The sequence below is a fragment of the Phaseolus vulgaris genome, chromosome 2 (assembly GCF_051622355.1).
Source record: "Phaseolus vulgaris cultivar YP4 chromosome 2, ASM5162235v1, whole genome shotgun sequence".
NCBI classification, from domain to species: Eukaryota; Viridiplantae; Streptophyta; class Magnoliopsida; order Fabales; family Fabaceae; genus Phaseolus; species Phaseolus vulgaris.
The window spans coordinates 41,568,571-41,640,659 of NC_143499.1; the positions used below are offsets into that span (position 1 = coordinate 41,568,571).

The 72,089-nt window shown below is 30.8% G+C and overlaps 5 protein-coding genes and 1 long non-coding RNA gene across 10 annotated transcripts in view; 4 read left to right on the forward strand and 2 right to left on the reverse strand.

Annotated features, from left to right (window-relative positions):
- Nucleotides 1-4,075: 4,075 nt before the first annotated feature.
- On the forward strand, nt 4,076-12,408 carry LOC137812143 (uncharacterized). Of its 3 annotated transcripts, XM_068614055.2 has the most exons (8): nt 4,266-4,382; nt 4,470-4,621; nt 5,851-6,243; nt 6,558-6,634; nt 6,740-6,776; nt 10,578-10,767; nt 10,857-11,265; nt 11,653-12,408. In XM_068614055.2, the coding sequence occupies exons 3-8, from the start codon at nt 5,928-5,930 to the stop codon at nt 11,794-11,796; spliced, it is 1,173 nt and encodes a 390-aa protein (XP_068470156.1). In that variant the 5' UTR covers nt 4,266-4,382; nt 4,470-4,621; nt 5,851-5,927; the 3' UTR covers nt 11,797-12,408. The 3 variants fall into 3 exon arrangements, with proteins under 3 accessions (XP_068470154.1, XP_068470155.1, XP_068470156.1); XM_068614053.2 differs by having other exon boundaries at nt 4,076-4,621; XM_068614054.2 differs by having other exon boundaries at nt 4,248-4,641.
- Nucleotides 12,409-22,402: 9,994 nt separating this feature from the next.
- LOC137812144 (uncharacterized) lies at nt 22,403-26,513 on the reverse strand. Of its 2 annotated transcripts, XR_011081236.2 has the most exons (5): nt 26,096-26,513; nt 24,372-25,529; nt 23,073-24,029; nt 22,821-22,977; nt 22,403-22,699 (listed from the first exon to the last, which is right to left on the reverse strand). XR_011081236.2 is itself a non-coding variant. In XM_068614056.2 (4 exons), the coding sequence occupies exons 2-4, from the start codon at nt 25,395-25,397 to the stop codon at nt 22,939-22,941; spliced, it is 2,022 nt and encodes a 673-aa protein (XP_068470157.1). In that variant the 5' UTR covers nt 25,398-25,529; nt 26,096-26,446; the 3' UTR covers nt 22,715-22,938. The 2 variants fall into 2 exon arrangements, 1 of the variants encoding a protein (XP_068470157.1); XM_068614056.2 differs by lacking the exon at nt 22,403-22,699 and having other exon boundaries at nt 22,715-22,977; nt 26,096-26,446.
- A 2,728-nt stretch (nt 26,514-29,241) lies between these two features.
- On the forward strand, nt 29,242-31,160 carry LOC137812145 (P34 probable thiol protease). The gene is made up of 4 exons (XM_068614057.1): nt 29,242-29,875; nt 30,057-30,280; nt 30,416-30,550; nt 30,714-31,160. The coding sequence occupies exons 1-4, from the start codon at nt 29,395-29,397 to the stop codon at nt 30,978-30,980; spliced, it is 1,107 nt and encodes a 368-aa protein (XP_068470158.1). The 5' UTR covers nt 29,242-29,394; the 3' UTR covers nt 30,981-31,160.
- A 7,180-nt stretch (nt 31,161-38,340) lies between these two features.
- LOC137812146 (calmodulin-binding receptor kinase CaMRLK) lies at nt 38,341-41,944 on the forward strand. The gene is made up of 2 exons (XM_068614058.2): nt 38,341-40,372; nt 41,075-41,944. Exons 1-2 carry the CDS (start codon nt 38,980-38,982, stop codon nt 41,710-41,712), a joined length of 2,031 nt encoding a protein of 676 aa, XP_068470159.1. The 5' UTR covers nt 38,341-38,979; the 3' UTR covers nt 41,713-41,944.
- Nucleotides 41,945-45,696: 3,752 nt separating this feature from the next.
- On the reverse strand, nt 45,697-46,386 carry LOC137809774 (uncharacterized). The gene is made up of 4 exons (XR_011080807.2): nt 46,310-46,386; nt 46,066-46,233; nt 45,883-45,986; nt 45,697-45,808 (listed from the first exon to the last, which is right to left on the reverse strand). It is a non-coding gene; the product is annotated as an uncharacterized LOC137809774 (long non-coding RNA).
- A 24,003-nt stretch (nt 46,387-70,389) lies between these two features.
- Nucleotides 70,390-72,089, forward strand: part of LOC137812147 (nucleobase-ascorbate transporter 2) — a 3,914-nt gene continuing 2,214 nt past the window's right edge. For both annotated transcript variants that reach the window (XR_016518768.1, XM_068614059.1), the window contains exons 1-5: nt 70,390-70,781; nt 70,896-70,993; nt 71,284-71,460; nt 71,857-71,957; nt 72,078-72,089. The exon at nt 72,078-72,089 is cut by the window's right edge and continues 64 nt beyond it. Coding sequence is in view for 1 of the 2 variants with exons in the window: in XM_068614059.1 (XP_068470160.1) it covers nt 70,691-70,781; nt 70,896-70,993; nt 71,284-71,460; nt 71,857-71,957; nt 72,078-72,089 (479 nt within the window). In the remaining variant the exon portion in view is untranslated. The remainder of the gene's footprint in view (nt 70,782-70,895; nt 70,994-71,283; nt 71,461-71,856; nt 71,958-72,077) is intronic.

Here is a 72,089-nt window from a genome sequence, read left to right on the forward strand (position 1 = left end):
AACAACTCTATGGTTGAATTTATTGAAACACAATGCTTTAAGATCTTTCTTCGCCAATATAAATTAATGTAAACTAAGTATATTTTTTCTATATTTTTCTAACATGTACTCTTAACAACTCACTTAATGATTTAAAATACTTACTTAATGATTAATAAATAAAATACCTTCTTCTTTTACGTGTCTATAAATACTATTAGAAACACCAATTTAATGATTTGGCTTAGATTACACAGGATTTTCTGACAAGTTTTTTTTTTCATGCATATTGTAAAAAAAATATAAAAAATTGAAGGAGTTAATATATTTTAAAAATCTTTTTAATTAAGTATTTGTCAAATGATACTTACTAAAAAATTATGAAGAATGAGACTTTAATGTTAACAAACTCTCCATAAATTCTAAATGCATATAATATTATATTAAAAAGTTAATTTTAAATATAATTTAATTTTATAAAACTCAAGATTTGTACATATTTTTATATTAAAAAATGTTTTTATCTTTAATTCACGTGGGACTAAAAAAACTTCGAGTGAAAATACTTATTGTTATTTAATGTGTATTGTGAGTGACGTGTTTTTACCATCGCTTCCAAATTGATGATGAGTATTAGTAAAGTATAGGTGTTTGGAAATTAGCAGTAGAATAATGAAATTATTTTGACTATGCATTAATTTCCCAGTCATGGATTGTCAACTTCAATGCACAGCAGCAGCATGCAACATCCTGCATGATTCCATACCAAAGGGGGATAAAAGCTTGGCACATAATTGATATATAAAAGTGTTTTGCTGTGGCTGTTATAGGACATGATTCTCCTTTATGGGTGAATCAAGAAATGCTTAATATGATGAAGTATTTTATAGATGTAGATGGTGAGGGATGTCAGTGTATATAATAATGTAATGCTAGGTTGGACGTCTTCATCCATGAAATGGTATAAAAATTGGCCTAATTCTTTGAAAGATTCTTATGATGTTTAATATATCATCAAATGTCAACTCTCATGCAAACGTCAGGACAAAACCAACCCAATGCTTTTAAATTTCTTAAGCTTTTCCTATTTCTCTTCTTTCCACGTAATTTTGTCACTGCCAAACTCTTTACTTTAATTCTTCGAATATCTGTCATCACTGTTTCTCTCTCTCTCTCTATATATAACACTCTCACTGTGAGCACTGGGCTCAGAGATTATATATTATATATCTATGCACATGCCACGCAAAACGAGCTTTGGACGGTATCTAGCTAAACCTAATTTCCCAGCTGATTCCAACGTTGTCCCAATCTGCAGGCCCTCTTTGTCCTTTTGGGACACAAACAACCCAAAGAGGGGAAACTGATCAAAATTTGTGCCCTTATAATCAGCACATCTTATGGGAGAAACATATTTTCTTTGTTTGCTTTCTGACTTCAGACTCTGCCATTCCGCATTTTTTTCATCTACCAAACTTCAAATTTGACTCTTCTTTATCTCAACTGTTAACCCAGGATTATTGATCCTTTTTTAATGGTACAGGTTATAGAAATAATATTTTTCATTGATTAAATTACTCATCCTTATTATAATGAAATAGAAATTAATTTTTAGTAACAAAAAATAATTAGTTGTTATAGTGATTAAATTAGAAACTATTTTAGAAATTAAGAAATTTTTGGTTTCTAAATTAGTTTCTGTTATTGTTTAGTGGTTTCTAAATTGATATCTAATTAGCAACTAAAATTTTTGTTACCAAATTTAGAAACTAAATAATTAATAGTTAAAACATTGGTTGTTAATTAGATTTAAAATCATTTAATAATAATATAAACTAATTTAGAAACCAAATTTTTGTTTAGTTTCTAAAATGGTTTCTAATTTAGTTTTTATTTCATGTTTTTCTTGTAGTAGTGTTAGTTAAATTGAGTAATTCATTCTTATACATTATACGGAAGAAAATAAATAAAAGATGAAAGTAAAAAGTTGGTCTCTTAACATTACTCTTAAAATAGTTTAATTCCTTTTCATTTTCTATATATGAATATTACGGAAAATCAAATCTTTATCAATTAATTTTTTGCCAAAAAAAAACTAAAAAAACCTTTAATTCATTAATTTATGGAACGCATTTATCAATCATTTATGTTAGACTTCGTTGTCATAAAAAATATAACTAAAGTTTTTAAGTACATTTTTTATTATTGGTTAAAGTTTACAGAAAAATCTGAAATTATAGTGAATTTCACTCTAATAGATTTTATTTATGATTTTTATACTGTTTACTAAACCTAAATGAATAATATATAGTCTGTCAAACAAAAAATATTGCAATGGTATTACATAATGTATGTATAAAAATGGAGCACGTGATATGTATAATAATCACAATCAATATACAACATTGAAACAGTTACTTTGATAGCATCCAACTGACTGATTGTATTTGAACAATTTTTTTTTCAAGAATTTATTGCAGCAAAAGTAATGGGAAAGATAGAATGATTACACAAATAACGTAGTATGCAAATTTATTATTTATTTTTATCAAAAAAGAATAAATGAAATAGATTTGACTAACATAAAAAAAAAAATATAATCCTGATGTGGCCAAACGAGGCATCAATACACAGCACAAAAAGTCACTTCCCACCCACCAGTGAAAAACAAATACTTCACATCCCAGTAAAACAAAAACAGCATAGGAACATATGAAAACTGAAAGGACATATAGTATGAAAATTTATAACACTCGAGTGATATATATATTAGTAATTAGTTGTGAGAGGATAGATAAACCAGAATTGGCAATGTCACTTTTTGAGTTGTGATGTCCTGGAATTTAACAAAAACCTGGAGTAGGAAAATTGGTGTTACTAGTACTAATAATAGTAATGGTATATGGGATTGATAAAGACATCACGAAGTTAAACCACATATGGTTGCGGTATTCAACAAATTAAAAGAGTTGGGTGCATCAGAAGTCAATAAAGTTGATATAAATTTCAACTTCCCCTTCCAGCTTCTAGATTTCCTTTAGAAGAAAGCTCAATTGTCAAATATTTTGCTAACAAATCCTCTTTTTCCTACAGATTCTCTGAACAACAATAAATTACTATGTTGGTTAAAAAGTGGGATCTTAATGGTTAAATTACCTCGGCTATTGCTATGCTGAGTTGAACTGTTAGTTTATTTTGATAACAATATAATGCTTGGACTTTGGACTTTCCTTATTCAATATTGAGTAAATTGAGAAATGCCTATTGTCTTTTTCATTTCCTTTCCCGTGCATGGAAGTATTCAAAGTTGGAGTCAAGATTCCAGTCATATAGTTCATCATGCACTTAGAAAAGTAAATAACAATTGGTCAAATATTGCAATATAATGAAATGAATATTTTTCCATCAGTTACTCTTGAAAAGGCCTAAAAAATAAACTATAGTACATGTCATTGTAATATTTTCGCACACTCCCCACCAAATTTGACTGTTTATAAAACCACAAACCCATTACAACATTACTGCATTATATTAATTAAGGTTGTCCGATGTCTAATACTCTACATGATACCAAAAATTAGACGTCACATTTACACATACAAAGCAAAGAAGTCTGTGGAAACATATGTCATTTTTCAAAAAAAAAATAAGAGACATTTTAAAAATAATATATGAAGGAAGGGATTGAGAAAATGCACATTATTGAGACAGAAAAATTGTGGTATATTGAAATGGGAAAAAAGTCTTAGTTTAGGTGGGAAGAAAACGAAAGGTGGATTAAAAATGGGGTCCACAACATACATGCACCTATATTAAGAATATGGAGCTATAGCTAGCATGTTCAATTAAGCTGACAGTAATATTATTCATATATCACTCATATTTTATATTTTTGTAAGGAAGAAGGACAGAGAAAAAAAAACATATTCTTCCTTTCTATTTTCTCTGTCATGAACCTGAGGTTTAAAATAAATTTTTTTAAAAATAAAGTGTATAAAAGAACATTATTGTGTGTGTTAATTAGCATAAAAGTGAGAAGTCCCTAGCACAGGTCAAACAGTTAAGATAATCACGAGCTAGCTAGTTAGAGACAGACAGAGAGGTAGATTGATTTTTACAACTGTCAAGGGAGGGAGAGAAAAGGGTAGAGGGGAAAAAGGTAGGAATTGTCACATGATTTGCAACAGTGGAAAAGGGACCAGCAACATCTGTATCCATTATGTAGGTTTATTACAATTTAAGGAGAACAAGTAGCCTGTCCGAATATTGTTGATTCTAAATTTTCTTTTTTTCTTTCCTTTTCTTTGGTACCATAAAAGCCTATCTAATATCTTCAACTTATGACTCTAATTCTGCTGCTGAATTATATGACAACACAGCCCAAAACAAAGACCAGTTATCAAGTAATATCCTCTCTCTCCCTCTTTCCCCATCCAAACATATAGCATGATCCAATACCAAGACTAAATTCAGTTCAATCTTTCCATCAGTTGTTGGCCACACAGCTTTTCCACAGGTGGCTCAGTGAAGATATGTTTGGAATTTGGATATAAGAGCAGCTTCATATATGATCAACAGGTTTCGGAAAAGAAAGAATAGAGGGCACATCAGCATCGTGAATGGTGGTGCTTTAGGGAAAAAGGTGAAACACTCAAAATCAAAGTATTGTTTCTTTCTTTTCTTCTGTTAATTTCTTGGGCAAACCATCAAGGAATACCAGTTTATATATCCACCGTTTTCTTGGGTTTCTTTCTCCCTCTTCTTTTGTCTGGACTTAGGATCATGAATACCATTCCTTTCTCTTTGTTTCTTATGATTGTATATGAATACTATTTCTTTCTCTTTGTTTCTAGTTAATGATTATATATATAAAACCACCCCTCTAATATTACTTCCCGAAAACTATAATTTTTCATTATCTTGAAACATCTTGAAATTTATTCATACACAATCTGTTGAGGATTTCTAAATCAATCATAAGTTTTCTATTTCAAAGAAGATTTTTAAGCACACGATACTTCCTTCTGAACCGCATTTCCCTAACTAAGATGTGCTTTGTTCCTGGTGATTAGCAGTGGTTTTGAATTTATCATTCACAAGGGGCAAAACAATAACCCTTTCTCTTGATATCGTACATCTTTTCTTAATACGTCTAGAATAAGAACCTTGATTGTTATTTAAAGATACAAGTGTTGCACCTTGTCTTGTCCTAAACACCATTTTTCACATATCCTAAAACGTTTGTATAGATAAAATGTTAATTAACTCCGAATAAACAATTTCTCTCTCTGCCGCTATATCCAGGTTTTCTTTATTCACTAATATTTTTTAGTTCGTGGACATAATCATGAGTGTGTTTTCTAAATCTCCTGAACTCGTAATATATAGGAACCTTTTGAAATTTATTGTTTCAGTGATTAAATTAGAACAATATATTTCTCGGTATATTTCCTGAGTAGGAAATGACATGACCTAAAGTAAACTAAAGCGTCTGTTCATACAAATTACATATTTTTAGTAGCACTAAATTTCTTCGTCTACCCCTTCAGTTAATTCCTTTCAACTTAAATATGCAGATCTGAACTTGACACATCCTCATAAATTTTATTCACAGCTTCACGGTAGACAAGTTGGTTGCACTTTTACACTAAAATTCATGAATTTTGACCTACTACAGCTCTTTGTGCCATAACTTCTCACTGTTCACTACTTTGTGACTTTCTTTGGTACAGCTTCTTGTAATATAATAATATTATGAGTTTTAAAGCTTCGTAATTGTTGTATAGAAACTACGTACGTGTCATGTTATTGTTTATTTTGCCAACTTTGATCTGTACATTTAAATATATATTAATTTTGTGTTTATTTCAGAATGTCATTCATAATTTGTACACAATAAAGAATTGAAGTGGGAGGTGATCCTGATTCCTGAGCGACAACAAACGAATATGTCAGATGAATATGATATGAGTGATGAACAGGTTGATGACAGTTCAATGGGATCATCCCAAAAGTGCTCATCCTTTGATTTGAATGAAGAAGCTAGTAGTGAAAATAATAGCAATGCTAATGATAAGATATATGAGGAAGCTAAGGATGAAGGTACTTCAACAAATAAAAGTAGCAGCATAACAAGGGAAGGAAATAATGAACGAAGAGGTGGTGTGAGACAATATGTTAGATCAAAGATGCCTAGACTTCGTTGGACACCTGAACTTCATCTTTCTTTTGTGCATGCTGTTGAAAGGCTTGGAGGTCAAGAGAGTAAGTCATGTATATATCTATAGATATTGATAGATATATAGATATAGAGGCCAGGAAAAGCCTTATATATATATGTTATTGATAAAGATTAGATAGTTAACATGATTTAGTTAAGGTCAAGAGTGTAGTTTATATTTATTCTTCTATTTTATTCTATGTAGCTTGTCTTTGTTTACTCTTTTAATTAATGTGACATTGTTAAGATTTTTGTAAACGGGTTAGAGTAGTATTTGAATTCTTCATTAACATATTTTTACAATTAAAAAAATGATTTGACCTAAAATGTTTGGCTATCTTTGCATCAATTGGCGCAGGAGCAACACCCAAATTGGTGCTTCAGCTAATGAATGTAAGAGGACTCAGCATTGCTCATGTCAAGAGTCATTTGCAGGTAGCAACAAAATTGGGGGTTTGATAAGATTGCACTTTTTCCCTGGAAAATTATTTGATGTTTAATTGCCATAGATTATTCACAGTTATGCAATTTTCATTTTAGATGTATCGGAGCAAGAAACTAGATGAGGCCGGGCAAGGTGAGATCTATTCTAAATCTTACAAGCGTGCTAATGCAATTTAATCCTTTTTTTTTATTTATAATTTTGGGATGTGATTCATTGGCTTATACCACTTTTTTTAGTTGATATTAATATATTTATTTTTCTTATTTAAACTTTTTTACAATTTAAAGAGTGTGCGCTTTTGTATATATATCTCTCATATTTTGTTTGATACCGTATTCAAAATTCACAACTCAGACTGAAAATGCTAATCACACTTGTTCATATTAAGTTAAATAGAGGCTAGATATAGTATTTAAATTTTAAGACTAATCTTTAACTAAATAATCAATAAATATGTTGGATTAAAATATTTTTATAGTTAAATTTAAATAACTATTTTTTATCAATAAAAAAATAATATAAATAGAAAACATAAGGGAGTGCTTATAACCGTATACATAATATAACTAGTATAATTATAAAACTTAGCCTGCCTTCTTTATCTCACTCAAAATGAGGCCACCTAATTGTCTAAGGATCACAATTTTAATACAATAACAACCATTTCTCCATACAATACAGATTCTTCAAGGAATCAATAATATATCATACACTGATGTCAGAAAACACGTTGCATCCAATGTTAAGAGTTTTGTTCTTACTTCTCTTCACAACATTTTGATATTGGACTTCATAGGGACCATAAACTGCTTTTATCATTGGACTTGTTTAATGATTCATTACCCATGTCACTGCTATTCAGTAATGAGATTTCTAGAGTGATAGATTTGATGCTTCCCGTCCATATTGCATTGATGTACAACATAATTACATTGACAGGCAACACCAGGTGTAATATAGGGTGTGTGAATTCTCCTTGATATAGGAACCACCTAATTTGTATGTGAAATCATTAGATCCTCCTCGTTTATAGTAAGCTTGTGCACAATAGTTCCTCATTCAGGTATCATCAATTTACTTCCATGTCTGCACTGGAGAAAGATATGACCCATTCTAGACTATAAACCTTAAACTGATAAGCTGAAAAACGTCACTGGATTTTAGTATTGCCCTTGATACATTTTTGCTGCACACATGAATCTTCTTTCATAGACCCTCTGATCTAAATCCTATTTATAATGTTCCTTAACAATGACATCTCGGCTCATGTTGCAACCGGCTATTTAGACCACATCCATTAAGTTACTACTCGCTTTCCCCCTATCCCCCCTAATTTCTAGCTTAAGCAACCTATTTTACTGACCTGAAAGATTGAAGAGGGCAATTATACCGATCCAAGTAAGTGAAGTTCATGCAAGAATTTTGTGTTTCATCTGTATCCACGCTTGTAATTGTGTCTAAGTAAAGATTTTCTTTGAAAATTTTATACCCTACTTATTCTATTTCTGTGGCACCATATATTCTAAACAACAGAGATCCATACACTTCTCTAAAGCTAATTGCATTTTTTATTAAATTCAGGACCTGTAAAATTTTGGAGAAGAATTATAGGCTGGTTATGGTGTACATAGCTTAGACCTTTGTCACACAAATACCATTGCACATTATCTTAAAAGTAAAAAAAAAATGAGAGACATTTTCCTCCTTCAAACTACATAGAACACATAGGTCAATTGGACTAAGCTAGGATCTGATCGACACAGGTCAATTGGACTAAGCTAGCATTGGAGACTTTGCTAGGGCCTAAGAGAGGACTAGGCAGATACATGTGGAAGAAGCCCGGGCTTGGCCCTTGCTACTTAAGTTATGTAGTGCCACTGCATCCCTTTTCTGCATGTCATTTCTTTTCACTTTATCATTTGTGTTTGAAATCCGAAATCTCTAACTCTTATTTTCACTTTACCATTTTCACTTAAACCTGTTTTTTTTTTTAAATAATTAATTAAATTAAAAATAAAACGGATACTTCACTTCCAACCCTTATATAACCTATACATAAATTATTGATGACTCAATAGAGATTACATTAAAAAAAATTTGCTTCCCTTTTCATGAATGTTGAGCCACCTCGCAAGGCTAACAACAAAACTGCAGAATTTGTTGCATCATACCCAGCAAACATCTCATGGTCCCTCAGCTTAAATCTACTTCACCGGGGTCACAGATTGGACTTGTAGCCTCATCATTCTCTTCATATACATTTTGTATTTCCCTTCCACCACTTCCATAAGATATGTTGTTATAAATGGGTACCATGTTTGTCCGCTTGTGGCTCCATTCGTGGTTCAAAGGTTGCCTCCATTGATCTTGGTGTGTGTATTTGTTGTAGTTTTCATTGGTTCCTATTGCATTTGGTGGTTTCCATTTCTTGCTTCTCACTATGGTCATTTTCGCTTCCCCTCTCGTTTTGCTCTCCCTCTCCTTTCGCTTGGTTCTTGGCTCATGGTTCATGGCTATTTCTCGGCTCAAATGTTGCCTCTATTGTTCTTGGTGGCTGGATTTGTTGTTGGTTGATTCGTTCTCATTTTTTTTATTAGTAAGAAAAATAAATAAATAAATAAATATGAATCATTTTAGGGGTATTCAAACTCTTTTACATTTTGGAGAGAAACTCACATCAATCCAAAACTTAACAACTGTCCAGACACAAAACTACAAAAGGAAAACCAACCCAACCAACTATTAATCCCTTATTTGGTTCTCGTGGTGTTGGTTCTTGTAGTGGTTGAGGTGCGTTAGTTCATTTTGATTCATTTTGTGTTGTTTTTTTTTGTTTCGGGTTTAAGTTGGTTATTAACTTCATGGAGCGAAAAATTTTGTGCCAACCATTAAGTTAGGGCTTAACCCTCCCTATTTACTTCTCCAACCATTAAGCTAAAGCTTTCCCTTCATTATTTGCTTCTTTGTTTAGGTTAAAAAGGGCTTGAACTTCTCTAAGTTTGACTCAGCTAGTTTCCATTTCACTTAATAGCTTCCACATCTCAGTTAACTAGCTAGGGCTTAGTCATAGAGTTTGATATATAGTAGTTTGAAAGATTTTGTGATATCTGATAATTATAATTTCTTTGTATAAGGGTTTGACCACCTTAGCCTACAACAATAATTCTAAGCTTATGCAAAAAAAAAAAAAAAATTCAGCTTTCCAATGTTCATTTTCATGAGATGCTATGTTCACCTTATTTTTCACTTAGCGTCCTTGAGGTTTTTACATATGTGTTTAACCCATACTATTTTTTACTTTTTCTTAATAGTGTGTATATCTCAATATTTCCTATTCAAACAAAATTATATTAATTTAACTCAGCATAATGTTTATATTAAGAATTCAATATTTGTTTGAAAAATATTATACTTAGAAAGACAAGTAAATATCTTAGTGAACTTAAGAAAAGTTCGTCCGATTTATTTTGGGTCTCTCTTTTCTCTCAAAAGGAGAAGTTGAATCAAACAAAGTTTTAAGGTAAATATCTTAAATAACTATTTTTAACGAAAAAATTATAATTTTATAAAAGTCAATTTTAAAATTTAATAAAAAATTATTAAATTACAATTAATTTTAGAGATAATAAATAATTAATTATTATATTATTTAAATTTAATATTATTTTATAAATAAAAAATTATTAATATTTAAAATAGTTTTTATCATTATAAAAATTAATTTAAAATCTAAAATATTCGGTAACCTGGTAGTTAATATTATATACCAATTTAAAAAATAATTTATAATTTTTTATTAATAATAAAAATTATTTTAAATATTAATTTTATTGGCCGTGTTTTTTCTCAAGCATGTTCGAGATTGTACTGTTAGTGACATTGTATTGTTATTTTAACTTTTTTACTATATATTCATCCGCATTCACTTTTCAGTATTAAGCGAAACATACAAATCAACCCATGAACTTGGTCGTATTTCTCATATGACCCATCCTCGTCAACATTTTAAGATGGGAAATGGTGGAATTATTCTAGCAAGTGATTACAGCGAGCACAGTTATTTCCATGGTCTCTTGCATCCTTCGACCCTATCACATCCACATTCAAAAGCCATCGACTCAAGGTAATTAACCATGCAAACATTTTAAGTCATTTTATTCCAGATTTTTTCCATGCTTCTGCAATTTAATCCAATCTGCAATCTTACACCAGGCACCAAAAATGGTACTTCAATAATCATCAACCTTTTAGAAAACCAAGTTACTCTAGCAACGAAGTTGCCTCAGCAGCCTTACAACCGCAAGCAAGATCAATGTCTTCAAACCAAATGGATGCTACCAGCATTGTACCCATGAGACCAAGCCAGTTTCTTGAAGGGAAAAGATGGCCTCCATTAGAAATTATGAACAATCACCCCTGGAAGAAAAGGTTACCTTCTAATACTGAGTCACAATCTGTGTTACTTCATCAATTTGGCACCACTACTCCAGCATCTCTTAGACCAAGTGACTTGAACTTCGCAAACAAAACAAGAATCAGGGAACATATATCTAACTCTGATGAGCATCGCAGCTATTCGAACAGTTCCAAGCTAGAATTTGAACCTCCATTTCGGATTAAGGTAAGGCTTAAGAAAATAAGATTGTTGTTATTTTCTTGGATTAGATATATTTTATTCCTTGAAAAAAAATTATTTAAATTTTTAATCTTTATATTTAATACTATTAGTGATTTTTTAATTTTTTCAAGGATAAAAACTTGTTTTTATCATTTTTTTAAAATTTATGAACTAAAAATAGTAAGATAAAATTTAACTATAAAATTTAAAAAAATCTGTCACTAAAATTTAGTAAAAGGATATTTTTCGTTACTAAATTTGTTTTCTAATTCATTAAATTTTTAGTAATTAGATATAAGAAAAAAAATTGCGTACTTTCATGAACTATATACAAAACTATTATTTTTACCTTTTTCCACCTTTGATAGAACTTGTTTACATCAAATGCAGTCGAATCAAGAAAAAATGCAGAAAGAGAAGCAGTGGATGCCTGATTTGCGACTGAGTTTAAGTCAGAGAGATGGCAACAATGATGAGAAGACGGATCATTGCAGAGAAACCCAAGAAATCAACACGAAACTTTCACTTTCCTAGAATCTATAGCCATGTCAATGTATAATGCAAATACCACAGCCTAGCCATTCATATATATAGTCTGAGTGAAGATATATATATCGATACTAAAACAAAATTACACAATTATATATCGCTACAACACTAAATTGTGGGCTGGCCAGTACATAGGGTTTCTCCTCACACCCAAAAAAAACAATAAAAAATGGGATTTGAGTGTAAAATGAATATGGTGGTCGTGATTATGAGTGAGTTTGCAAGAGAGAATTTTCTTGTGCAAGAGTGAAGAAAATAACAAATATTGCAACATGTTCTTGCTTAACCTTTAGTGAGTACATGCATTGGATAAGTTTAGTTCAACAAGAATATGGCGATCAGGTGTTATGGCAAGAGCTAGCTACACCTACAGAGAAGAAGATTTAAGTAGGAAAATGCATGGATTTAAGTTTTGAAATTGAGTTTCACACAGGCTGAGTTTTATGATGAGAGTGGAATTTTTTTCTTGTGCATTTGTGTTTTTGGTTTGTTGAACACTGTGTAGTATTCTTTTGAGGGTGAATATTACTGTGCAGTTGAAATTAAGTTTTAAGAAGATTTTTGTATTTTCAATAGTCAACCACACTCATATATTCATTTTCCACGAGCATACTCAAACCTACGGTCAAGTAATGCAATTCAGTGCAACGAAACATGTCTAAAGAGTACATTTATATTTACATTTAAAGTGATTAATCTTGACTTTGTTACACCACTATAATTTAGAATAAATTTACTCTTTTGAATGAGATTTATCCAATTAGAATTAATTGAATATTAATTGAGATTGTTGGCTAAAGTTACATTTTAAACATATTTTTTCATTTTTTTTTCTAATTATCTAGAGAGATATGACCTTTCAATTAAAGTATTTTGAAGTTTAGAAATTTATGCTCAAAGGATAGCCACTTTCGCTAGACAAAACGATGTTGAGACCTTGAACGATCTAGATAGTTTGCTAAGTTCCTAAACATATTTTTGACCAACTAGACGGTCTGGTAAGCATTTATGCATTTTTCTTTTGTTTTTAACCTCCTTACAAGTCTTCAAAAGATAAAAATCATTATTGTATTTACCTTAGAGGATAAAGGAGCTTTGGAATCCTTTTAGGAATAGATTCTTGAACAAGTGTGAGCAAACAAATCTTTACTGAAAAAGAAAATAAAGACGGAAAAGTATGCCAAAGAAAAGAATGAAAAAAATGAAAGAAAAACACATATAAGAATGCTTTTTATGACTAAGATGTTATGAGTTTTTTCTCACACAAAAATAATTAATGTAAATTGTAACATGTTAACCTCTATTTCCTTACTCTCCACCTTCACTCGTCAAATAGTTTTCTTTTGATTGTCTATCTCATTTTTTTATTAGCAACTAATTAATGAATTAAAAAGGGGACACTTTAAGAGTATCTTAACTCTTATACAAGAATTAAGATAACCTCTGCATCTCGCCTCCTAACTTACAATTTCTATGAAATCATTACAACATCAATATGATTAGCAGGAGGCAAACAAAACTAGAAGTAAAGAAGATCTCTTTTAAGTACTATCATTTAATGGTTATTCTAGATAAAAGTCTCTAGAAAAACACATATAAGAATGCTTTTTATGACTAAGATGTTATGAGTTTTTTCTCACACAAAAATAATTAATGTAATTGTAACATGTTAACCTCTATTTCCTTACTCTCCACCTTCACTCATCAAATAGTTTTCTTTTGATTGTCTATCTCATTTTTTTATTAGCAACTAATTAATGAATTAAAAGGGACACTTTAAGAGTATCTTAATTCTTATACAAGAATATAAGAATTAAGATAACCTCTGCATCTCGCCTCCTAACTTACAATTTCTATGAAATCATTACAACATCAATATGATTAGGAGAGGCAAACAAAACTAGAAGTAAAGAAGATTTCTTTTAAGTACTATCATTTAATGGTTATTCTAGATAAAAATCAATAAAGGCGCTTTAGATTATTCCAAAACGCCTGCCAAAACCTTTACTTACTTTTGCTCCCAAAGAATTCATTTGGCTCCCACCTTCTTCTACCACTACTAATCCTTCTATCATAATAAGAAACAAGAATGGAGTTACGAATCTCCTTATCTTAAACATTTTTATGTTGGAATTCCTGTATTAAACTCTCATTTATTTAGACCGTGAGATTGTAGATGATTCTAGATACCTTTTAATCTCATTCATTACAAAAAAAAACCTAGTTTTTATATAATGGAATATAAAAAAAACCCTTTCCTTATTTATCGTTTCCCTTGTATATTTTCTCTTCTCAGATCGTCCTAGACCATCTAACGTTTATACAAAGTATTATCATTGTTGACCCTCTTTTCTCCCTTTCTATTGCCTCTTTTTTGTTGCACAAACCCTTTCTTTCAAATTTTCTATAATCTTAATTATCTTCCCCGCATTCCTATATACATAATGCCTATGGCTCTTGCTAGGTTCCAAATTCTAAGGCTTCATCATACTCATTTCTTAGCCAAAACAGTTTATTACAAAAAAAATTATAGTTGAATCAGTTATATAGGGAATGCAATTTTTTACCTTGGCTTTCTCCTTTCCAACGTGTTTGTCGTTAAGACCGTGTTAAGGCTTTTCGGATGATTACATGATTCCCCTCCCCTGCTACTGCTTTGTTGTGTTCCCATTTCCATAACCTTCATGTTCTTCCCATCTACTTGTTGGGAATCTTCTTTGTGATTTCCATTATGTCGTCGTTTCATTGTTTGCCCTAGGTTTTCCGGTCTCTAACTTACGATTGGAATAATGCTCCCCGAGGCCACTACACTCACTGGAGTAATCTAGAAGGGCTCCCATCATCATTCGAAATTGAGCTTGAATAAAGATTTGTACATTGACCTAATCCCTTCACCCTTGTAATTCACTTGAATCTTTTGCAACTGAACCTTGTCCTTGACCCATTCTGTGATACCAATACAATTTTGAAAAGTCTGAGCAACCTCAGATAGAGAAACTACCGTTTGGGTTTTCTTCTGTATCTCTCCCATACAATCTTATTCGTCGGTGTTGATGTTTGCGACCATGGAATTATGGATTCGAAAATGCTTAAAACCAGCCTCATTGTCTCCATTTAAGAGAACTTCTTATCCCCTATATACCTTATCCTAATGAAACTAAGCCCGCCTAATATAAAATGCTCCTTTATCATGTCCAAATTGTTAGCATTGTGCAATTTTCCCACCATACTTTCCTTCTTCCATTTCTTGATCTCTTCCTCCACCTTAAACTCCAAATCATTCCATCTAAGCTCAGTTGAGTCATGGCAGTGCATTTCATTGTGACTTCTGCAATGTTGCTCCCGTCTCACCCACTTCATAGTTTTCTTTTAGCTCTGTTACTATCTTCCATCTTTTTGGTATACTCCTTTTGAACTTCGTTCCTATTGCATCTTCCTATTCTCAATCCTTACATAGTTTAAACCTTTTTTTTCTAAAGTAATCTAATTTTCAACCTCCGTGACAAAACCAAGTCGTTGACCCCTGCCATTGAGTTTCATAACCATGAAAATGTCCACTACTTTTTCTCACTTATGAAAAATCCTCCCTAGATCTAGTCCGCCAAAATTCACAGGAAAATGAGTGTAGAAAAATGGCGTTTCCTGGTATCGGTTAGCTCCCTAACTCCATTCCCTACCATATTCCCAGCGATTCCAAAATCGTTTCCTTGAAAACATTCCATTAGTTCACCGATGAACCTAATGTGCTCTTTATGAAACTATAGTGCCCGGTCATTGATTAAACATTTTCAAGTCATTAGATTATAAATAAAATTATTTTCTCACATCTTATCACTACAAGAAAAACAACATTTAGCTGCAAAGAAAAGTGACGGCCCACTTGTGGACACTAAATAGTGTCCGCTTAACCTTCACAATTAAAGAAAAAAATAATAATAATAAAATTGAAGGTTTGGCTGACGCTATGCCTACTTAAATTTGAAGGCTTAACCCACACTATCTCTACACTATCTTATTTTAAATTTTTGAAGGTTTAGCCCCCGCTATAATTTTAAATTTAAATTTAAATTGAAAGTCAAAATACCCAACCATGGTTTCATTTTTGGGGGCTTAAACTCATTCAAAAGCTTAAGCATTTGAGCAACTTAGTAGTGGAGCATTTGAGCATTTGGAACGTGATTGAGCAGTGGAGCATTTGAGCATTTGGTACGTGATTGAACGTGACCGTGAACGTGATTGAGCAGTGGATCGTGAGCATTTGAGCGAGTGCGATTGAGCGATGGAGTGAGAACGACGGAGCGAGAGCGATGTGTTGAAGATGGTTGCTGCCCCTTCAAGATTGTGTTTGATGAAGACCTATATGTAGTGTTTGATGAAGTCTTATATGTACTTTTCATGTAATTTTGCTTTGCTTTAAGTATGTCTTAGTTAGTGCTTAGAGGTAGTCTAAGAGTGGCTTTTTGCTGAGTAACTCACCTCATAACCACTGGCCATGTGATAAGAACAAGCATAAGTTTTCTTAAACGGTTTTTCACATGTTTTACACAAAAACACGTTTACTGCATAAAAATAAATCTGTTCTTTTCTAAATAAACAGATTCATTTTTTCACTGATGCCTTGGCTAAAGTCTTGTAAAAATTAGATTTTGTGCATCAGGTATTTTGACTAAGTCTTCTTCTTTTCAAAACGACTGAGTTTCAAATAGTTAAACTTTCTCTGTTTTCGTTTTGAAAAATAAATCTGTTCATCTGTAAATGAATAGATTCTTTTTGCCTCTGGTGCCATATCAAGCTTAAACGTTTTTCAGTTTTATCTCAGCACCAGAATGGTTGACTAAGTCTCCTCACTTAACAAATTCTCTAACTGCTTTTGAAAATAAATCAGTTCATTTTATTTTCAATCTGTTCATTTTATAACAACTTTAACTGTTTTTCAAAATTCTGTTATAAGCTGGCTTTCTATAAAATGCAAACTTGTTTTCTGAGTTTAACAACGATTAAAACAGTTCATACATTTGCAAAAAACAAGTTTTGACAGCAGAGAGTTAAGTGTTTTCAAGGATTAGCATTTGTTCTTCAAAGATTTCAAAAATCACAAAGTGCTTGTTCTTGGTTTGGTTCCAAAAGCTTGGTGTGAGGTGCAGCTACTGTTCTAGCAATCTTGCCTACTGGTTTAAGGCAAATCTGTGTATCCTCAATCAGGTGTAGTCGTTTCACATCTCTTTCTTGTAATAGTTTGGTTGAACACTCTTCTTGATAGGTGTTCTTGAAGAGTGGGTGTGTGTATGCTGAAATAGGTTTTTTCAGCAAGAGTACCTAAGTTCTTGTAGGTTTCAAGAACAGTGGGAATTGTACTTGGTTGTACTGTGTGTTAGTGATTTCCACCTGTTGTTGGTGAAGACTGGATGTAGCTCAGGTTGAGTGAACCAGTATAATTGCTTGTGTTCATTCTCTCTCTCTCTCTCTGCAATTTCGTTTCTGCACAATTGATAAAACAGCAAAGAAATAAATTTGTTCAATTGAAAATAAATCTGTTCTTTCTGGGCACTGAGCAAACTGTTCTTGATTTCTGAAAAAGGTGTTTGAATCTGATAAGAACATATATAATCTGCTAAAAACCATTGGAACAGATTGACTGTGATAAGTTGTTCAAGAAACTGTCAAAGCTATTAATTGAACCTTAAACAATTGCTCAAAGTTGAAGCTTGCTGTTCTGTGATTCATTGTTCTTAATTTCTGGAAATTGCTTGACATCAAGAAGAACACTCATAGTCTGTTAAAAGCAACTGGAACAGCTTGTTTGCAAAGGTCACTCAATTAATTAGCTTGCTATCAATTGAACCTTAATCACGTGCTTGAAATTGAAGCTTGCTGTTTTGTGTTTCACTGTTTTTCAAATCTGATATCTGTGTGTGTGCTGCTGGAAATTCTCACTGCATAACCTTGTGATTAACCTTGCTGAATTAAAAGCGTTTCAAACAAAAACAGTGCTGAAATAAATCTGTTCATTTTCACATAAATCGATTTATTTTCTGTAAAACTGTGTTAAACACTGTTTCTGCGAGAAAGTTTTAAAAGGTCAATTCACCCCCCCTCTTGAACTTTGGCACTATTAAACCCAACACGATGGAGCGAGAGCAATGGAGCGAGAGTGATTGAGCGAGCGAGAGCGATTGAGCGATTGTACTCACAGTGAGTTTCCCTTCTCCTTTCTTAATCTTTCGCAGTAACCCTAACTTCTCGATTTCAGATTGTGTTTGCTGATAATATCCGATGATTGTTGCTAGAAGTCTCGGGGCAACGCTTGTGATACCTGACATCAGAGGAAACCAACCTGGTGATAGAATTTTATTTTGTGTTTGATGTTGCATCCTGTGTTTGATGTTGCATCCTGTGTTTGAAGTTGAATAAGATTAGGCTAGGTTTCACAAATGTCCATAGCTTCCAACCCATATCCACTAGGATACTAAGGAGCCACTTGCTTCTCATTCTCATAACCCTGCTCTCCACTGTATCCTTCACCAAACCCACTTCCAACACCAAACTCAACATAGAAATCATCTTCATGGTCACTTTCCTCGGTCACTTCCAAAAAATAAAAGAACCTTGGCTTCTCCAAAAGCGCATTCTTCATGATGGAAAATAAAATAGAAGAAAGAGTAGAAAAAAAAAGGAACAGAAAGTACAACTGCATTGTTCTGTAGTTTTCATTTTGTGAGCCTTTTATCTGCTCTTTAGTGCTCAAGAACCTAAGGTATTTTGTAATAGTGACAACACTAGAGTTTTCTTTTTCAAATTTCTAATAGCATCTAACTTGTTGTTTTGGGTATTTTTTACCATTAATTTCAAAGTTATTGTTATTAATATTGTTATTAATTTCAAAGTTATTGTTATTAACTTGTTGATTACAATACAAACATCAATGGTTTACTAACTAAGCTATAGTGCAGAAGCAGTGTTAGCAAAAAAACCAGTATGTCCACTTCAATAATGGTTATCCTTGATGAATTGGGAAAGTTGTTTGAACTTTGAAACAAATATTGTGTATATACCTACTAATATGCCTTCTGAAGTTCTATTATGCACCCTAAGACAGGTATTAGGAGATTTGTTATGTCTAATAGCTGCTTAGTTTTTCATTTCCATGCTGTTTTTTCAAGGTGACAAAACCTGTTGGAGTCGTGGAAGCTGATTTAAAATCAAAGACCGAGCAAAGGATAAAGAATGTCAACAAGTCAGAAATAGAATTATGCAAGGATAAAAACAAAATTGAGGTAAGCCAATCTATTTCTTTTGACAACGAATAGTATATATATTTGTTTTTTCTTTTAAATTTTCTATAGGAAGAGTACTAGATAAGACATGACAGTTATGTTGGGACAAGTCTGGTTATATTGCTGATCTGTGATTAGTATTTAACTGCTTGGAAGAAGTTTTTCTTTGATAATTTATATTTGTTTATGCAGTGAACTATATTTACAGGACATCCGAGGAAATGATGTGAGTCTGAATGATTTCACTGGGAAGGTTATACTGATTGTGAATGTTGTCTCACAATGGTAACCTACTGTGTGTGTTCAGAAAGCTTAGGACTTGTGATGTTACCTCCATTGCATATATGCCACATCTTTAGGACTTCCAACATAAACTTTTTGCTTAATCATCATTCAAATTAACAAAGTGAAGTGAATTTTCCAACAACTCCCAGTCTTTGCTCACTTTCCTTTCGATAAGAAAAGTTTGGTGTGCAGAAAGCTTCTTTGTCAAAGTTAAGTTTATTTAAATAAAATAGTTCATTCATATCTTCCAACTTCTTCTATTTAAGTATGTGATCACAGACTCAATCTTTAGTTCTTGACTTGAAGTCAAGAATATCAGAATCCACACAAAAAGAAAGTTCAAAAACAAAAAGCACTTTATTTTATTTATTCTTATTCTAAAAACTGACAAACGTATTAAGAAATGTCTAGAAAAATACTAGTTACAGAATATTTAATATATTTTCTCATGATCATAAGCGCATTCAATATTTTTTAATAAATTTTAGTTATTTGAAGGTTATTTGTTAATGAATATTTTAAACACATTACTAAATAAGAAATATTTAATATATTAAATACTTTTAATTGTTTTAATAATTTGTGTTAAACGTTATTTCATGCAGAGATATCTACAAGAGGACAAGTAGTGTTGCTGGGAATGATCCTTCACTTGCGGAGTCTCCAAATGAGGACAAGTAGTGTTTTGATGGTATATAAACTAACCAATGGCTAATTCTTTCACTTTTTATTTATGCAAAACCATGAGTATATATAGTGGGTTTTATTTTTGCGTTGATAAATACACATTATATACTTTGGGATACACATTGCTGGAAAGGTCATGTTTGAGATACAAATTGTTATTGTGTTACTCTAACCCAAAAGTATTTCAATTTCCTATGGATACGTGCATTCTACCAAATATAACAAATCAAAAGGTGCTCTTTGTTTCCACGATTAAGCCACTCAACATTTTTCTTTTTTTTTGGATTTTCTCAATACTATGCATGTAATTCAAATTATACCTTCACTAATGTTTGAGGGAAAATCATATTTTAACCAGGATATGTTTCTAGGATGTCAACTCATTTTTAGTTTTTTTCTACTTGAATAGTTCGTTTCACTTTATTGATAGTTTTTGAAATGTTAACTTCTAATTTTTAAAATGGTTTAATAAAAAATAAATAAAAGGAATTACTGATAATTTTTTATAAAGAAAATAGTAAGCAACTAGTTTTACATTAAAAAAAATATAATAACACTTATATGTTATTTAAACAATAATTAATTTTTCCTAAGAGAAAATATTATTTTTTATAAAAAACAAAATAAAAGTTAGTGTGATTAAAGTTGTCAGATGAAAAAGAATTTTATATTTTAAAATATTACTCTAAAGTCCAAAAACCTGTGTAGGCTAAGTTGTTTCAAAATTGTGTGGTTGCTACGTATACTTCAAAATTGTGTGGGTTAAGTGTAGGCTAAGCCCCCGCTTTTATAATTTTTGTGTGACCATGCGAAGGCTTGTGTGTAGGCTAAACCCCGCTTTTATAATTTTTGTGTAACCAATGTGAAGGTTTGTGTGTAGGCTAAGCCCCGCTTAGACTATAAATATATTTTTTACGTGACCAATGCTAAGGCTAAGCTCACGGTTGGATAAAAATTGTGTGGCCCATGAGTAAGCTTAGCCCACGCTTTTTTTAATAAATAATATAAAATGTGGGCAAAATGTAGGTTAGGCCTATGCAAAAATGTGTCCAACCCAACCCCCACTATTTTACGTCGAACATATTAACTGCCACATTTAAGTTGATGTTAAGCCTACGCTAATTACACTTTTCGTCCGTTTACTGCACCTATTGTCCGTTTTTTGCCCATGCTAAAAAGGATATTTCTTGTAGTGTATTATGTACCAAATATAAAGAAAAAACATGTGTTTGTGTATTAAATATTAAATACTTATAAAGGATTTATATATAAATAGTTGAACTTTTTAAATAACCATTTACATAAACATTTTTATTAGGAATTATCAACGGACACTTTTTTTAATCATTTTTATTAGGTATTTAATCATTTCTTTAAAAATAAAACATACACATACATACTTTTTTACAACCTTCTACTTTCATATTTTTTTAAATGTAAAAAGATTTCGGAAAACAAACACCCATTTAAAAAGAGTCTCTAAAAACTCCAAAACGAAAATTTATACCTCGCATGACCTCGCAACACCTATGAGTATGTTTTATACTGGCATGGCCTCTCTTGACTTCAAAATTTATGTATACTGACGACATTCCAACATACATATGTGTGCTTTTATGTGATGTTTTTATGCTGACCATTCATGTTAATTGGGGAAGTTGCTTAGACAAAAAAGTCAACAAAGTTTAATGTTTTTCTAGAAATATTATTATGAAAGTCAAAGAAATGACTTCCTGTTTTCAAAAGCTAAATAATGTGTCTTATCTCAATGACCAATGAAACATTTTGATTTATATGTTTATTGTAGCATTATACCGTTCAAATTTCGTCCACCACTATAAGTTTATGTAATAATCAGTAAATTATCTGTCTTGCATCTAATGGTGTCTATCATCATAAACATTAACCATCATTAAAAAATATGTTAGAAATGATCTGTAATTGACTAGTTGAGTGCCATTTCTTTTCTGTATAAAAATATCCTTGTAGTAATCTTTTCAATGAATGAATTAGTTTTGCCTTTTAACAATTTAATAGAACTTGAATTGCGTCCTTCAATTTACGTAACATTGAAGTAATCCAGGGCCAATATATTAGATAATAAATGAAGACAGCGATTATAAAGAGATGTGATTTGCCTTGTTGAAGTGATAGGCTACTATAGCAGCATCATGAAGAGCCTATTATGAAGCTTTATATTTTGACCCTAGAAAAGTTGCTTGTGACATTTGTATAAACCCACCCTAAATCAGAATTACTTTGATTTTCATACTTGGACATAAGTTTATGAAATTGAAAGAAAAGACAGATTAAATGTTAGAAAATTTTGCATGAAATATTGTATGTAAAGAAGAAACAATATAATATGAATAACAGCAATTACTAATATAGTTTATATATATACATTCCCATATATAAAGTACCGATACTTTAAGATTAGCTGCAGATAAAAAAAGCAAAGGTTCGTTGGTCTGAGCAAGCTGTCGGGAAGTACCACAAGGAAGACACTATATAGCTGTGAGACTGCACCTCTGGAGGTAGTTTATCAAATTTTGGATCCACCTAAAGTACCACTAGTCCAAAGAAGCTTTGTTTGCTTTTATTGATCACCAAAAATTATATTCATTTCTCTATGTAAAATACTGATATCAAGAAAATGGAAAAGGTGTGAGGAATCAAGTTTAAGAAGTCAACAAATATAAACAAAATTCAATAGAAAATGAAAAGTAAGATATGAAAGTTTACAAGAGGCCAAAATCTAACCTATGCTGTCATGACAACAAGGAATAGGAGGAGGAGAACTATATCCCACGAGGCTGAAAAAATAAAGATCATAAAAAGCTTTGGATCATAACATGGTATAAACGCTAGCGTTCCATGTCTAAGATTTCGAATGCCGAGACCTATACACGACTAGTTCCTGTATAGAAAAGTTAAATGTGAGTTTTCATCCTTTGTGTAACTTAACCATCGATTAATGCCAAAGAACAAGGCTATAGGGATTAATGAGGTTACCTTAGAACAGCTTACTTGATCATGATTCACGTTCGAAGATTTCACTATTGTTTCCCACTTAGTATAGCTTGATGCTCTACTAAAACCCTGTCTTTTAGCCTTGGATAGTGTACCTTGATTCGAATGTGGGAATGAATTCTTAGAAGGAACTAGAGGCAGGGCACGACAAAGCCAGGACTCAGAAGGTGACTTTGGCAATGGTGGGGCAAGAGGAAGCAGAACATATTCCGTGCCAACTTTTCCTTGATCATCAACTACGACAATCTTCTGGTTGTTGATCTCTGCATCTTTGTCAAATGAACTTGGCACAATTTGCAAAGACGCGGATTCTTGATTAATTTCTTGATCAGTTGTCATTTTTTCAGCTTTATCTTCTTTGGACATGAGATATAGCATGCCAGGTAAAGTTGAAGAATCGGCATCCGAAGAATTCAACTTTTGAGAACCCAAATTCTCGTCCAAAGCTTGTAGGTGTTTCATATCCCGAAAAGAATCTAGTAAGGAATTTCTTTCTTTTCCTACCACTGTTCCGCTTCCTAATGAACGTGAACTAGAGCATGATGATTTTACAGTACTCGCAGTGTCTATGTACAGTGTCTTTTCAACAGTAAGGCTCCCAGAACTTGAGCTTCTTTTGGCTCCTTGTGATAGCATCTCTTGAATACGTGCAGATCCTCTGCTAGGGAATTTCAATTTGCCAGAAAGATTATTGTCAGCTTGTTTGGAATCCCCAAGCGACTTTGCTCCAGGAAAGAGAGGTTGAGGTTTACTTGGAAAAGGAGATATGCCAGCAGCAGCAGCTCTTGAACGACGAAAGGGAGAGAGCCTACCCAGCTGCTTCATTTCACCAGAGTAAGTATATCTGCTTGATTCACTAGTCCATTTTTTCCTTAGATCCTTCTTGTCTGGTGATGCAGCTCTAGAGCTTGATTTCCTCATATTAATAGCATCCCAAGCCTGTTGAAAAAGTTAATGATTCATAAATGACTTGAAGTCATGATTGGTGTAATTGTGTTGAAGTCATCGTTGACAAAACCCGATTTACAGAAGGAGGGTAAAGGGGGGGAATGGATCTTCTAATATTGAATTTTCATGAACCTGTCTTGTGACGTAGTGTCAATCTCTCTTCATAGGAATTAAACAGATGGAATCTTATCGATATTTGTGAATATTTATGGGGAGAAATAGACACAGATTTCACATGGTTTCGTCATGATAGAATTCATTCCTGGGTACAATGGACTACAGAAGGGTGCAATGCAATGCATGAATAGAATATAAGTGTTATATAGTTCATACCTTCTTTATAACTGGAGCTGGTCCGTGAGAGCGAATATGAGAACTTTTATCAGGTTTTCCAACCTCATAGGCAGAATACAATGACAACTGATTCCCTATTTTTGTTTCAGTCACTGGATTTAGTATGCACAATGAATTTCTAACACATAAGCGAGGAAGCAATCCGCAACCTTTAGCTGAAATATTTGCATAATCATTAGTTTCATCTCCACTTTCCTCTTCTTCATCTTCTTGACATTGACCATTATATGGTACAATGTCAGTGATATGTCTATTAACAAATGATTTCTTTTGCTCAGGAACCAATTTGATGAATTCCCTAGGTTGTTCTGCAAGAACAGATTGTTTTCTAGAAGAAATATATTGAGGAGGCTGGATAGTCATAGCCTTTGCTGCATGTAAAAACCGGCTCATCATGAAATCTTGAGCTTGTTTATCAGTAGAAGAGGCTCCACACATATTTGCATCCGAATTATTTAAGCCGCTAACACCACTTACACTACAATTCATGGACAATGGTTCTGTAGGTGACAGTGTTTCAAGGGCATCAGAAAAAACATCACCATCATAATCATACTCGTCGTTCTCTTCCACCTTTTCTATTTTCTCATCTTTGTGTTCTCCGTCATAGTCTATTTTCTCACTAAAAGAATTTGATGTGGTTGGGGATCTAAAGCTACTTGCAACATTAGCGTCCTTTTCCAGTAGCTGTTTGGCATGATTTGTGGACTTTCCAGGGGGAAGAGTTGGGGTTGGGGTAACTGAAGCCTGTACACGAGGTTGAGGTTCAGATCCATCATAATCCTTCGGCCTTCCAGGGATATGCTCCCAATTGAAAGGCACTGCAACAGGGTCTGTTACCTGATCCAAAGTGGTGTCTGAATTACAGTGTGGAAGTGTTTGTGGCTTCTCTAGTATCCTTCTTGTTTCAGTTAAGGATGGAGGTGGACCAAAAGAGCGTCTCACCGACATAAGAGGAGCATCAATGTTCAACTTCCTTTCATCCATCATGTTCCACACCAACATCAACTGAATGAACTCTTTCTTTTATGCAGTCACTCTCATTAGTAAGTTCAAGAATCAAGGGAATATCAAATGCTACTAATTTCAGCATAAAAAGGATAGGATATCAAAATCCTTCTATTCAATCAAGAAACTCTGAAAAATAGAAGATGGAAGAACCAGATCATTACATTTTAAATTACAATTTAAACAGTAAATTCTCTGCTTCAAATTCCAATTCAACAGGAGTTAAATCGAGACCAGAGGAGCACAGTGATGCAACCAGTAAGAAAAATTTAAACCAAAATGAACTCACGACAACAGCTACAGATAACTCAAATAACTTTCCATCTTCTCAGCCTTTAACCATAGAGAAAAATTATTGAGCGAGTGAGACGGGAAAAGCAAACATTCGGCTGATTCTAGTTATATAAGTTTTTATATTTGTTGCTTAGGAAACCAAAGACTCAAGCATACGACAGTAAAATTCCTATAAAAGCCAGACTTTCCTCTTCTCAATAAGCCAAATATACAAATATTTAACAATTGCAAGTCTTCAAAAACAACAGAGGCAACTAAATATGGTAAATAAGCTAAAAAGACAAAGCAAGAGAAGCTTCATGGATCATCATATCATAACAAGCTTAGCTTAAGGTCCCACTAGAGTAATAATTGAAGTGCAATAGAAAAGAAGAGAAAAAGCAATGAAGAAAAGATGATACCTATTTAATAACAGCATGAAACATGGGATATGGTCATCCCTGGAATTTGCAGTGGAAGCCAAATTGAAGAAAGTGTCTGTAGTGTGTGTTTTTTGTCATGGTCATGTGGCATTATGCATCTGAATTGGCCATATAAAACTCAAGAAATGGATAGCAGGGAATCGTCAAATAAGTAGTGAGTGAACATCACTTGGTGAGAGAGTTCAGTCCCAGGAAAGATGAAATGAGTGAGTGAGTGAGAAAGTGGGGGGAATGAGTAAGCACAAAGGAAAGCAGAGATAAAGACAGAAAGATTGGGTATTTGTTGTTCTTTTGCTTTCTGCGTAATTTCGGATTTTACAATGTGTCTGCAAGATAACGTTACAGAATGGACTAAATATTCCACTTCAATGCTATTACACTTTTTTTTCACTGTGATGGACTGCTGCTCAAACCACGCGCTTCCTTTTTCTACTACATTCTTTCTGTTTCCTCATTTGCAATTTCATTTTTATTTTCTGTAAACAAGTTTTTCCATATCGCTTTCATGCAACACACTACTCATGGCTTCAACGTTAAGCTGAAGAATCCCCTAAAGTATATTTATTTTAGAAATCAATGATTAGGCATTGTATAATTTCAAATATATCATAATTTTATTAGAAAAAATATATATTTCCCTTTTATCCTACCACTTTAAGTATTCCATCATACTTGCTATCTATATTTGGCAATTTGAATCATAGAAATTTGGTAAAGACGGTAAGGATAAATCACACCTTAATTGTAAAAATAATAAATTTTCATCATGTAATTGTGCTTATTCTCTTTTCTGCTAATTTAAGTAACTAATTAGCGGTTTTTTTAATATTATGTTCGTTTATTAATAATTTTGAAGTGGTCTGCTTCTTACTACTAATTAATATGTACTTGGTGAATATTGTCAAAACTAATTAATTATTGAATAAAGATCTTATCAATTATATTCCTTCCATTTAAAAATAAGCTATATATTTAAATGCACAAAATAAAATATTATATTTTTTGTGAAGTAAGGAGGGTTTGGTTTAATGGATGACACTAATTCCTATATGTAACGTATAAATTAAGAAGCAGAACTATTAATTTATTAATGTATAAGTTACTTGTCCTTAATAACTCTCCCGGCCTTTGTTTAGATGATAGAGAAAAGAGGAGAAAAGAATAGAAGAGAAAGAGAGAGAAAGACACTCAAGAGTGAGATTATTTGAATTAAGAAGAAGAAAATAAAAAGTAAAAAAAGAAATTAATGAAAAATTATTGTTGTTTTGATTGATATAATAGAAAAAAATTGCATATATATAAAAATTATTTTTTGAAATAATTTGATAAGAAAATAATTTTAAAAATATAAATCTAAATTAAAATAAAAGACTACTCTAAAATTTTACTAAATAACAAATTATATTTCAAAAATATTAAAATAAATTAATTTATAAAATATCAACATTTAAATTAATAAATTTATTTTAACATTTTATTTATTTATTTATTTTATTATAATAATATTCTAAATATAATTATCTTAAAAAATAATATATTGTATTAAAATATAATCGAAAAATTTAACTTATATACACACACTTTCTCTTCGGAATGAAACAACAATTTAAATAAATATATTACAGTTAAGTCTTTTTTTAGAAATCTACTTAGAGAAGTCAAAATCCAATGAGCAAAAAATTATTAATTTCTTTTTGTTGAGCGAAATTTGGCAAAAATAATTCTATCAACTCTGTTTCTATTCCATTGGCCACCTTTAAATAAGCTAAGTAGTTTATGAAGAAAAAAAAGTTGCTTTCCAAACTCAACATTTTCAGCTGCTACTTCCTGCACCCCCATGTGTTCTTCAGCTACCCCCATAATAAATTTAAAAATACTGTTTTGTCCTTCAGTAAAAAATTTAAAATAAAAAACTCTAAACACTTTTTACCTTTCTCTCTCTGACTCTCTTCTCTCACCCGCGGCACTCTTGCAACCTGGCGCACCACTAACCGAGAGCCCATTTGTGATGGTTCTTGTTAGATTTTCAAAGGTTTTGGTCTTATATCATAAACATACTCTGCATCTTTCATCCATTCAAGACCTTCTATTCCATACTTGTTTTTCATGGACCCAAAATGTATTTAATAACATAAAAAATCTTTTGAATTGGATAATCAGAAACTACTACTTGTCAAATAAATATTTTGGATTATATAATTTAAAAGTAATTAATCAATATTTTTGTTTTATTTTAAGTCTAATATTTTATAAGATTAAAAAGTTTATAATTTTGTATGGTTCCTTAATTAAGTAAATGGGGAGGCTTGCTCTCCATGCTAAAAGACATCTAGCACGTTTGTCTGATTTCAAGAAAATGAATAGATACTAGAAGCTAACTTTTCAATCATCACATGCAATTAGTTGCACTCTTCTAAAATTCTCTAGACTATTTATTAATTGTGTTATATTTCTCTCTATTTACTATAATAATATAATGAATAGGTGCTAAAAATATCAGAACTAACCTTAGAACTAAAAGAATACTTATATATACTCACAACACATCATCAACATAGTTTAAAATCACATTCTTGAGACAATAACTTGATAGTTACCAGTTGAAAGCTTTCATTGGTATTTATTTGATGCTGAGAATATCTAGTCTGACTTCTCATTCACGGGTTTGGCAGTAGTAATGTACTCTAGCAGAGAAACGTCACCCACTCTACCTTTCTCTTCTTTCTCTTTCTCTGCAGCAAAATTATCCTTTAAAAACCAAGTTTTCATATCTCACCATATGAAAAATTTACTTCAATAATGATATATTATTCTTCTTACAGAATATATGAAATAATTAACTTCATCTCCATTTAAATAAATTATATCATGACTGTATGAAACAGGTTGATTGTGGAAATATCATGTCTTTTTCTCTACAATTATTTGCAAAAGCACATATGATCCGCATAACTTTTTTTATTTATTATCTTCAACGTTTTTTATCACCGTAATATCATTTGGAACCTCGCTAGAATGAAAAGATAAGATGACATGAGATTTGTGGGAATAAAACTACATATATGACAATTTTGGAGGTATATGGAAAGAATGATTAATATGCGTACGTCTCCATTCACACAATTGGATTGGAGCCCCTAAAAAACAAACGAATTAAACGTGGGTATCAATAATTCACCTAGGTGGCACATGAAGCAACTTCATCACGGACACAATATATGTTACTCAGATACATAAGAACTGTATAACTCAACACTGGTTACTGATTTCTGCAGGTGATGAGTTCGAAGATGACCAAGTTGTTTCTTCTTTTCCTCGTCCTTGTTTCCTTCATATGTCTCTCCTTTGCTTTTCCGAGTGCCTACACCATTCATGGCCGTGACAAGTTGGACAAGTTTTCCTCGGAGGAAGAAGTGTTGCAACTGTTCCAAGTGTGGCAGAAGGAGCACGGGCGTGAATACGGCAACCCAGAGGAGAAGGCAAAGAGGTTCCACATTTTCCAAAGGAATTTGAGGTATATCAATGAGATGAATGCAAAGAGAAAGTCAGGGACGCAGCACCGTTTGGGTCTGAACAAGTTTGCTGATACGAGTCCCGAGGAGTTTGCGGAAACCTACTTGAAAGAAATAGATATGCCCTCCAACTTGGGGAGTAGGAAGATGCAGAAGGATGATGATGATGACTGTGAAAACCTTCCTGATTCTGTAGATTGGAGGGAGAAGGGTGCTGTGACCGAAGTTAGAGATCAAGGAGAATGCCGTAAGACTTCACTTATATTAATAAACTAATCCAAACACAAAATATTTTGCAAAAAAGAAATAAGCATATAGAACTATTGTACTTCCATAGACTTCTATCTCTTCTTCAATATTTTCATTTTGCAACATTAGCAACATGCATGATTTTGTACTGATTTAACATGTTATACTTGTTTTATTAGAGAGCCATTGGGCTTTCAGTGTGACAGGGGCCATTGAAGGAATAAACAAAATAGTTAGTGGGGATCTTGTTACCCTCTCTGCTCAAGAACTCGTGGACTGTGACCCTTCTAGCCATGGTTGTGCTGGAGGATTTTACTTCAATGCATTTGGTTACGTTATCAACAATGGTGGCATTGACACAGAAGCAAATTACCCTTACACAGCCAAAAACGGTTCTTGCAAGGTCTGGTTTACAGTTTATTTCTCCTAGCATCCATAGCCTACATTTTCAAAAAGAAAAAGAAAAAAGTGTGACAATATATTTTTCTAGACATTATCTTTGTCTGCTCATTTGAAGGTTTTTGTTTTTTTCTTTAAGGTAAATGCAAACAAGGCTGTTAGTATTGATAACCTAATAGTTGTGGATGGGACAGAAAAAGGTCTCTTGTGCCGTGTCAGTAAGCAGCCTGTTAGTGTGAGCATAGATGCAACCGGTCTTCAATTTTACACTGGTGTAAGAATATTGATTTCTCATAATGGTTGATTAATTGAACATATATGCTATATAATATTGTCTAGAAAGATTATGCAGATTTGAAACTTTTGGGTACGTACAGTGTTTTAGATGGTTGTGTGTGGTGGCTAATTGGTGAATTATTGTGTTGTGTTGATGACAGGGAGTGTATGGTGGTGATAACTGCTCGAAGGATTCAAGGTCTGTAACTCTTGTGTGTTTAATTGTGGGATATGGTTCAGTGGGTGGAGAAGATTATTGGATTGTGAAGAGCTCGTGGGGTAAAGATTGGGGAGAAGAAGGTTACCTCTTGATGAAAAGGAATGTTAGTGAGGAGTGGCCTTATGGTGTGTGTGCCATCAATGCTGCGGCTGGTTATCCCATCAAAAGGGTTTCATCATCTTCACCTCTCTTATCTGCAGCCATATAGTGGATTAGAGCGTAGTGGAGACTATCCATCCTTTTGAAACCACTTTGTATATGTTGCCTTGGGTATGGGCATTACTACTTAAGTATTTGCCCTTTCTCCCAAAATAATAACGTTTATCAACTACAACTCTGCTAATTTGGCTTAAGGTGCTTTAATAAAACAATGGATGGTAGTTCTATACGAGTTGTTTTGGTTTTTGTTCCTTCGATACCACCACTCCCACAAAGGCTGTTATATGCTTATAACTAAAATAGAGGGTAAAAGATTAAATATGGCATGAAGGTTTCCTATCCTCTTTTAATTAGAACTTCGATGACCTTTTATATAGTTAAATTGTTAATATTGTCATTTCTTTTTATATACTTTTATTTAAATTTCCTAAATGATATCATAGTAATTATTTCTTGGTAGGGTAGTAAAAGTGGATTGTGGTCCAAGTCAACCTGGCTCGCGTCATACTGAAGTAAAACTCATTAATATTTTTTAAAATTGTAGTGAATCCAATTTCACAACCTGACTCATCTGGGTTAAAGCCCATGGAACCGTCCACCAAAATCACACGTGTAACCTAACTTATTTGGTGGCAATTTCTTCCTGCAACATATATTTTTTATATACACCTCTCATAAGGTTTTAAATCAAACTTTGCTCTTGTCACATATTTGTGTATGGATGTCAATATCGGAAGTCAAATATTTGTCTACGGATATTCGCATCTAAAAGTCAACTTTGCCTATGGATATTAGTATTTGGAAGTGTCATATTTGTCTACGGATATTGTATCCATAATTGTACTCTTTGACTATAGATATACATATCTAGAAGTCAATCATCCTCAGTTTTTTTTTTTTTGTAATGTAATGATTTTGGTACAATCGGACATAAGCATCTGGTATAGCCCCGGATATGCACATCTGGAAAAGAAAAAACACTTCTGGATACAGATATCCAAAAGTCACAGAATTTGCGAAAACTTATTGCATTGCACTGCACTGCATATCAGTTCCCACAACCATATCTCTTCTCCAACTCCATGAATGACAACTCTTCTCCTCCTCTCTGCCGCCGTGCATTAGAAACTCACTAATATGTCGTGCCTTAGATAGTCAGTGAATGTTGGGTGCACAAGGTTGGGTGTAGAGGATGCATTACCGTAGTGGAAACCTATCTTTTATTTCATTAATGATACCATAAACATTTCATATAGTTCATTAAGGGTACACAGGACATTTCAGAGAGTGTTGTTGGGTGTATGTCAAAAATGATATAGTGCAAGGAGAATTTGTCTTTATTTGTTATATTCTAGGGATGACAATATGGGTTGGCTTGTCTCACATAGGTCCGCCTCTTGTTTGGCCCACGAAATGTGGTCGAGTTGGTCTGTCCCGTGTAAGGAGTGCAGACTCATTTCACTGACCCGCCTCGCATAAGAGGTAACCCGTGAGCATTTTTTTCAAAAATTAAAATTTCATTAATTATTAAAAAACTTATTCCTACAACTGAAAAAATTAAAATTTTATCTCTGTTTCAATTCATTCAATTGAGGTAAAAATATAAATTCAAGTATAAAGGTTGTTAGAAGACTTAAATAAAATAATTAAAGTTTTGCTTTGCATCTATTTTTCATATATATGTTTGTAAATATATAAGAATATCTTATCAAAGTTTTGCTACAAAATATTTTAACGAAGTTGACTAATTTTTTAACTATCCTATTGAAATATCCTCTTTATATTATTTTTTATTAACAAATTTTTAAAATAAAACTTTACTTAAAACTATATTCATTATCACTCTTCATACTAACTCCATGGTTCACCTAAAGGTCTGGTCTTGTGTAACCTCTAAAGTCTCTTTTACCTGTTTTTTTTCTTTTCTTACTGGTGTTTGGATCTCCTAATTTGTATATATTCGATTAAACATAAATGATTTACTTAGGTTGGTCAGACTGTATTTGCTAAAGTAGGAAGTTAGTGACAAACTTCTGGAATAAGGGACTGTTCGTTTTTGTGCAATTTTGTCCATGGTTAGATCACTCTAAAGTAATTTTTATTTATTTATATTTTATTGTTGATCAACAAGAAAACTTAACTCCATTAAATGATTAAAATAAAACATTATTTTTTGTACATTAAATTATTATTTTTAAATAAAATAAAATAAATATTACATTGTAATAATGAATTAATAGGATATGATTTTTTTAAAATACAGTCTAGCGGGCTAACTTGACGCAACACGATCGAAGTTGACTCCAAATTATGCAGAATGAGTTTTAAACAGATAAACAAGCCAAATTAAGCTAAATTAGGGCTGATGTTGCTAACCCTATTATTTTCTCTTGTTCCAAGAACACCTTATCCATCTAATTGTCCATCTTCATCTACATCTCCATGTATTAGACCTACTCTTTCTCAGTCCACCTGTCACTTCCATTCTCATCTTTTACCTATCTTGAGAGAAAATATGAATTTGACAGAAAAAAAAACTTTAGATTAAAGAAAAAAAATGAAAAATGAAAGAAAATAAAGAATTTTTTTTATAAATAATAGTTTGATATGTTTTTTAATTAATAAATTATAACATTACAAAATTATTTTTATAGTTAAAATTAATTTAAAATAAAATATTATTAATTATTTTGTGTGTAACTCGTTTGTGATATTAATACATACAAAATTGTAAAAAAAAAAGTAAAATTGTAAATTTTGTAAAATCAACTAAATTTGGTTTGAAAAGATTGCATCGAGTTAAGATTAAAGATAATAAAAGCATATAATACATAGAAAAAAAAATACTTAAAATAATTAAGAAAAAACAAACAATAATATATGAGAACAATCATACGATAAATAATAAAGTCTTTCATGGAAAATGGATAGGTTGGCCCATTTGACAAACTCCTCAATTTTGCATTAAATCTTGGCATCAAATTGGTGCACACAATTATTCCACATGGTTCAAACATATCTTTTATTTGCCAACAACTTGGAAGGTTATGTGAGAGACATTTGCTTAAATTGACTGTCACACATAGGACAACACATGTACGTCTCTTGCCATTTTATAATCCAGTATTAAATAAAATAAAGAATAAGAATTTTAACGTATAAATAATTTTCTATTTATAAATAACATAAATACAAAATATTATATATGAAGAGAGGTTTAATCATCTTTCCAAATTGAAATTTTATTATTTAATATTTGGATAAGTTAAAATTTAAATATTAAAACAGTTTTCAGTAACTTAAAAAGAAGAAATGGAATCATCATTACCAAATTTTTTTTTTCTCTCTCATATATATATATATAGAAATTATGTAAATTAGGAAGAATCGCTGCCCGAAACACCCTGGAGTAACAGCCCTGCATATGATGACACTCTAAAACATCATATCAATCAATCACTAGGTTTGCTGACTAAAATAAAAAATAAAATAGAAAACACAACTTACATAAAAAAAAATCAAAAACTTCATGCCATTCACAATGACTCAATTTTAAATAAATGTAATCTAGATATTTTGTTCACTTAACAGATAACTTTTTATCTCAAGGTTCTCAGTGGAAATAAAATTGTAAAATTCATCAGGTTAACTTCATCTTTAGTGGAAATAATTATCAGGTTAACAAATTTATATATGTTTTTTTAATAATTGATATATATTTTTATTTAATTTTGTATTTAAACTATATTTTTAATTGATATATTGAATATTTTAAACATTATATTTTTTTTACTTATGATAAATTATAGAGTAACTTATTATGAGCTACTTGTTCTCGATATGATTAATCATGTCTTTTTAATTTAAAATTGTACTACCTCTCATTGAAAAAGAAATATAGTATGTATAATGTTTAAAAAGTTTGAAAATAATACGATGAAGAAACATTTTCATAATTATAAAAGCTAACGTTTTTTTAAAGAATATTGTTGTGGTAAAATTAGTAATAATGATATTATTTGTTTAGAAGTAAAAAATAATAATTAAAAATATTCATAATTTTTATTTTGATAAATGGTATTGCATATACATAATATTTTTTTGTATTCACAATTTTAAGCATTATTATTTTTAGCAAGTTGTATTCTTCATCAATTATGTCACTACAAGAAAATCATGAAATAAAAATCAATTTTAGAGACAAAAAATAATTAGTTACTATAGTGACTAAATGAGTAAATTAGAGATATTTTAGGAACTAAATAAATTTTTGATTTCTATATTAATTTATATTATTGTGAAATAGTTTCTAAATTGAAATCTAATTAGCAACCAATGTTTTTGCTACCAAATTTAGAATCTAAATAATTGGCAGTTAAAACATTAGTAGCTAATTAGATACAATTTATAAACTATTTAACAATAATAGAAACTAATTTAGAAACTATTTTTTTTTAGTTTCTAAAATGTCTCTAATTTAATTACTATTGTGACTAATTATTTTAATTTCTAAAAATTAGTTTCTATTTGATGATTCTCTCCTAGTATGTTTACACCTTTACATATTATAAATCATAAATTGTAGAATGAATGGATTAAAATCAAACACTTTATATCTTGTTATGACATAATAGTAAATATTTAAAGGGTGTTGAAGTAACTAAATTTGTATTATTCTCAAAAATTATTATTATAATATCATTGTATTAGAATACATATGTTTATCCTAAGAGATTGGTGTTTTGTGAACACTTCTAGTATGCAGATGAAATATTAAATCATCAAAAGGAATAATAGAGCAAGTGATTGAATGTTGCACTAGTAGCCATTTTGTCAATCTAACGCATAATATTTATGTCTATACTCAAAATTTGGGAGTTGTATACTTTTATTTATTATGCTAATCTTTCTTTTCGACTACACTCAATACTGAAAAATTATGTACTAGTAGATATTTTATCAATCTTATTAACAATCTTTTCCACGAAACTTAAGATTGAGAGATGTGCATACTAGTAGGCATGTTGACTAACCTTTATCATGAGGTCATTAATTGGAATGAAAGCTAAAGACTCATTGTAGATGGCAATCATACAAAAATTCTTTGATCACTTTTGTAATATTTCCTATAATTAAGAAAAACAAACCCTTATATTCTATTAATTGTTATCTAAAGATGGAATCTGGATATTATCACAATTTACAAGAGTTGCCTTTAGTATGACCAAATCAATATAATAATTAAATTAATTAATTAATTAATAAAAAATAAAAATTATAAAATATAGGCCTCGATAAAATAAATCTAATTTTAACTTGAAGAAGATTAACCAAATATAAATGGAAGCTAAATTGAATTAGAAAAAAAACACTGGTATTAAATACTCTAATTTGATATGTACTCCTAAGATCTTAGTTAAAATATAAATAAATTCAAGACAAAAATGGATTAATTATGCCAACAATCCCTCCCTTTACAACTTTTTGTTGAACTAATCTTGCAAACAATTAATAAAAGTTTAAGCTTCAAAATAGTCCCCTCTTAAAAATATGTTAGCAAAAAGGGGATGTTAATAACAAGCCCGTGATATATTATTGTCCTTCTAAGCCCACTTTTCTCGGAGGACTACAGCCACACAACAATAGTCACATTTTTTCATCGAGTTATATGAATTTTTCTTTCCTTTCACATATGTAAAGATTAGAAGAGATGTTTATGTAGAATAAATGTGTTTTAGTTAATACACTTAACCATATAACTTTGTAACAATGCATATATAATATGCAAAATTAAATATTAGATAAATTTATTTAATAATTTTAAAAATATTTAATTATATTATTAATAACAATATATACTTATAAATAATAAAATAATAAAATAAAATTATAATATCAACAAAATCTATGTAGTTATATAAAATAACAAATGTATATAATAATAAATATTATTTTCAAAAATTTTAATATATTTAATAAATTTATTTCAATTCAATATAAAATTATTTTTTATTACAAAATAAGAGTATTTATTAATATTATATATTAGAAAAAATTAATTAACTCAAACCTAAAAAAAAAATATACCATAACTCTCGTTATTAAAATATTTTTTAATAATAAAGATAAATTTGTAAACTTATATTTTACACTTTTAAGATAATTTTTAAATTTTTTTATAACTATCACATCACTCACAAATTTTAATAAATCATCCTCACAAATTCATTATATTATTTCTCAATCTAAACAACAATAACTCATATATCCTCACACATCCTCTATAATCCACTCATTCTCCACCCAAAAATCTTTCCTTAATCTAAACATAGCATAAATGAATGGAGGCAGAGGATATATAGGTATTAGGTAGATTTATTAATTTTAATAATAACAGCGATAGTTTATAATTAAATGAGAATACAAGTGTACAATGATTATACTTGTTACATTATTTATATTAGTTTGAAGTATAAGTGTGCAAGTTTAGGGAATTTTGGATTGAGGGAGAGCGTTGGATGATAGCTGCATCCTCTTAACTTACCATCGAAAACGATTCCAAGTTATTAACAGAGAATCACTACATACGAAGGCAAAAGGAAGAAGCCAAGATCACGTGCCAGAGAGATGACATTTAGCACCTGGATCAATCTATACTTTTAAACCACTCTTTCTTTTCGCCTTAATTTTATTACTATACCATCGCGTTGCAATTTGTCATTTTCTCAAACAGGAATTTCCCTACCTGTTTCTTTCGTACACCTTATTCTATTTTCTTTTATTTATTTTAAAGGAAATTAAACAGGATGAATTAAATCATCTAGGAGTAGTTCCTAAAAACATTTTTCTTTTTTCTCATTTAAATTCTGTTTTAGTATTATAATGTATTTAATTGGTAAGAGAGGAATTTTGATTTTGATGGGGTGCTCTTGCTTATTGGTTAGTTGGAGATATCTTTCAAACCACATGTTCTAATTAACGTGTAGGAATAAATTACATGGGAGAAGCTTGGCAATTAAAATGACTAAAGAGGGACCAAAAACCTTTCGTAACTGATCGGAGGACTAATTTAGTGGAAGACCCAGAATTATTGAGTCAAGTATTTTGTAATCTAGTGTTTGCATGTGATTTGTTTTAGACAATAATTGCAATTGGTGTTTGACCCTTCTCCACACACAATCTATCATACTCACCCATATTAGTCAATACAGTTCTATTATTTTTTTGTGTCCAAACCAAACATATCACTCTTCTTGCTTTGTCGAAAAGACTAATCATTCTATCAAACTATAATTATTCTCTGCTGATTCCTCTGATTAATGGAGCCATTATCATCAAATAATTTGATTTTACGTAACATGGATGTGTGTTCCTCCTTATATTCATGTTGCAAAGTATTGTCAACTCTTGGTTTGGACATGTCATTTGTGACTTCTACTGTGGGCACTACGGTTTAGCTGAACAAGTCTCCCATTGCATCATATTCTATTTGGATCATTAATGCATCATAGACTCGAGTAATTGAACTGGGACCCCATTAGTTTCAAAGCAAGCCCAAGTCATCTTCAAAACTCTCTTTCCAGATTGAAGTTCATAATTTGAGTTTTACATTCTATCTCAATTCCCACACTTCCCCTCAATTAAACCATACCCAACAAAAAAAACATCCCCATATTCCATACCAATTACGTCATGGCAGCAAATACTTTAAATGAAATCCAAAAGTCAAAAATAAAATAAAAAAATCGCAATCACCGCATCACTGAGAGCTAATCTTATTTTTTTTTTATTTCTTTTAAAAGACTATTCTTCCCTCTCTTTTTTCAATTTCCGTTAAATTAAATTATCTGTCAAGTTTCACCTTCCATGTCATGTTCAATCGCCGTTAACTCTCCCTTTAAAACATATGACGCCGTTGCCTCCTTCCCACTTCCTCTATATCCACTAGCCGCGAACCTAAGCAACATTAGAGAAAACAAACCAAGCTCTGTTTTTTTTCTTTTCTTTTCTTTCTAGCTAGGACAGGAAAACCAAAACAGTGGCGCACAATGAAGCCCTTTTGCAGATTCTTGATTCTCTTATCGCTATTTTCTCTGGTGGAATCTTCATGCAACAGTGATGAAGAGCACGTCTTGGTGTCGAAGGCTTTCAAATCAGTCTCTGGCTTCAACGCTTACTCCTGGTTCCAAACCAACTGTTCACAAGCTCAAATCACCAGAATAGTACTTCCATCCCAAAACCTCACTGGCACAATCTCCTGGGGTTACCTGAGGAACATGTCCAACCTACAGGTTCTCGATCTCTCAGGAAATTCCTTACAAGGCCACGTGCCAAGCTGGTTTTGGTCAACTTCATCCTTGTTGGAAATAAACCTCTCCAGAAACAGGTTCGGAGGGAGCATCATTGTTCACTCCTCCAAACCCACACCACAAAATACCTCGTTTTCGTTTTCATCCATTCAAACGCTCAATCTCTCCCACAACAGGTTCACCAATTCAATCCAACTTTCTGCCTTCCAGAACCTTAAAATCCTCGACCTTTCCAATAACAACCTGCGAACACTCCCCTCCGGACTCCAAAACCTCTTCAAGCTTGTACACCTCGATCTCTCAAACTGTAATCTCCAAACCAACGTAAAACCAGTTTCCTCTCTTCACTCTTTTCGCTACTTGGACTTATCAAACAACACCTTCGCGGGAAATTTCCCTTTGGATTTCCCTCCACTCTCCACCCTCGAGTTCCTGAACATCTCCTATAACAACTTCACCTCATCAACTAGCCTAACCAAATTCAACAGTTTCGGTAAATCAGCTTTTGTCCACGCTGGCAACAATTTCACCTACGACAACACCGCGTCGAAAACGACCAACAGCAGTAAAAACTCAGCGCAAGCCACCCACAAGAAACAAGGGAAGAGAAAATCCAAAGCGCTGATTGCTGCAGCCTCGTCAGCAGGATCAGCCCTTGTCCTAATTCTGTTGTCCATTTGGGTACTCCGCATTATTATTCGGAAGAGGAAGCAACGCGCCAAGAGGAGCAAGTGGGCGATTTCCATGCCGGTTCCACATGGAATGAACGTGGTGACTAGCAGGGTGGAGAAATCAGGGCCGTTCGCGTTCGAGACTGAATCGGGGTCAACGTGGGTGGCTGACCTGAAGGAACCGTCTTCTGCGCCGGTGGTGATGTTCGAGAAGCCGTTGATGAACCTTAGCTTCAAGGACCTCATTGTTGCCACCTCACACTTCGGTAAAGACTCGCTGCTCGCGGAGGGAAGGTGTGGGCCCGTTTACAGAGCCGTGCTGCCGGGGGACCTCCACGTGGCAATCAAGGTCCTGGAACACGCTAGAGACGTTGATCCTGATGACTCAGTCGCCACGTTCGTTGACCTCTCAAGACTCAAGCACCCCAACCTGTTGCCCCTCTCCGGTTACTGCATTGCTGGTAAGCGTGCCGTACTCCACACTCTGTTTCAAAATAAATGTTTTTTTTTAATTTTCGTTGCTCTGCGCTCATTAATGGCTTTCACGGGTTTTAATTTTCTAATGTCTTTGTCTGTTCTGTTCCATAACATGTTGCCTTCTGTTGTGTCATTCTTTCCTCTCGTTCTTCCCCTAATATAAAATCTATCGTCCCTGGTTATGATTGCGCGTGGTAATTCGTGCGCACTGTACTTTCCGCAGGTTTAATTTTTGAGTTCCCACAATTGCCAAAATCGTAATGTACTTACCATTAACTTCTTTTCATCCAAAATATATTATCGCGTTGTCTCAATGGACCCATTCAATTTTAACTTAATTTTAATTTTGAATCCACTGTCAATAGCTCGCAAATTTTAGTTTGTTTCTTATCCAGCTGAGAGAACATGACATAATTTACAAGGGAAAGGAAGATATCAAGTTACCCGTTGTAGTACTAGCACACATTAGTACCCATTCCTTTTCAATTTAGTATAATAGCTATTAGTATCATTTTTGTATGGTTATCAAAATTCTTTTTAAGTATTCTATACATAAAAGAAATATATAAAAGATGTTACACTTGTCTAATCAGAAAAAATATGTGTATATATATATATATATAATAGGCGTATTAATTTTTTGAACTGCATAGTTATATTTATTATTATTTTGGTGAAATTCTCAGGTAAGGAGAAACTGGTACTGTACGAGTACATGGCGAACGGCGACCTAGGAAGATGGCTACACGAGCTTCCAACTGGGGATACCAACGTGGAGGACTGGACAAGCGACACGTGGGAGATTCAAAACGGCGTCGTGGACGATGGATCCCCAGAAAAGATGGGGTGGCTGACACGACACCGTATCGCGGTTGGTATAGCGCGTGGTCTCGCTTACCTGCACCACGCGCGTTCGAAGCCCGTGGTGCACGGCCACTTCGTCACCTCCAACATTCTACTCGCCGACGATTTCGAGCCCCGGATCTCCGATTTCGGGTTGCGACCCGACCCGAACCCGAACGGCGGCATTGAGGCCGACGTGTACTGCTTCGGGGCAGCGCTGATGGAGCTCCTAACTGGGAAGGAAAGCACGGCGGAGACGGTGGCAGCGGCGAGGAAGGCGGTGAGGGAGGGGAACGGCGTTAGGGTTGTGGACGAGAGGCTCCTAGTCGGTGGTGACTCGGTAGTGAGTGAGATGGTGGAGAGTCTCCGAGTGGCGTTTTTGTGTACGGCGGAAGATCCTTGGAAGAGGCCAACAATGCAACAGGTTTTGGGTTTGCTGAAAGACATTCGTCCTCATGAACAGCAACTCGTGACGAGTTGACTCGTCAAACCCTGAATTTATTTTATTTAAATTTTTGGGGGAAAAGAAAAAGTGGAAAAGGACAAAAGAATGGGCAAGAAGAAGGGGAAGCGGAGAGAGTAGTTTAGTCTTTTTTGGGGAGGGAGCAAAGGAGCAGGGAATCCCACTCAGGAGTTTCCATAATTTTATTCCTTTTCTACTTTTTTATGTGCTCTCTTCACTTTTAAAATATACAAATTTTTTACTTTGTTCATTTTATTTTGTTTTACCCTCTTTAAGTTTCTTTCTTTTCTTTTTGCTTTATTCTCTTGTTCATTTATTTATCTTTAGCACACGGAAGCCAAAATGCATGTTAATTCGCAGTGACGTGTTTTGGTGCGCTAGTCTTTAACTCTTGAAGGGGACCATGGACGTAAACATTTGTAGAAACTTTATGAGGTGCTTTCATTCTTTATTTGTCAATACGTGGGCCTCATTTTCTGCTGCTGCTGCTCGTTATTGGTCCAACGAGTGACCTTAGGGACCTACTTGTTTACCATACCCCAATTTTTCTCTTTCAATGATTTTTCATGCAAAATTATATGAAAGACCACTCATTCCCGACATATATTATGGCCATTAATGACAATATTGCATTAACGTAGAAAACTCTGCCAAATTGATTGCAAAATATCATGTAAAGTCAGTCAATTACATATTATATCAATATTATTATTTTTAAGATAATCAGCATAAAAGTTAATAAATTTATCAATTATGCATGCTTATCATCGAATACCGTCATGGTAATCAGCATCAATTTGTAAACTACCAACTTGCTTCTTCTTTTTTGTTTAAATGGTAAGGCAAATAAAGCTTCAGATTGATTAATTACGCATAACAATTTATAGAAGATACATCTCCCAATTCCAAGTAATACACGTTTCATGGAAAATTATCCACAACTCAATTTTAATAACTCAAGAATGTCTCCATCTTTTAGACAATGAGTAAACACCCATTAATATCACAAATAACTATGTTCTATATAAAAAGTAACTGCAAAATGCATAATTGAACCATTATAATTAAGCTTGAAATGTTTTTAAGAGCACAAATATACTCAAAGCAGCTACCTTAATATTTAATTTACATTTAATTAAGTATTAAGCTTCTTATCAATTTTAATATTTTTAATTGAGTTTTTATTAAAAAAATCAATTGAGCACCTAATTTTTATATTTTTTTATTATATTTCAATAATTAAATTTTGGTGTTAATTAACACTTAAAAAATCAGATTTATTAGCGGATTTCTGAGTCCATAATCAAATTTAGCGTAATTTACTGAATTTATAAAAATTCAGCATTAATATTATTTACAATCTGATTTCATATATAAATTCAGCATTACATATAAATTATTACCTACGGATCTTTATTTATAGATAAATTTTACATTATACACAAATTTTACTAACGAATTTATATTCTAGGTAAATTAAATATTATTATTAATATAAATATTTTTATTAACATTATTAACAATATTAATATTTTTATTTATACCATTATTATAATATCAATAATACTAAAAACATATTAATACAATTAATGATATTAATAATACTGATAATATTAACAATATTAATAATATAAATAATCTTAATAATATTAATAACTATAATAATATGATATATTATAATATAAATAATATTCATAAATAATAATTATAAATTATAATTGTAAATAATAAGAAAAAAAAATAAAAAAAAATGATATCATTAAAGAAAGGTATGCTACATCACCTTCGGATGTACTCATAGATTATAGTGGGTAAGTATTACATATGGACTTAAGTTGGTAGGTATTAGATACGGACTGAAGTTAGTGAGTATTACCTACAAACTCAAGTTGGTGGGTATTACTTACAAACTCCAGTTGGTGGGTATAATACTTACGAACTGAAGTTGACGGGTATTACCTAGGAAGTAGAGTTAGTAGATATTACATATAGACTAAAGTGATGAGTATTATCTACATACTCTAGTGGATAAGTATTTATCCACAACTCTTGGGTTGTGTTTAGTTTTCCTTTAAAAAGTTTCTTAAAAAAGTTTCACTAATTATCTTTTTTTATATCTCTTTAAGATTAAAAACTTGCATATTCTTTTAACTATCACTCATAACTACAAACACACAAGACAAAGGTAACTCTCAAATAAAGGATATAGCAAGAATTCTCAACAAAGGTAAGTATTTTCACAAAAAAAAAATACAAAAGTTTCATAACAAACAATTCACAATCAAGCTTAGAACTTTATGTTTCTTCTTTGTGTGTTTTTTTTTTTATTTAGTAATTTTAAATAATGAACTCTTCAAACTTTTGTAAATGTATAAGTTTCATTAATATGATTGTTATTTGGTGTAATATTCAATATTGGTATCTTTTTATGCTTAATATCATGATCACAATTTTTTTTTATTGATATAACTTGATATTGGCTCATCTTAGCATTTAAAGTTAAAAATGGAATGCCTGGATTTTATTTTGAATGTTTCATATAGAAACAAGGATATTGCACAAATATTTGCAAAGTAAAAAATAATTTTGTCTTTGCTTATAATAATTTGTTTTTAGATATGAATATTTTCTAAACATTATTAAAATATTTAATTTCTTCATATATGTCAAAGTAGTAGATTGAATTATAACTTTATATATTTTTTATGTAGAAATAATATTTTGTGATTATAATTTTTCAACATATTCAATAATCAATAATTTTTTAACACAAAGGATCACGTCATTGTTAAATAGTAGCAAAAATCTTGATAACTAATTAGATATCAATTTATAAACTATTTATCAATAATAAAAATTAATTTAGAAACTAAAAATTTTTTTAGTCTTTAAAATGGTTTCTAATTTAAACACTATAACAATTAATTATTTTTTATCTTTAAAATTGATTTTTATTTAATAATTCTTTTTAGTGAAAATTTAATTCTTAAGATTCATCTTTCTAAATCCCAAAATCACCAATCCTCTTTGGCTTGCAAATAGACTCCCAATTTTTAGTCCATGAAACTTTCTACAACTAGAAGTGTCTCTCCACATAAAGTTACAACACTTTCACGAACAGATATTGAAAGCAAATTTGTTTACTTTGCATAATTAAAACCACGACTTTAGTTACACACCAATAATTGGTTTTGGAGGAGGATTTGGGGATCTTTATATATATAAGATGACAAACGTAATTATATGCAATCACTAGCGCAGATATGTAAAACAAATGCGGCTATTTTAAATTTACAAATGCGGTCATAAATCACATTTACAAATGCGGTTACCTAAAATAACCGCATTTGTATATTATTCTGAATTAGGAAGTGGGTTTGGGATTTAGGATTTATGAATGCGGTCTTGGTAAAAACCACATTCATAAATCACTATTTACAAATGCGGTCATTTAAGAAGACCGCATTTGTAAATGCGAATTCACTATTTACAAATGCGGTCTTGATAAATGACCGCATTTGTAAATAGTGCTTTTTTTTTTAAAGTTCACTCTGTTTTGTGTAGAAACCATATATTTAAATAACCTGCATAATGATCAAACCCAGTCAGACAAATACAGAAATGTAGTAATCAATTGAAATCATCAAAATGTACATTTACAAGTGATCAAATTACATATAATAAAACCACTATTGTTTACCTATGCTAGAGTTATAAAAATTAATGAAATATGTGGACCAAGAATCTCTAACATATGAAATGCCTTCCTCACTCATTGGTGTTTCTTCTGTGAATAACTGCATTGCAAAGTTGACATAAATTAGTTTCTAGATATATATATGTTCAAGAATTATAAAAATGATTTAACATATACCTTTTTCCAACCAGTTTTAACACCTAGTCTTATAATGGTAATCATCCATTGCATAATGCAATAGCCACACTCATAGCTTCCTAGTTGTTTATTACACTATAATTCAATAAAAAGTAATATGTTAGTATATTGATAAACAATGATAATAGAGAAAGAAAAAAATTACAAACCTTTACTCTTATGTAGTTCAAATTATTTGAACTGGATCGACCTTTTAGGATGTTATATCCACGCCATGAACTGGTTAATACAAAAAACCTCGTTAGTAGATGGTTAATTAGTAACATACAAAGTTAAGTTTATACTATATTTACGTATCAATGATATCCTTAAATTTTGTGGGCATCTTCTTGTGTAGGGAACAGAACCACACAACAGTCTTATCAACCATTGATAAGACAAGTAACTGCCAATGATGCTTATATGATCAATGAAAAGAGTTAGTAAATATTTAAAACATGAAATAATAATAATTGATGACATATAATTAAACTTACTCATTAATATAAGGGCATAAATAAATTTGTTTTCCCTCTTTTTCCAGGATGTTAGTGATGTATGCTTGAGTCTCAGTTGAGTTTGGTCCAACGGGATTAGTATATGCAGGATCTAAGAATCCATACATATTTTCCTTCCCCTCAGTGATACAGACTCTATGCAAAAACCTACAAGTTTTTAGTTAAAGCATAATCAATAATAATTTAACATAAAGTAAATTGAATAATAGGTAAAGATACTTACATCATAAAAAATTGAATTATACTTATATTGAGCTCCTGTTTCCCAGATATAAATTCTGATAAATCAGTGTTGTAAATCATCAGTGGCAGTTCAGTGTTTATTTGAAAAAATGTATTATCCCACGGAACTGGAAAAGGATCATTGCCAATCTGACTAGCAATGAGACGTAGGGAAGCCATAGGATCGTCAACTGGAACCTCACGCTTCTTTTTTGGACTTGGTGGCTGAAAAGGTTTCTACAAGATAAACAACATTTGTATTAAATTATATGTAATATATAAATATAAATAAAAAATAATATAATGAAACGAAATTATTACATGAGGTTCGGGCATAGATCGAATGAGCTCTCTGGGCCAGGCAACGAATGTCTGAAATGCATCGGCTACAGTGGTTACCTCATCTGAAGGTAGTGGGACACGAGCATCAGGAAATCGTACTTTTTCAACTGTTATCTTCGCCACATCAGGGGAGAGAGGAACGTTATGTAAGGTGGTGGCGTTTTTATAGACTTTTCCAAGTGCCACCACCCGAGGAAGTTTGCCGCACACTACCAGTAGCTCACAATCCTCTGTCTGCCCATTGATATCATCCCCTGATGTTGGAGGACCCGCACAACTCCCCTTTGTGCTCTTGGGAGTGGGACTAACAAGGGGTTCAATCGGCTCAGCACAAACTTGTTGCGATAGAAACTCTTGTCGCATTCGATCATTCTCCTTTTTCATCTCCAGCCACATCAAATCAGTCTCCTTTCTCATCTCCTCCATTATTTCTTCACGTAACTTACTCTTCTTGGAGGAGGAGGATGGCTGTCGTTCTGAAACTCCAAAATAAAGTTTAATTCCGACCCCTTGTCCAGCGGCACGAACACGACCAGAGTGTTCAGGTCGTCCAATTGCTTCAACCAGGATATCGTGACGACCTTCAGCAACAAATTTACCGTCGGATTCCAAGGAATCCTGCAAGAGTACACAAAAATCATATTTTCAATCATTAATATAATTAATGCTTTAAAAAAATTGAAAATAACAAAAATAACTTACAATTTTTTCGATTATAACCCCGGATTGCTCAGAACTTGGTGCACCCGACTTTTTAATTCGGGCCCTCTTCCATTTTACATGGCGAAAAGGTGGTGATGGAGGAGAAGTGACCCCTGTTTCCACATTCTCAGACAACGTCCCCTGTTGAGATTTCTCCTTTTCCACCATAAGTGTTTGCTCAAGTTTTCTATACCCCGAACGAGACATAACGTGCGGGGTAAGATTCTTCAAAGCTATCTCTTGAGCTTTCTTCCGACGATCCTGTCATAATTGAAATAAACAAACTGAAGTAAATAAGATAAACTTATTAATGTTATATAAACAAAAAAGTTACTTCACTTACCATCCAAGCCTCATTTTCACGGCTTTCTCTAAAAAGACGCCATGTCTCTTCATCAATATGTTGGTACTTTAAACATGGATTTTCGTCTTTAAGGTCGCCAAAAATGTATCTCGAAGTCAGTCTTGACTTAAAGGTACGAAATTTAAGTGCGATATTGGATAATATCTTTGATCAAAGCGGTTCCACATCAGGAATGTCAAAGATTGCCTGGAAAATAACATCATCAAATTAAAATTAATTAATCAATATTAAAAAGCATTATATGATAACAATAATAATGTAAAGCTTACCAGAACATCCTCCCATAGCATGTTCCGATCAACCTCTGAAACCTCATCCCATGAATTAATCAAAATGGAGAGCCTCTCACGAGAAACAACTCCAAGATAGCTCATAAACTCATCTGCCTTAGGACCAAAAGCCACTCCAGTGTTGACGTCAATGTCAACATGTGTCTTCTCACCAGTAGCACGTCTCAATGCAAGACGCTTCAATCTAGTAGGTCCTTTACTGCCTCGTCCAGATTGAGGTCTGTTTGGAGTCTGGTCGTCATCCATGTCTCTGTTAAAAAAATTAGGTAACAAACATTAGTTAATGTGCATCGAATTAAAATCATATAAAAATAATACAAAAAATTCTAAATGTTTATTTACATGTTGCATGTGGGTTGAATGTTTATATGTAAATTCCTTCATTGTGGTCTTTACGGGTTGCATGTACATCATCAAGTACATCGTCATCTTTATTAGTTATCATTGGTGTGAATGAACGAGTTTCGCCATTTTCAATATCATCTATGGCTTCCCCTTGTTTTTTCCCGTGTAAAACGACATACCAATGTTCTAACGTAGGATCTTTCACATAGAAAACCTGAGATGCTTGTTGAACCATTATAAATGGCTCATCTCGATACCCTATCTTTCGAAAGTCCACTAGTGTGAATCTTGATTCATCAATTTTAACCCCACTTTTATTGTCAACCCATTTACACTTGAAAACTGGAACAGAAAACTTAGTGTAGTCAATCTCCCATATCTCTTCTATAAACCCATAGTATGCCATTGATCCAAGTACTGGATTTGTATCTTTCGAAGTCGAAAACTGCATTGACTCGGCTTCAAGAGTAACACCAAAATTTTGAATTGTACTCTTTTCATCCATGGACTTTGTGTAAAATATACAATTATTCACTTCGTACGTTGTACATGAGATGACATCAAACTTCAATCCAGCAGCCAACCAAGTCAAGGTCTCTGATGCCGTTGAATCCTTGAACACCTCATCTTTAAACCAAGGCATGAAAGTTCTATTATGTTCCATCAAGACTCATTTCTCTACTTGTCTTGGGTTATTTGCCTTCACAATGGCTTTATGAGCTTCTATGTAAGGTACAACTTCATCTGTGTTATTCAATATGTACAAATGTGCTTGCAAGACTTCTGATCGAGATTTGCTTACAATATTCACACCACGTAAACATTTAGTTGTAGAACGCCTGTGGTGCCATGAATTAGCTGGAACACCTATTGGATTTGCTTTTGTCATGTACTCTGAACAAAATTCAATACTTTCTTCAGCTATGTACCTTTCAATCATTGAAGCCTCTGGACGATAATGATTTTTCACATAACCTTTCAAAATTTTCATATACCGCTCAACAGGATACATCCATCTTAAGTACACTGGTCCACACAATCTAACCTCTCTTACCAGATGCACCACTAGATGAACCATAATGTCAAAAAAAGACGGAGGAAAAAACATTTCCAATTCACACAAGATAACAACAATTTCATTTTGAAGTTCATCTAGTTTTGAGGGATCAATGACTTTACAACAGATGGAAGAGAAGAATGAGCACAAACGAGTTATGGTGTGTCTAACATTTTTTGGTAAGATCCCACGGATAGCTACCGGCAACAACTGTTGCATCAAGATGTGACAATCATGAGACTTCAACCCAATTAACTTCAAATCTTGCATTGACACTAGGCTCTTCACCTTTGAGGAATGTGTTTGTGGCACTTTCACACCCTTTAGACATTGACAAAAACTAGTTTTTTCATCTTTTGACATTGTGTAACAGGCTGGGGGCAAATATGTACGCTTACCCATTTCTATGGGTGCTAACTCGCCGCGTATGTTCATCTCAATCAAATCTAAACGAGCATTTAGACCATCCTTCGTCTTCCCGTTAATGTTAAGAAGTGTACCAATTAAGCTATCACACACATTCTTCTCAACATGCATTACATCTATACAATGTCTGACTTCTAACCTCGACCAGTACGGAAGATCAAAGAAGATTGATTTCTTCTTCCAAATATTTGTCACAGATGACTTTTTTTTGGGCTTACCGAAGGTGTGGTCTATGTTATTTACCTTTTCGTAAACCTCAACACCGGTTAATGGAGTTGGTGGATCACTACCCTCTTGGTGTCCATTAAAGGCTTTTTTCAACCTCCGGTAAGGATGATGACTTCTAAGAAACCTCCGATGCCGAAGATATACTGTTTTCCTTCCATGTTTCAATTGTTGAGAAGCAGTGTCTTCTTCGCATATTGGACACGCTTTGTGACCCTTAACACTATAACCTGATAAGTTACCATATGCCGAAAAGTCATTGATGGTGCAAAATAACATGACATGAAGCTTGAAAGTTTCATTAGCAAATCCGTCAAATACTTCGACACCCTGGTCCCACATTAACTTCAAATCTTCAATTAGGGGACTTAGATAAACATCAATATCATTCCCTGGTTGTTTCGGATCGGATATCATCATAGACAACATCATGTATTTTCGCTTCATGCACAATCCAAGAGGTAAGTTGTAAATAACTAGTAATACAGGCAATGAACTGTGATTTGTACTCATATTACCAAATGGATTCATTCCGTCTGTAGCTAAACCAAGTCGGATATTTCTTGATTCTTTACCAAATTCTGGAAAGTCATCATCAAATTTCTTCCATTGAATAAAATCAGTTGGATGTCGGTACATGCCATCGCATTTCCTCTCATCTGCATGCCATCTAAGATTCTTAGCATCGTCTAGGTTTGCAAACAAACGCTTCATCCTTGGAATGATGGGAAGATACCACATAACCTTCATTGGGGTCCATGCTTTTCCATGTCATCAATAGAATCATCATCTTTTTGTTTCAACTTATAACGTGATAACCCACACCTCGGACAACTTTTCAACAATTCAAAATCTTTCCGGTATAATATACAATCATTAGGACATGCATGTATCTTTTTGTACTCCATACCCATTGGACAAAGAATCTTTTTGGCCTCGTAATTACGATTAGGTAGACTATTTCCCTCTGGAAGCATATCCTTCAACAGCTGGAGCAATTCCGTGAAGCTTTTATCAGTCTATCCGTTTATTGCCTTCAAATTCATCAATCTTAACACCGCCGACAACCGTGTGAAGTTAGTTGATCCAGGATACAAAGGAGTCTCTGCATCTTTTGACATACTTTCATATCCATGCGCTTTTGCAAAACACTCAGCTCCCACATCACGAATCATGTCCTCCAATCGATCATCATCTCCATCATCGTGTACTGCTTCATCCATGGTAGAACCCACATATTCTTCAGTTACGGAAACACGTGGTAAATTTAATAATTCACCATGCCATGTCCAAGTTGTATAAGATCGAAGAAACCCATCACATAGCAGGTGTTTCCTCATGATATTCACATCCAGTATCCTTCCATTCAAACAGTTAACGCACGGACACCTGATCTTTGCTCCATCATGACCACTAATAATCGCGTTACGTTGCGCAAATTGTATAAATTCCTCTACTCCCCTTTCGTACTCATCACTTATACGAACAACATTAATCCAACTTCGATCCATTATATATTCTGGAATATAGTTAGGATTTTCTAATAATTAGTATTCTATTCAATCTCACACATTTGCCGAGGGTCGAACACCCCCGGACTCAATCCAAACACGATATTTCTTTTCTAAAAGTAACAATAACTAACATAACATAAAACTTTTATTAAAATGTAATTAACAACTAACTAAATATATAATATAAATTTAAGAAAATAGAAATTATATAATACAAAAATTCAAAATACACACAAATATATAAATTATTAGTTATTAGTTATAAATTCCAAGTTGTATTAGTTATTAATTAAATATATATTATAATACAGAAAAATAAAAATTCAAAATATTAAATAAAAATTCAAAATATTAAATATAAATTCAAAATATTAAATATAAATTCAAAATATTAAATAAATATTAAATACAACACCAACCTTTAGGTTGATGGTGATCGGAGTGGCAGAGGCACAAGACGAAGGCAAAGGCGGTGGCGGAAGTTGTGGCAGTGGCGGAGCAGAAAAAACCAACGAAACCAATAGAACAGTAACCTATATGCCAAAAACGAGTTAGGAAACGAAAATGACAATGCCAAGGAAGTGAATAATGAATGATGCAAAAACGAAAACGAAAACAAACGAGTGAAACGAAGAGCGGAGAGAGCTGAAACTTACAATGCAGAGGGAACTGAAACTGAGAACGTTGAAACGAAGAGCGGAGAAGACGAAAGTGAAAGTGAAAACTAGTGGCGCGCTTCAATTTTTAGGGTAAAATTGATTTACAAATGCGGTTCTAGGGTAAGACCGCATTTGTAAATCAATTTAATTACAAAAATGCCACCGCATTTTTTACAAATACGTTTAAACGCAAAGCCGCACTAAATAAAGGGTCGTTATTTTCATATTTTGTACTAGTGATTTAATGATCATTGTTTAATCATATTACTTAAATGGCATAATTTTAATTTTGGTAACTTTACAAAATCCATAATTTTGGTTGTTAAATTCTTTCTCTGCAATTTTAGTCCCTTAATCTCTAATTATTTGGTATTTTTTACGTGATTTTTTATCCCTTAGTTTATAATTATCTGTAACATTGTCTAATTCTCAGAATCAAAATGGGAAAAAACGTATGATATTCGCGACTTTTTTTTACAGGATTGAAAAGGGTAGAAGCTGTAGATAGTTGATACCAAATATAATTTCCCTCTTTCTTTTATTATCTACCATTGTGTTCTACCATCATTATTATGTTCTTTTTGTGATCAAAGTTAGAGGTGTCATCATTGTCATACTCTTCTCTTTGTTCATGTTCATTATAGCGGAAGGTGGTAACACTTTGTTTGTCACACTCTTCTTCTTCCTTTATTTTGTAATTTGAACTACAGTTGTTGTCATTTGTACTATTACCGTTCACAACATGTAACAAATAGTAAATAAAGAATATAAAATAGGAGTACACAGTGAGATAAAATTCAAAAAAGGAAGATATATAGTGTGAAATAAGACGAGAGATTAGGAAAGGAAGAAAGTGTGTGAAATATGAAAAAGTAGGAAAGAAGGATTTTGAAGAAGAAGTGCATGAGGCCAAGTCAATGGTGATTTTTATTTTTTATTTTATGTTCAAAATGGTTGATTATAAAAGAATATTTTAAAAGTTATTATTAGTGTGAGTCAAGTCTCTTGCTATTTTTTTTTAAAAAAAATAGTGATTGAATTCAACATTGACGTTTGTGTTGTTTTTTTAACGGAACATTGGTAAGGTCAATGTTATTTAATTTAATAATAAAAAGTAAAAAATAATTTTGAAAATTTTAGTTTGATTGACAGTATAACATTGCTATTGTGGTAGATGGTAGCCCTTTGACTCTAATATGTGCGTTTCTTTTAGTTATATAATGGAAAAATATCCCTTTTGTTGTTCATTAGTGTCCCAAATTTGGTTTTCATGATAATCAAATAAACATATAATTAGTGAAGAATATTTGAGCTTGATTTCTGGAAATTCTAAAGATTAAAATATTTTATAATATATAAATAAGTATAAATTTTATCAAATAAACTAATTTTATAAAATTGAATTATAATTTTATAATTTTATCCAAATTTCCAAAAACGTGAATGATTGAATAATCTAGTAGTTAAATTCTAATTATGTATATTACTCACAACATTTACTTATATATTGAAAGGGTGTATTATATAATAAACTAAACTTATTTAATGAATGATCAAATATTGTTAAAATTTTATAAAACTTTGTGTACATGATCAATAATGAGAACTTTTGATATGACCCTTGGATCTATAATGTATAAAAACAATAATAAAGTATCTCTAGTAAAAGTAATAGTAAAGTGACATTGTTCCTCTCTATCTATATATAAATTATTTTTCTTCTATCATCAACCATTAAGGAGAGAGAAAAAAAATCGTACATGGACCCAAAAATTTCTACCTCTTCAGTGAAGATAAATGTAAGGAAGAAAAATATAAATTTCATCCATCTATCTATCTGTTAATTATATTCGTTAAAGTATATAAAATTAATTTAAAATATTATATATATATATACATGTTTTATTTTTTTACCAAGCAAAATAAGATTAATTATTTTCTTCCTTTTATTTGTATACTCTCTTCTCTAGGTTTTTTTCCTCAAATTTTTTCCCATTTATTTTTCAAGAAATCAAACAAAACATAAAAGGAATTGACATGCAAGTTTGAAAAGGTAGGATTTGCTTCATTTATAGAAAACAATTAGTTACAGTACGATGCTGTGTCGTGAACTCGTTTTACTTTTCTACATTTTAGCTTTGTTGCCTTTGTATTGTTCTTTCCCTTGTCAAGTCTGGAAGTGGTATTCAGGAGTTCTCATTGATGTTTTAGACCAATACAGTTCATAAGAGAAACATATTATCAATTTATGTACCACTATACCGACACAGCACATGATATCACACTCACATATCAGCACTTTAACATGTAATCTCGAGAATAGTGATTTTTATATTATATTATTATAAATATAAAAATTGATAATCAAAACTTACCTCTTACTCAAATATAACAAAAATAATCTAATTTATCTATTTAATTTTAAAAAAAATCATTTAAGATATTTTATTCTTATCTTGATCATCATCTTTGAAAAAAATATTTTAGTTAAAACTTATTTAAATGTAAATTAACAACTGAAATTTCAAAATAGATATGATAATAGTTTAAATAAAAGCATTCATAATATATATATATAAATAATCTTAATATTTTTAATTATATAAAATCATTTTTACTTTTATAATCATAATAGGAAAATAGATAATATATTTTAGTTTTTAGAAAATTATTATATTTAATTTTTTTAAAAGTAACTTTGAATGTGATAAAATTGTGAAAAACTAAAAAATTATCTTTTGAATTGAAGATTTCATCATTACATATCATACCAATATGAATATTGGATATTTATTGGGAATGAATTTTCCTTCTTCTTTATTGTAACTACAACATCGACACTCGTAGAAATAATATGCAAATAATAAAAAATATAGCATAAATATAATAATGCGACAAATCATTTTTAACATGGTAAAATCTTTTCAACTTGAGAAATAAAAATCCACGGGACTTATTTTGTAAGGATAACATTCAATCTCACCTAACAAGAATGGAATACAATGTCTTTCTAATCTCTTACTAGTATTTGGTGGATATCTCTTCTCTCTTTTTCTTTCTATGTTGCTTCCTTGTTTCTGTTTTTTTTTTCTCCCTCAAAAGTTTCTTTTATACAGAAAATGAGAGGAAGACTTATTCATAAAGAGATTAATGTTCATTATATTTTTAGAGAGAATTACAATTTAAAAAAAAATTAATGGTCATTATTAAATATATTCAATGAATCGATTACCAATATTAATTAGTCATAATCTTCCATTAAATTAATTAGAGATTCTCAACAATTTTTTCCCTTAATTAACTTAATTAAAAATATCAATAATTCAACTCACCATAACAATGTTATCAATATTCATTAGTTATAATCTCCTTAATCCTTAATTAAGGAGGATTCCAAAATATTTACCGGACACAGAAAGAAATTATTTAATAGGACAGTATTTAAGAGGCACTTCCTATATTAACAATTTCATGAAGGTTTGATGAGTTTCTACCCAGTGTTCTAAATGCGATAATGAGAGAGTACAATCCAACAATACATGACTGGTTCAAAAAGAAAAAGTAACAGCAAGTATAATATTGGAGAATTCTTTAACTGATGTGTTTCTGCAACTGTTTTAAAGAATCACAAAAACAAGATTCCATCTTTTGAAAAGATATACCAATGTCTGAGTTATTTTTACGAAAGATACACCATTGGCTGACACATTAAAGTGAACTTCAGTTATAGATTTCTTTTGCCTTTTTCTTTATATAAACACATCTACATGTTTCCAAATAGCTACACAATCTGACTCATCCTCAGAATTTTACATTACCTTCATGAATCATAGGACAGAGTTGCTTTTCTATAAGCTTATCAAATTGGTAACTCTGGTCCCCGAATAAAGTACTTCCACAAAGATCACATTTGCTTTGCTCATCTCTCATCATCATTTTAAGTGCCAATTCCATCACCTCAACGATCGGATCAAAGTTAAATTATACGTCTTATGATTCTCATGTTTAAGTTAAAACTATTTTAAACAATTTTACTTTTTACATTCAAAACATTAATTTAAAACTCTAACGTCAAATCATACATGCATTCATCTTTTAAGTTGGAAGGACACTGCAATGACTCTGAACAAAGGTTACATAACACTAACACAAATTAATCTGAATTATATAACTGGAAGGCATACGTAGGAAAACCAACTGTATTAATTTTTTTTCACATTAAAGTTTGAGCCACTGAACATGTTTGATGACTCAGGGTTTTATCTGTGAAACCAGGTTATTGAATATGGTAAACAGTAGACGCAAACAATTTGAGTGTGGATTTTTTTTATGGGACGTATTACACTTACTAGGATTACTAGGATAAGTTCGAAATGGCTCTGATACCATATTATAAAGTGAACTTTTAGTCTAACTCAACCTCATAAAATCGACTCATAGGATTGGGGTTTGTATCCACTTATATACAATGAAAGACTCTAATTTCTAGTTGATGTGGGATTTCCAACAGTACGTTTAGTATAATAATTTATTTATTTTTCATTTTCAAGTATCATGACTTATAGGAATTATAGTTTTTTTGAATTAATTTTTAAAAATGACTAAATTTTATTTGATTGGTGAAAAAATATTGATTATAATAGTTACGTACTTTTTTAAACAATCCAAGCGAATGCGATTTTTTTCTACTAAAATAAATACGTAATTAAGTTATTACCGCGTTGAATAATTTAATACGAATAATATGATATTTATGCAGTAAGAAGATATTTTAATTTAGAAAAATTGAAATAATTTTTTATTACCGCGTTGAATAATTTAATACGAATAATATCATATTTTAATTTTAAAAAAATTAAAAATATTATAAGTTTCCTTTTAGGGGAAGAGATGTAATGTTGCTAGTTTTTTGTGTGGATATTCCAGCTTTGTTATTAACAGTTTCAATATTTTTTCTTTGTATAAGATTTGGAGTAAATGTTTCATTTTATTTAATTTATTTTTACTTATAAAATTTAAAAATCTATCCAAAATTTATTTCTAGAAATCATATTTTTTTTTAAATTAACTATTAAGATGTAGGATAACATATTATGGGTGGTCAGTGGCATGATAAACCCAACAAATAGACTTTAAATAGTTCTGATTTTATTTTTTTATTTTTTTATCGGCAATAAAAAATAAATAAATGGGAACCACTTTAGGGGTGGTTCAACCCTTATACATATAAAGAGCAAAACACCTTACCATACTCCTACCACGAAACACCTACCTGATTATAGGAACAACCAAACTAACTATAGGAAAACATTAAATTATCATCCTCATACAATCCACTGGGTTCAAAACCCAATTAGGGTACCTGAAGGAAGCACAATGAGACTTTGCGTAAATCCACGACCAAACCTTTACTTATACCAAGGCGAATACTTCGAGCGCATCTACCACCCCCTTAAATAGTTCTGATATCATATTACAAAGTGAACTTTAAGCCTAACTCAATCCCATAAAACTGACTCATGGAGTTGAGGTTTGCACTCACTTATATACAATGAAATATCCTAATCTCTAGTCGATGTGAGATCTTTAACATTAACCTACAAGAGATATATATTTTCTCAACTTCTCATGTTCTAAAAAAATAAAAAGAGATAATTTTCTTCGACCAAATTCCAGATGTGTAGAGATAGAACACGAAATTAGCCTGCGTAAGATAAACTGATAATTTATTTATTGGAATAAGATTATGACATAAATTAAACTCTTTAACTATAACTGCAACCCAAAATCAACACTATCCATGAAACAGAAAAATGAAAAAGAAATTGGAGCATAAGAAATCAGTTGGCCCTTGAGAAAAAAAGGCTTTCTAGTTTTGATTTTTGTTTTCTGCTTTCAAAAGCTTGAATTTATTATAATTTTAAGAAATTGGAATAATGTGTTTTATTATAAAATATTTTAAATTTTAAATTTTAAAAAATTACCATCTTAAATTTTCTTAACCAAACACAAAATTTTACAAAAATATTCAAAATATGCATAGCAATAAAAGAAACATTTTTTGAAATGTCATTCAATATCGGTTTTCTGAAAATTAATGGAGTATATATGTGAGACTAAAGTTGTTTTGCAACGCTGACAATAAGTGGAAACCAATCTAAAAATATTTTTTTATATGAATTATATGAGAACATATTCACAAAGTTTTTCAATAGCGGTTTCTTAGGTATCATTGCTATAATGGATATGTTTGTAAATGATATTTAGAATAATATATTAAAAACAAGAATTTAAAAAAATAATAAGAGATTATAGAAAAAAAATTGTTTTACTATTTTTAAAATTGTTTATAAAAATAATTGTTCAAATATATGTAATGTAGAGGTTATTTTTTAATATTTTAAACTCCAAATTCAATATTTTAGATAAACTTTGTATTAGTAGTTTTTTTTTTCTTATTCACAACCGAATCCAAATGTGGATTCTAAATTATATTTAAGTTGAATATAAATTAGAGTAAGCTTCTAGAATTATTTTTTTTCATGAAAAAAAAGCTTCTAGAATTATTTTTTTTCATGAAAAAAAAGCTTCTAGAATTTAGGGGTGTATTTTAAATTCAGAAGTCACTTCCTAACTACAAAATCCATAAGTCATGGTTGATGATTGGAAGTTATGAGAGATACAAAATGTAGGATTAAAAGAAGACACAACCTGATAAATGAAAGAAGAAAGATCAGTAGTAACGACATAGAAGGAGATAACAAAGATTAAGGGTGTTTTCATATTTTACACACTCTTGGAGGTGCAAGGAGAAACTATGGGCATGAAATAGAAATCTCCCTACTTTAATAATTCCTCCAAGCGATCCATTAAGATAGTGTCTTCATTTAAATTTGGGCTTCACTCAAGTATTTAGGATGGGCTGCTATGATGGTCTTAAGGCAATTTTTTCCTACACCATGTCATTTTTTATATGCACCCAACATAACATTTTAAACCCAATTTTGCCTTTGTCCTCTTTGTTATGAAAAAAGTTACATAGGATTAAGTGTTTGGTGAACGTTTAGCTATAGAGGAATTGGTGCTGGTGCAGTGGTTGTTGTGATGGTGGAGGGAAGCTTTCATTTTTTACTCCTGCTACTCTCACTGTAAATTGTTCTGAGATAAGACAAAAAAAAAAAGAGTACAGTGACTTCTTTATGGATTTCAACATTCGGAACCATCCATAACCCTTGCACTTACAGATTTTTACATCTAGAAAATCTACGATATCCATATCAGAGACAAAAAATTAACTATAACTTTCATGAACGTTCATAGGAAAAACACTTCTGGATATAGATATCCAAAAGTCACTAAATTTGAGAAAACTTACTCCACTCGCAATTTCCGCAACAACAACTCTTCTCTTCTTCCGTGAACGACAACTCTTCTCCTTCTCTCCGTCGTCGTCGTGCCTTACAAACGTGTATTGGGTGCCGCCGTGCCTTAGGTAGTTGGGTGCATATGGTTAGTGTAGGGAATGCATTGCTGTAGAAGGAACCTAGGTTTTATTTCATTAAGAATACAATAGACATTTCAGATAACTTATTAAGGGTACACAAGACATTTCACATAGTACTGTTGGGTGTAGGTAAAAAATTATATGGTGCAGGGAGATTCTGCCTGGTTTTAATTATTTGGCCCATGTTTGTCATATCATGCAGGCTATTTCTATTTACACAACCCTTTTGCTCTTATATTAACTTACTTAAATAGCCTTTTTATTCCCCTTTTCTAAAACATTCTTACGTGCCTCCCTTGTTGTTCATTACAACATCCCCCTTATTCTAAAAAAAACACTCTTCCACTTATAAGTTGGAATATCCATCTTGTCATGCATCTTACTAACGCTATATTTATTGTTCACCTGTAAATAAAAATGTAACAAATAGAAAACAGATTAAAAAAAATCTTTAGCAAAGTACTTTTTTGAAATAATCCCAGATACTACTCATGGAACTATCCTGCAAAGTTTTTTTTTTTTTTTTAAAAAAAAAATTCGGAATGACAAAAACAATGAAATCAAATTTATCTCTGAACATAAAAAATGAAGAATATGATAAAAGTAGTTATCGAAATGACTAAATTCAATTAAACTGCAACAAAACAAAATCATGGTATTTCTCTTTACCTTCAATAGAGAGAAGATGAAATTGGTAAGAATTAAGAGAACAATAATAATGGACGATAAGTAATAGAGTTTAACATTTATACATTTTTTTATTAAGGGAATATTAATAAAGGGAAGGGAAGTGAAAATAAAAATTAGGAAAGGGTAAATAGCAATAATGTATCCTATATAGTCAACAATATTGGGCTTTTTGTCGTAATCATTTTGAAATATATTTTGTTGGTTGCTAATCACAACATATTTTTGTTGGGGATGTAAGGAGTCAAATTATTGGTTAATTCTTAAATCTTTATTCATTAAATGTCTATTCAAAGTTACTAGTTTAGTTAATTATATACGTTTAAGTTCATAATCAGATTCGATTACTTAAGTTAGTTTACCTATAGTTTTATAAACCTGCATTAACAACTTGTAAATAAACTATATATATAAATAAATAAATAACATTCATTAAAAGTAAGAATGGAAGGTAAAAAAATCCCCGCAATAAAAAAACACATACTTCATTCAATCTTTTTCTTTCCTTCTGTGTATATTATTAATCTTAATTACATTGTTAGTTTTTTAAGATTCACATACTTGTAGATCTTTTACATTAATTATATGGAAGGAATTAGTTTTTTATACCTTCCATTTCTTGAATAAACTTATAACTCATCAGTAGTCTATGTAGAATGTTATGTGAATTTTTTCATAAATTTTTTTAAGAAAATTAGTTTGTGTAACTACTAGATTTTTTTTAGTATCAAATTTTTATCAATAAAAATTAAAAAATAATACGACAGTTAATATATTTTTTTTTATGAATTTATAATTTGTAGGATATTTTCTACCAATTTTTTAAATATGCAAGACAATTTCTTGTGTATTTTTTAGGTCAAGAAATTTATTTACAATATGTGGGAAAATTGTAAGTAAATTTCTTGTCAAATGTAACATTCATAATTTATTACTTATCTATACTACCTATATAAAAATGTACACAATAAACCTTTATTTACACAAATATATGTAATTTAAGAGTCATATTTTAAATAAGTAAAAAATTATTTTTTTACTGAAGGTAAAAAATATACTTTTTACATCATCAAATATTTTTTCTCATAATATAACCTTTTAAGAATATAAAATTATATTTTATTTATCAATAATATAAAATATAAAATATTCTTACAATTTTGAGTTGTGTTTTAAATTTTTTTGAAAACTTTTATCCAATAAACGTGAACAGAACTGACAAATTCTTTGTCAAATAATTTTCTTTAAGAAATTATGACTAATGAGAAATGTTAGGTGAACACAACTTCAAGTTTAATATTCAGACTATCTAAAAATGTTTTCTAAAACTTATTTTTTACATTGTGAGATTAGTAGATAAAATATTTACTCTATATATTTTTATATTGGTTTATCTATATACAATAGATTAGGTCTAGTTTTCAATCAACTAAATAAGTTTCTTCAACTATATTAACACTATAAAAATACAAGCTAGTATTATTTATACCACAACCACTTCTAACTAAACATAGAGTATTATTTTGAATACAATTCTTTCTAGTTAAGACTGATATTCTTTGGAGCATGACTACCCTTACTTAAACATAAAGTAATATTTGAAATGAAACCACTATTGACTAAAATTGAATATTCTTTGGTACATAGTCATTCTTGGCTAAGATTGAGTAATGTTTGGACAACGGTCAATCCTAACTTGAGTCATATTGCTTACTAAAATAAAGGTTACTAAAATAGAGGTTCGTCTTATAAAAAAAAGAAAGTGATATAAAAAAACATCATATTGCTTACTAAAATAGAGGTTCGTCTTATAAAAGATACAAGATTGATTTACTCATTTAGGTTGCTCTCGAACACAAATAATGTTCTTCCTCACAACTACAAAGTCTAAGAATAACTTTAGATCTTACACTTGTTCTTATTACAATACTTTTGTCTATCTTCATTCTTCATATATTTTCTTTATATAGAGCTTGAGAAGAAAAAAGTCATTTCAAATTCTTTATAGTTGTCATGTCTTATTCTTCTTGAGTCTGCTCATGCTCAAGCTTAAAGGAACATTAAATGCAAGACATGCATATTTATATGTGATTCTCTTCTTCAAGCAACATTCAAAAGCTAGAGAGAGGCTAAAAAGAGCTTTTTCCAAAATGGTCTAAAGCATGAGATTGAATAAGGGAGAGAGTATTTTATCTTAACGAAATTCCTCCTTTAATATTACACATGTCACTTTAATTTTCAATAAAATATTTTTTTTTAATAGAAGTGCAAAAATTAATTAAAAAAAACATGTTATAATTACTTAAAAAACATTTTTCTACAAAACAAATGTACATGACGACATTTACTTTTATTAACTAGATCAATATAGTTTAATTTATTTAATATTACTAATTCAACAAACAAAACAAAGCTTAATTAATAACTTGTACTATAAAATTTAACAAACTTAAACACAAGTATCTCAATTAAAAAAATATATTTAATAAAAGCATATTTTATTAGGAACTGCTAGTTTTTTTCATAAAAAAGCTAGTCAAACTATAATTAAATAGTGAAATTTATATAATTATATTTTTAAATAGAAAAACACATTACGTTTTGAATATTTATGTAGTGGTAAGCTTTTAGCCAATTATTAAAGTGTTTCTTAATATATAATTTGATAGTACACAAATAAAGTAGGTTGAAAATTGAATCTAGTTAAAATAAAATTAGCAGTGACACCGTTTCATTAACAGTATGTGCTTAGTCGATTAGTAATAACATATTTGGTCAGCATTTACATGCAACTCCATGGAAATAACTCACCTCTGCTTTTCTTCATCCAAAAAGAGAAAAACCTAAAGTATGTTCGTGTAATCTTAAATGACTAGATCATTCTTTGTTGTCGATTGGAATATACGTAGGATTGTGCCTTTACACTTTAGAGGTAACTTGAGCCACTTTTTTTTAATAACGCAAAATACAAAACCATGTTCACCTATCAATTTTCTGTAACTTATGTCTTCAACATAGTATTAAAATGCATTATTTAAGTAAATAAAAGGAATGTGTTGTGCACTTTTTTCCCGTCACTTTTCTTTTTGACATGGAAACGCATTATAGTTACGAGCAGATGGTTGCTTATCTTCGTAATCTTCATCTCAAACTTTGTTTTTTCTTTACTTTTAAGAAACACATAAGTTGTACTTTCACATTAAATAAACTACTAACTTTAAAATTTAAACAATTAATTATATATTAATTTAAAAATTATTTATTAATAATAAAAACTATTTTAAATATTAATAATGTTTTTAATTTTTAAGATAATATTTAATTTAATTAATAGAATAACTAATTATTTTTTATTTATAAAATTAGTTTTTATTTAATAATTTTTTTTAGTAGTAATGATTTGAAAATGAAATCTGTAAAAGAACCGAAAGGATGATATGTGATGTGGAATGTAATTCTTTGGTGTGTTTGGGAGAAAAGAGAGAAAAGAATGGTATTTAAAAATGAAAACACGTGAGTTATATTATTTGGCCATGGATAAAAATAAAAATAATTATTCCTTTCTCTTATATTTTTTTTCTCTCATCAACATTTCTTTTCTGAGTTGTTTGATCGTTGTGTTTTTCTCTCTCTAATACACTCTTTTTCTTTTTAAAATATAAATATGAGTCTACGTTTTCAATTAAATAAAAATAATAAATTTAAATAACATATATAAAAAAAAATTAAAAAATTTATCTTTAAGATTTTGAATTGAAAATAATATCAATTTCTTATACTAATTAGAACTAATATTTCATTATTAAATAGTTCACACCTAAAAACACAGGGACATAATTATGTTTCACTTTTTTTTAATGTAAAAATATGTTTTTCATGGTTGGTTCAAAAGTATTTGTTCCTTATTTTTATAATTATATTAAAAATTTATACAATAAATTTGATTTGTTTGAAAATGAATGTATTTCTCATTTTTAAAATTGTGTTTGAACCATATTAGAATTGTAAGAAATCCAACAAATATTTTTTGAATTTGACACTTCACCAATACGTGTCCTGCGAGTATAAGTGTCGGTATCCAATATACATTATTTAAAAAACGTGTTCGAACCTCATAGATTCCTACTCTTCTTTTTCCTTTTTTTCCCATACCTCTTATCTCCTCTTTGGTGAATTGTCTCCTCTTTCAAATGTTTTATTTTAATTTATTTGTATTTTATTTAATTGTTTACTTGTATTGATTTGATTTTTTATTTGATTTTATTCATTTTTGTTGTTTTCTCCCGGAATGAATTAGGTTATAAATTTATTTTAAAAAGCTTGATTGTTTTTGTATAAGAGTTATTTCTCTATTAAAGTCTTCTCAAGGTTGGTTCTTGCATCTAAGATAAGTAAAAATCTTGCACTAAAGCAATTTTTTAAAATAGTTATATTGAATATCTTACATTACTTTTTTTGTGGTTCCATACCAAATATAAAATTTACCCATTATATTTCATTTTAATTGTAGCTCCACAATAGACCTCACAAATTTATAATATTAATTAATTATTAAATTTCATTTTCCCCTCCTATACAGCTAGCCTTCACCTCTCTAACCTTGGTCGACCCTAAACCCTTCTCTTTTTCTTGTTACTTTTTCTTCATCTTTCTCCACCGCCCCTAGCTCCCCCACATTTTCCATCTTCCTCTAATTTATTCTTCATTTTTTTTATGATTTCTGGATTTTCCCTCCAAAATTTGTTCCTCATTTTTTAAACATAATAATATTTTCATAAAATAATACTCTTCTCTTATGTATTACAATGTAAAAAAAATCAGTGATGTATGCCATGGTGCAAGCATTGTTGTGTTGAATTGGAAGCTTTGACATAGTTGATTATGTAGTCTTAGAAACTCACATTGTCAATGTCAATGTCATGGGTTTAATGAGCTACCACCCACCTTTACAACAGCGTACAAAAATACAATACCTCTACACCTAGTCACGTGAATACACAGAAGGGCATTAGAGGAATTTTCCACTACCACCTTCTCTTTCCTGTAATTCAAGTTTCAGCCTTGTCATGATCAAATTGCAAGTTATTTACTGTAAAAAATTGGATACAAATAAAAACTAAAAATGAAAGATATTTTATTAAAGAAACATATATCATCGTTTCTATCACCGTTCATAATTCCAACCAAAGTTTTGTCTTGAAACTCGCAAATTTTTTTCTCAGATAATGGGTCCAGTGTAGTAAGATTGGTTCATGACCAAATGATATATATCATCATTCTATAAAGACGTTTTTTTTTATTTGTTTATTAAAAGTTTAAATTATAATGTTATTAATTATTAGTTTTAAATTAAAATTTGAGGAACAATCATTCAACAGCACAAAGTAGTAACACCACAGGATTCTCTTTTGTATGTTGGCATTATTAAGGTTGACTATATGTTTATGGTCTGATTAACTTTTATCAATAACAAATTGATAAAACTCAACTACTTGTTAAAAGATTAATTAAAATGATAGGTTGAATTAGCTAAATTTTTCCCAAATCAATTTTTATGTGTTGACAATGTGATGAAGTTAGAGAATAGTTCGGTTGGGTACATTAAATTCGATTTTAAATTATAAATGAAATGGTGTGAAGAAAAAGGTTTTGAAGATGAATGAAATGGATGAGTGAAAGGATCTGGGCTCCAATATCAATGCTGGTTGTCTTGACTTAGGAAATGAGAGACGTTGGAGATTGGTATTGTGTGTTCCTTCACACATTGGAACCAACTTAGAATTGACCCTTCTTTACTGCATTTCATGCAAACTAACTACTATAACTCTGCACATTAAAAAAGCTTCCATGTAAGAAAATGACCCAACAATTAACACAACCAAATATTAAAATAAGGGATACATTTTTTTTATCTCTCTCTATATATATAAGATTAACATGCTAACTATCTCTACACAATAACCTAATTATAGTTCACTAATCATTTACAGTTTATTAAAAATATATATAAATCAAAAGAAAAAAATGCAAATAAAAGACAAGAGGACCAACCCAAAATTTATGTGGAACAACTAAATGAATTTACACTCAGTAAATCATATTTATTTTAAAAAATTATCTTTAATACAAAAAAGAGACATGCCATCAAATGAAAAGATACGTGCCTATCAATCAAAATGAGATACTAATTTGGCTTCAACTATACACGACAATAATATACGTTATGTCCACGTCCATGTTCTTTATTTAGTCTTTTTCCACTTTCTGCTTCTGCTTATGAAAGAAATACTTACATTGGAGTAATACATTTCCTTACTTAATAAAATAGAAGATTAGGATTTCGATCCCACTATAATTAAAATGTGGTTATGATGTAAAAGTTTTTTTCATATTTTTATATAATAATTTTTACTGCTAAAAAATCGTAAAATAAAAACCAATTTTATAGACAAAAAATAATTAGTTGTTACAGTGACTAAATTAAAAATCATTTTAAAGATTAAAAAAAAATTGGTTTCTAAATTAGTTTCTATTATTGTTAAATGATTCCTAAATTGGTATCTAATTAGTAACAAAAAAATTTCTACCAAATTTATAATCTAAATAATTGATAGTTAAAACCTTGATAACTAATTAGATAAAACCATTTAACAATAATATAAACTAATTTAGAAACCAATTTTTTGTTTTGTTTCTAAAATAGTCTCTAATTTAGTTACTATAGTAACTAATTATTTTTTGTCTCTAAAATTAGTTTATATTTCATGTTTTTCTTGTAGTGTTTGTTGATTTTTATTATATATTTTAAAAAAAATTATACATAATATCATTTTTTTTTGTCAATTGACCATCACATGTAACACTACAAGATAATCATGAAATAGAAACCAATTTTTAGAGACCAGAATAATTAGTTGCAATAGTAACTAAATTATAGACCATTTTAAAAACTAAAAAAAAATTGGTTTCTAAATTGGTATTTAATTAGCAACTAAGGTTTTGCTACCAAATTTAGAAACTAAATAATTGGTAGTTAAAAGGTTGCTAATTAAATACCAATTTAAAAACTATTTAACAATCATATAAACTAATTTAGAAACCAATTTTTTTTTAGTTAATATCTCAATTATGATAATTATACATTTTTTATTGATATTTTTTTTTCATTTGACATACTTTTGGAAAGAAATGTAACTCTAATTATTTAATATTCATTTAAGATATTTATTAGTTATTGTAATTGTTGCTCTCATTATTATGAAAATAAATAACACATATGCATTGATAATGTACATTATTTTTCCAACCAGCATGATCGTGTTGAGTCCTTGTATGACCGTGGTAGAAGTTTAGGATTTTATAATAATTTTTTGTTACGCAACACAACCTAAGGTGATTCTCAACATGTTTGTGCTGAAAAGCAGCAAAATCATATTGAACTATAGAAGTAAGAAAGTACCACACACACGTTGAAGCAACCAGTTGTATGTTGAGTTTTCACACGACCATGTTAAGTTTCAATGTTGCTAAAGCTCAAGTTTTCATTTTATTTAAAGAGCATTGTGTCACAAACTTTTGCATTCAATTTTTTTATCTTGCAGTGTGCTTGTAAGTTTTATGTGTTTTAGGGATTTTTTCTTTTAGTTTTTTAAGAGATAAAAGTATTGAATCCGTAGGGGGATAAGAGTAGAATTCTAATTTTGTGAGATTGAGTATTTTGTGTTGAGATTGAAGCTTCAAGCAAGCTTGTGCTAGCTTATTTTATTCTCCCAAACACTTGGATTTTATGATAAATATAATGAAAAATTGATATTGTAGTTAATCTTGCTTGAGTTAGTTTTGATGTTTTAATGGTTTTAAGTTAGTTTTCACTTGTTAATCTTGACTAGTTATAAAATGACTTGTAAAAATGATATGAATCTCCATTAAAATATTTAGATATGATTTAATTTATTAAAAAGTGTTTTAATAGGTTATAACATTTTAGTTTATTAAATTTTTGTTTTAATAAACTAAAATCACTTAAGCAACTTAAGGAGTTAAGTTGACATTGTTTTAGCTAATTAAAATACAATTTTAATAGATTAAAACCACACAAAAAATTACTTTTAAGTTATTTTAACTTACTATAAAATGTTGTTTCAGTTGGCAAAAATTTCATAAGACTTCATATAACTATTTTTAACTTATTAAAAATTATTTTAATTGACTAAAATTATCTTTGCAAAAATGATTTGGATTATGTCTTTTTTCTATTGAACCTTCCAATCCACTTATATCTATAAAAGGTTTTGAAATTTTTCTACTAAAAGTTTTAATGTTTATCTAACATATTATTCAACCATTCTTCTAGTGTGTCTATATTTTTTAATATGTTGGTGTCACTGTATTCAAAATAGTGTTTGTTATTAAAAAAACACAATAGATTAACGAAGAAAAATGTTTACAAACAATCTTTAATTTTAAGTAATGTGAACTTGTTCGTACACCAAAACAAAAATATGTATTAATGTTCATTATTTTAGTCTTAAAACCTATCTTAATCTTATTGAGATTTTGAAAAAAAATCTTGTTAATCATCTATTTTAATTTTCAGGAAACTAACTTCTTAACCCATAACTTCCTTAAACCATGTAGGAAAAATGTGAAAGAAAAATAATATTAATTTTTACTTATTTATCTGTCTCAATGTTTTTTTTTTCCAACAAAACACATTTAGTATATATACTTTATTTCTCATATTTTTTTTTTATTTACCAACTTATTTCTATCTTATTTATTTCTCTTCTCACCATCAAACAAAACATAAATTCTGCCTTTAAAAAAAACATAAATACTCTTGTCTGTGAAATTCGTTATCATTCAAAATGCAAGAAAGTGGCAACATTTGAAGTTAAGCAATCATAAAATCAAAATAACCCACAACATATAATAAATTAAGATTCAAAATTGTATTGAAATAAAATTCATATCTCTAACTGTCTCTTGGTCTCCCTTTAAAAAATACTAAGAGAAATTTGATGTAAATAAAAAAATCGCAAGTAACAGCTCACCTTTTTTTTATATGTGCATGTGAATATATACGTTTTAGTCCAAACAAAACTGATTCCTTAAGTTAAAAAAGTGTCATTTTATTACCAAATTGATTCACATTTAAATTGAAGAAATTATTTAGTGGACCTGATAAATCCCACCTATTTTTATTATAATCCCGACCATTTTTTGAGTAACATATAGTTAAATTTTCAAATCTAAAATATTTAATATTCAATTATGTATCATATAAAAATTTGCAAAAACCATATATAATGATGATTTGGGATCACAATGATTTCTTGCAAAGTTGAGAAGAAAAGTTTTAATTTTAATAAGGTAATGATATATCGAAAATTCTATTTTTTTTATACAATCATATTATAATCTTTAATACTATTATTTTAATAATTTTTATATTATTTAATTATAAATTTATTTTTTATATTATTTAATTATAAATTTATTTTTTATTATATATATTTATGTCTAAATAAATCACATCAAAAGTTAATAGTCGTCAAATATCATTTCTCTTTTCAATATAAATAGAGAAGAGTTGTTCTTATGGTTGCAACATCCTAAGATAGGACATTAAATATGTGTTCATTTAAAAATACATTAAACATAATTGAAATTTATAGTTTAAATATTAATTAAATTTATTTAACATGTGTACGTTAAAACTTTAACCTTTATTCTAGCCTCGTAGGAAACTCAGATTAACATTTGCCATTGTTATCTTTCTGACTGAGATATTTAGCATCAGGTTACATCCAAAAAAATAATTAGTTGTAAAGTTTAATGGAAACGGTGAAGCAACGGTAACATTTGAGTTCAGTTTTTTGGAAGTTCCTTAAGGGGTACTATAGGAATATTGAAAAGTTAACGGAACCCTTTGATATATATAATGTAAATAAACCAAAAGCAGACATAGAAAGATAACAACTGCTAACAAAGTTGAAGAAGAAAAGGCCTTCGTGCTCAGTGCTACTGAACTTTTTTCTTTTTTCATCTCTTACTTCCATGACTTGTTGTGTGCTTCTTAACATCATACATTGACTCTATCAGTTTCATTCCTGAATCAATTAGTTTCCTTACTTTCACCACTTTCTATCAAGGAGGATCAAAGTGTGTGTTTTTGTCCTCTTGGAGTTGTTTCTATTTCTTCTTGTGTGCTTCAAAAGCAGTAGGATTTGGAATCAAGAAAAGAGTTAGAAAGTGGGTAGTGATCATGGCAGCTATAAAGCCTGAGGAGATAAGCCACCCTCCAATGGACCAACTTCAAGGCTTAGAGTATTGTATAGATTCAAACCCATCTTGGGGTATGCAAAACCAGCTTCAATCTTTTCTCAAACTGCATTGTTACTGTTTTTATTTCATACTTAGTAGTTACTCTTCACTGTGAGTGATATATATGTGTGTTGAACTGTTTACAGCTGAGACAATAGCTTTGGGTTTCCAGCATTACATTTTGGCCTTAGGAACTGCAGTGATGATCCCTTCGTTTCTGGTGCCTGTGATGGGTGGAAGTGATGTAAGCAGTTTCTATGTTCAACTGTTCAAGTCCTTTTAACAGCTAGAGTTTGTTTTGTTGTTTTGATTGATAGATAGATACTGGTGAAATTATTTTGATGTGTTATTTGCAAATCTACAACAAGGAATAGTTTTGAAGTTTTGATTGATTGGTTTTGTTTTATGTATTTGATTTTGTTATGCAATAAAATGAAGTGGGTGGATCCCACATAAATGAAGTTAGGTTGCCCTGAAATGAATTTGGCAATATAGAGAGAGAATTGACATCCATATATTGACTTGTTGGTGCAGGATGATAAAGTGAGGGTGGTACAGACCCTCCTTTTTGTTGAAGGAATTAATACTCTATTGCAGACACTCTTTGGAACAAGATTACCAACAGTGGTAGGAGGATCATATGCATTCATGGTCCCCGTCATATCTATAATTCGTGATCCCTCTTTTGCAATGATAGAGGACCCACATTTGGTCAGTGCATTTCTGTAACCTCTCTTTCATGTTTTGTCCTTAATTCAATTGTTAAGTTGAAGTTCATATTACCTATGAAGGATTTAAGAATATCAAAGTTTAAGCTTATTCAATATTACCTAGTTAGAAAAAGATCTTTGCAGAGTAGCCAGCTATATAGACTTTAGTACACCATCACAATATAGACTTTAGTACACCATCACAATATTTACTGTTAAGCTTATGAGAGGATGTGGGCTCCGCACGTGGTGATGAAATTTGTCTTCTTTACTAGCCATTTATTGCAGGAAAAATTAACGAAATTTAGAATAATAATTATGTGCAGGATAAAGCAAAAAATGGTCTTAAATTTGTCATCTCCATTGCTTAAACTAATGCCCTTCCATTCATCTCCAGAGATTTCTTAGCACAATGAGAGCAGTTCAAGGAGCTTTAATAGTAGCTTCAAGCATACAAATAATTTTGGGATTTAGCCAAATATGGGCTATTTGTTCCAGGTAAATTTTTAATGTAATTTACATTTTAAAAGTCAAATATGGGCTATTAGTATAAAACTTTAATACCGCATTGAATAGTCGATATATCTTATAATAAATGCCCTTTTACTTTATGTTCAGATTTTTCAGCCC

Bases quoted from the DNA above. Each gene is read 5' to 3' on its own strand.
- LOC137812144 (XM_068614056.2), bottom strand. From the start codon at position 25,397: ATGTTGGTGTGGAACATGATGGATGAAAGGAAGTTGAACATTGATGCT. The intron at 24,030-24,371 runs GTATGAACTATA...CTTTTTCAACAG, and splicing joins CAGCTCCAGTTATAAAGAAG to GCTTGGGATGCTATTAATAT. The intron at 22,978-23,072 runs GTAACCTCATTA...TTTTCTATACAG, and splicing joins ATCAAGTAAGCTGTTCTAAG to GAACTAGTCGTGTATAGGTC.
- LOC137812143 (XM_068614053.2), top strand. From the start codon at position 5,928: ATGTCAGATGAATATGATATGAGTGATGAACAGGTTGATGACAGTTCA. The intron at 6,777-10,577 runs GTGAGATCTATT...TTCACTTTTCAG, and splicing joins ACTAGATGAGGCCGGGCAAG to TATTAAGCGAAACATACAAA. The intron at 10,768-10,856 runs GTAATTAACCAT...ATCTTACACCAG, and splicing joins TCAAAAGCCATCGACTCAAG to GCACCAAAAATGGTACTTCA.
- LOC137812146 (XM_068614058.2), top strand. From the start codon at position 38,980: ATGAAGCCCTTTTGCAGATTCTTGATTCTCTTATCGCTATTTTCTCTG. The intron at 40,373-41,074 runs GTAAGCGTGCCG...TGAAATTCTCAG, and splicing joins CTCCGGTTACTGCATTGCTG to GTAAGGAGAAACTGGTACTG.
- LOC137812145 (XM_068614057.1), top strand. From the start codon at position 29,395: ATGAGTTCGAAGATGACCAAGTTGTTTCTTCTTTTCCTCGTCCTTGTT. The intron at 30,281-30,415 runs GTCTGGTTTACA...TTTTTCTTTAAG, and splicing joins CCAAAAACGGTTCTTGCAAG to GTAAATGCAAACAAGGCTGT. The intron at 30,551-30,713 runs GTAAGAATATTG...TGTTGATGACAG, and splicing joins GTCTTCAATTTTACACTGGT to GGAGTGTATGGTGGTGATAA.